At 45.5% G+C, this 67,208-nt stretch overlaps 1 protein-coding gene across 1 annotated transcript; it reads left to right on the top strand.

Annotated features, from left to right (window-relative positions):
• Positions 1 to 19,318: 19,318 nt before the first annotated feature.
• LOC311123675 (NLR family CARD domain-containing protein 3-like) lies at positions 19,319 to 51,475 on the top strand (the record flags this gene model as incomplete). Its single annotated transcript, XM_084197921.1, has 7 exons — positions 19,319 to 19,420; positions 39,878 to 39,994; positions 40,320 to 40,404; positions 40,534 to 40,762; positions 41,195 to 42,956; positions 47,265 to 47,438; positions 51,286 to 51,475. Exons 1-7 carry the CDS (start codon positions 19,338 to 19,340, stop codon positions 51,473 to 51,475), a joined length of 2,640 nt encoding a protein of 879 aa, XP_084054047.1. The 5' UTR covers positions 19,319 to 19,337.
• Positions 51,476 to 67,208: the final 15,733 nt, after the last annotated feature.

The raw sequence follows: 67,208 nt of genomic DNA, 5'->3' as shown, positions 1-67,208 counted from the left end.
ATACACTGGTGATGTATTCATGGATTTAGCTGTTGAAATTCCTTCCCGGACCCTCCTACTGGCTATGGGCTAAGCCACCGATGTCTTCACATCCTAGGGTAGAGAGGAGCTGCTACCCCTGGGGAGAGAGGAGCTGTTACCCCTGGGGAGAGAGGGGCTGTTACCCCTGGGGAGAGAGGAGCTGCAACCCCTGGGGAGAGAGGAGCTGCTACCCCTGGGGAGAGAGGAGCTGATACCCCTGGGGAGAGAGGAGCTGCTACCCCTGGGGAGAGAGGAGCTGCTACCCCTGGGGAGAGAGGAGCTGATACCCCTGGGGAGAGAGGAGCTGCTACCCCTGGGGAGAGAGGAGCTGTTACGAAGAGAGACTGCAACCCTGCTCGGGAAGAGCTTATCGATTGGTGATTGTTGGGGCACGTTTGGCAGGAGCTTCAGTGATGAAGATTGCTGAACTTGCTGATGTTTCACAATATGCCATGGCCGTCTCAGTCACCAGGTCTCAACCCAATTGAAGACAACCATCAACAAAACACTAAATAATGGAATTTCTTGTGGAAGAATGATGTCACATCCCTCCAATGGAGTTCAAGCCACTTTTTTTTTTCTTTTTTTTTTTTTTTTTTCTTGACAATAAACATTTTAATGAACCACAAACACTTGATGTTTAGGGATGGCACACACATAGGGAGACGGTTTGCGTTCCTTCTCACATATGCACCTAGGAAGATGCAGTGTTTCTCAACCTGTCATTTTACATAATGTTGCAAGACACATACCATCAAATGAATCCATAGACTTTTGTCCATATTTACAGAAAGCTGTCATTTCACAAATTGTTCCAATATTGAAAGGACATAGGGAAAATAAAGTCAAACATTTCAATACAAAATAATAAAAACAATCACAGCATTACTCAGTCTTAATGTATTTTAACCATATTAACCAGTTTAATCAAATTGTTTTCATTTGGAACACTAAATCAGAACTACATTTGGAGTTCCAGACACTTGTAGAATGTATGCCAAGGCACATTGTAAGAGCTATAAAGAGACAGGGAGTGGGAGAGAGAACAGGTAGAACCTGATATGGAAATGAGCAGAACAAACTAAAGGAACTTTCCACCACCGAATGATCATTCCAGACTCTACTTCTTTTGAGAGACATATAAAAGGTAAGACGACGATTGTTATGTGTATTAATATAGTTGATGATATTGTTATGTGTATTAATATAGTTGATAATATTGTTATGTGTATTAATATAGTTGATGATATTGTTATGTGTATTAATATAGTTGATGATATTGTTATGTGTATTAATATAGTTGATGATATGTTTTGTAGACAGTGTTATAATAGGCCTACTCTCCTTAAAATGTTTTCAATATAAATTAGATGCGTGGGGTGAATTCATTCTGTTTCCATCTGTGTGCCCCAGGGTGATCGCTCCTACACTATCTAGAATCTAAAAGGGTTGTTTGGCTGTCCCCATAGGAGAACCCTTTGTAGAACCATTTTTGGTACTAGGTAGAACCCTTTTGGGTTCCATGAAGAATCCTTTCCACAGAGGGTTCTACATGGAAGCCAGAAGGGTTCTACCTGGAACCCAAAAGCGTTCTCCTATGGGGACAGCCAGAGGACCCTTTTGGAACTCTTTTTTCTAAGAGTGTACTGTATCATAGGTCTATAGACTTGTCTTCTCAAAACAGGCTTAAAACACAACAAGCAACAACATTTTCTCTTTCTAATCTACTGTTAGCTCTTTTCACTCAGGAAGGTATGTTGTGTGAAAGAGAGACAAATAAATACTGTGGAAAGACTTACAACAACTTACAGTTCCTCAAAACAGGTTGTGTGTGTTCATTAGTGCCCACCGTAGCAAAACGTTTGGCAACAGAAACCGTTTAGGTCACGTTGTACAGCGTTTGGAGTAAACTGTTTATGCCACATTTTAAAACTGTTGGCTGTGGAGTAAACTAATGAACACGACCCACGTTGTAGCCTACAACTCGGCAGTTGATGCCTGCCTGATGCTGTAACCTGAACTTAGCCTGAGGGGTGTACTATGATGCAAGCTAGATATACTGGTTTTCTAAAGTTAGCTAGCTTCAGTTATCTTCACATTCCAGCTCAGGCCTCATCCATAGGAATGTACAGAGTGCCAGTCATCAGGAAGGTGCTCTCAGCAGAACGGAAAATATATAATGACTTGACAGTTTAATCATACAAAATGGCGCTAACTGGACGTGGGCAAGTCAAATTCAATCAGTGGAGGTTGCTGAGGGGAGGACGGCTCATATTAATGATACCATTCCACCTATTCCGCTCCAGCCATTACCACAAGCCCGTCCTCCCCAATTAAGGTGCCACCAACCTCCTGTGACTTCAATATATCAATATTCATTCATCCTAGTTCTACATTTCACATTTCGTATGATAAATGTAATTGTATCATAGTTCTACTATAGTGTAGCGATCTGTGCAACTTCCGGCGTGAGTTTACTGTGAACACTGAGGCTGTACCCACTTTAAGTTACAGTTTTAACAGAGACCAAGTAGGCTAATTTGATCATAATGTAAAAAAGGCATCCAATAACATTTAACATGGAAATAGCTGTTCTATCATTCAGCCTACAGTAGCAGCCAATGTGTGGTGTTCAATGTAAGCCTACATTGCATGAGACATTCCAAAAAACATGCAGAGCTTGACATTAACCTGTTTATCTACTTGTCCTTCACACAAGGAGGAGGTGACTGAAAATGTTGTTGTGTTTGATGCAAGAAACCACTTTACTAAATAAAATGCATCATTATTCCCATGTACTATGATGCAATTCCAACCAAGTAACCCAATTGGCGCCAATGGCGCAATGCGTAGGTTGTTTGCCTTTTTACAAGTGCAACCTTGGTTCACTTCCCTGCCCCGCTGTTTGCTACATTGGTGTCAGAAGTAGTATGGTGTCTGTGAGGCCATCAGATTGCACGGCCCGGATGTGTGAGGGGTCTGAGTAGTCGAAGCACGAGACTTGCTTTTATAGGGGGCAGTGTGATACAGGTTACAATTCCCATCGCAGCAATAGGGTTAACCTAGTTTTGGCCAGCGACCTGGGTTCACTCCCCTGCCCCGCTGTTTGATACAATATTAATATCACAGGCTACCCAACGTCCGTTGAACAAAGAGACACAACAATATGAGTGAAAGGATTTTAGGATAATATCAGTAAGTGTTGATTTAAAGTTGTCTTCTGGGTTCAGCCTTCTAGCTTCCTTTATCAATAGGGTGAAATATAACAAATGACATGGTCTCAGAGTTTGGAGATAACCAGGCCCAGTTTAAATCACTATGACAACCATTTCATTATTTCCCCAGAGCAGCAAGGGAATCTAGAGACTCAACCTTTGCAGAATCAGAATCACCTTTATTCGCCAAGTATATTTGCATGTACATATGTAGGATCTTAATTTGAGTCAGTTTGCTACAGCAGGAAAATATTCCTGCAGCAACAGGAAATGTGAATTATAATTACTGGACATTTTTGTAGCGGTTGATACATTTTTAGTAAGGGAAACTCAAGTCTGCCATTTCTAAGTGGAAATTACAAACTTCAGAAGCCTTTTAAAACCTCAAATACACTACAAGTTTTACATTTACTGCGTTGAGGGAAAGTTATTCTGCAGTGGGGGGTGATCAAATTAAGATCCTACATCTGTACACATAATTCTACATGGTGATTTTTTACATTTTAGTCATTTAGCAGACACTCTTATCCAGAGCGACTTACATACATTGCGAGTGCATACATTTGTATTTTTTATACTGGAATCGAACCCACAACCCTGGCGTTGCAAATGCCATGCTCTACCAACTGAGCTACATCCCTGCCGGCCATTTCCATAATAATTAAAATGTCCTGTTGCTGCAGGATTATTTTCCTGCTGTAGCAAACTGGCTAAAATTAAGATCCTACATCTGTAGCAATACACCTCTCTTTGATGTACATGGCTATATCAGGATTGACTTTTGACCATTTGACATCTTTTATTTACTGTTGTTTAGGCTGGTTGAATGAGTTGCCTATGAAAGCTACTTCATCTGCAAGAGAACAGGCGGCTGCACCAGCGACTGTAAGAAGTTATGTGATTTCCTCATATGAACGTGAAAGTAAGTGTGTAGCCTACGCAGTTACACAATGGCTGTTGAAACTGTGGCACATATTTCTCTGTAACATTAGAAGTCGGATAAATGTGTTGATATGTAGGAAAGACGGGCAGACTCTCGTAGGTCTAGGCTAAACTACAAACTATTATAAGGTTAGGTCGACGTCAGACATTCAATAGTCAGAGTAGGTTTGAGCTATGATCACTTATCATGCTGACCAACCTGATGGTCTCCGTTGGAAATGGTGTGTAAAATACCATGCCTAGGCTACAAGCTCTGTCCTGCTACTGTTAGGTCTATAACGTTATGGGAACTGATCTGAACAGGTTTAGGCTGGTCATCTAGGATATGTAGGCTATAGCTGAGGTATAGACCTCCATCTGTATCAGGACTAGGCTCCTGCTACTGTTACTGTTATAACGTTGTGGGAACTGATCTGAACAGGTTTAGGCTGGTCATCTAGGCTATAGCTGAGGTCAGTGGTGATTTTAGCATGTCAATCTTGACGGGGGAAAACATAAATAAAGGGGGATGCATGCCAGCAAAGCCACTCCACAACACAACACTAAACAATACATTGATTGCACTATAACGGTGAGAAACGGTGCTCACAAACTGTCAGGGCCTACATAAAGCAGAGTCCCAACAGCAGAGTCCCAACAGCAGAGTCCCAACAGCTGTCCTATCATTTATCTTATTATTTTTCTTCATATGACAAGGATTAAAAAGGATTTGCCTGTAGATTGTCGACCTGATTCGTGATGATGACTGCTGGCTAAGATTTTGAAAGTATGATGTTGACATGATCAGTCCAATCAAAGCTACTGTAGATATAATGTGATTTGACGTCATTTTATCTGTGGCCAATGACCTTCTTGGATGGGCACTTCTAATGTAACTCTATGGCAGCACCGAAGGGGCTTGAATTTTCTAGCTCTACCCTTAGACTTGGCGGTGACGTAGTGTCCCCATGAGTGACAGAACACTGAGCCAATCACGAAGCAACGTTCTGTATTTTCTTCTGGCTTGCCCCACCACCACAGAAAGCACTGAGCTAGGCTGAAACACCTGCATTTTGGAGCTGCCTTACTCAAGAAAACAAAAAAGAGACCATGTTTTTTTGCGGCTTTATTAACTCAATGATATTTATTTATTTATTTTTAAATTTTTTGCAAACTGATATGTGACACTTATTAATGCCAAAATAACATGCAAAACAGGAAAGGCCACCTGCCCTGAATAACGGGTCGCTGGTTAAGAGAATGCCAAGAGTGTGCAAAGCTGTCATCAAGGCAAAGGGTGGCTATTTGAAGAATCTCAAATATAAAATATATTTTGATTTGTTTAACACTTTTTTGGTTACTACATGATACCATATGTGTTATTTCATAGTTTTGATGTCTTCACTATTATTCTACAATGTAGAAAATAGTAAAAAATAAAGAAAAACCCTTGAATGTGTTCTAAAACTTTTGACCAGTAGTGTATATATTTTTTACATTTTTTGCAAACTGATATGTGACATGTATTAATGCCACAATAACATGCAAAACAGGAAAGGCCACCTGCCCTGAATGACGGGTCGCCACTTGCTGAGGTATAGACCTTGATCTGCTTTACACAACAACAAAAAAACTGTTATACATTATAACCTAGCCTACTTTAAATAATATAAAATCTCTTAATTGTTGCAAAAAACCTTTCTTTCCCCCCCGATCAATCAAGCCTTTTAGCCCTTCTGTCTACATTCTCAGATATGTTTAGAAAAGAACAGATTCAAAAATAATAAATGGCCGACTTTTAATGAATACAAATAAGTGTGTGACATGGCCATGGTGAAGAGATGTCACAACTACATATTCATCTGATTGCATTAAATCACCTGACTGTTTTGATATGTCTGTTAGTAAATGTTTTGTAAGAGATAATTAATAAATGATAACAATTCACATTCAAGAATTACTGTGTTAACTACAACCAACATGCTGCATCTCTGTTTAGGGGTCAGTGGTCTAAAATGAGTCTCTCTGGGGAGAGAGAGGATGGGGGCCCTGCCTCTAAAATGAGTCTCTCTGGGGAGAGAGAGGAGGGGGGCCCTGCCTCTAAAATGAGTCTCTCTGGGGAACATGACACCAAAGCTAAGAGGTGAGATGACAATTTTGTTTAAGAATTATTAAGAGTTTATTTCCTAAATGCTATTTCCACTATTTTTCACATGTGTTTTTTAATCAGAAATGGTTGCTTATGGGTACCTCAATATTACTGTTCTCAGATGTTTAATTAATAGATTTTAGATGTGTATAATTATTATTATTATTATTGCAAAACGCTATATATCCATTGTTTAGCTGAAATGGAATGTTCGTATCCTGTATATTTGACTGTATTATCTGGTTGTCTCCGTTAGCTATCTTAAGATGAATGCACTTACTGTAAATAGCTCTGGGTAAGAGCATCTGCTAAACAGGTGGGGCTCTACCCTGAATGACAGGTCACCACTGCTCCAAAGCAATTACATGTTGCACAGGAACCACTGACTCGCTGCATGTTTCTATTATCAAGACACCTGCTGGTACCTCTTAACTGGTTAGGACAGCTCATGAGGTGTCCTAAATATCTGCCAACTAGGTGGGACACTTATGAATAAAGAGGCTTCATGCATAGCTTTAATTTATACCCATAAGAGTAGGACTAAAATGGCTTTATTCTCAGCACTTATACCACACATTTTCTACTCTGAGACGCTTTTTGGATATGGGCCCAGATCTCAAAATATTGTTACGACCCAGTATTAAATGAGTCTGTCTGGGGAGAGAGAGGACCAATTTTTCTACTCTGAGGCGCTTTGTGGATATGGGCCCAGATCTCAAAATATTGTTCTAAAAAAACTTTGAATGTTTGTTTTACATATAAAAAATAAATAAATGAATATTATTAATGTAAGCCACTGTAAAGACTGGGTTTAGTATATTGTGTGGCTCTGCTCATGTCCGCGTTCTGGAACTGTCTGTGTCCCCGTACAGAACTGTCCGCGTCCACGTACGGTTTGGCGCCAAGCATATTGTCCAGTTACGCGTAGAGTGGTCTGAGGTGATCTTGGGGAACAACGACGGAGTTCGTTACAGTGTTGAGACACCAAAGTTTATTGTTCAATTTGCTTTTTTTGCGTAATGGTCAGTGACAGTATGAGTGTAGCCAGATCCTTTTCACTCGCTATCCTTGTTTCATCTTGTGGTTCACTGGATTCGTCATCATCCTTGAGGGACAGACGAACAACCTGCTAGCTAGCCAAGCTAGTCGGTACAGCTAGCTAAGCTAGCTACTCTACCAGCAGCATCCTAGTTATCCTAGCTACCACTACATCATCACCGGCTGTCTGCATTTCTTGTGGAACGATGAAGCTCCTTGGTTGTTTCTTCCACCTGTTAAATACCGTGGAGGGCTTCTCCCTCTCTCGTTGACGGATGCTGGCCTACGCTCCCTCTGTCCGGTTCTCCTCTTCACTAGATGGATGGTAACTTTAGTGTTTAACCCCTCTGTGTCCAAGGACTGAACTTTTGAACATTATTTTCAGGGCGCCTCAAGTGACATTTTTTACAACGTTTATTTCTGATAAAACGAGTTAATTGCATCCACCATGGAGCCCAGTTTCATAATATTACCTTCTGTCCCTGGTTATGAAGTAATCGCGAAAAAAACAGGCCTTATGTTAGGGCATTTTTCACCCTACCAGCTCCTATTAGTTCTATTGAGCTCCGTGACACCGACTCGCCTTCAGAACGTTCTATTCCCAGCCCATTGTTCTGCGTCACAATGCCAGCTTCACTATTGTTATCAATGAGACCTATCAGTACTACTTATTTCTCTGAGAGTGAGGCAGTTATATTATTACTGTGTAAAACCTAGCAATACTACTTATTTCTCTGAGAGTGAGGCAGATATATTATTACTGTGTAAAAACTAGCAGTACTACTTATTTCTCTGAGAGTGAAGTAGATTTATATTATTACTGTGTAAAACCTAGCAGTACTACTGATTTCTCTGAGAGTGAGGCAGATATGTAGCATTTTGCAAAAAAACATGATTATTTGTCTCTCTGAAATGAAACCATCAAGTGATAGATTTTAAACAAATACATGTCTGTCATTTATCAACCCCATGCCATGATTAGATAGTAAAAAGACACCAATATCTTTCATCATTTCTTTAAACAATAGAAGCTAATTGACGAACATTTCTGAAAATGGATATATAGCGTTTTGGAATGAAACTCTTCTTATGTTTCCCCATCTGAGTTCAGAGTAGATGAGAGACGTAATGTTTGTCTCTGTTGTGTTGAAGTCCAATCAAGCAGGAGAGACCAGCCTCCCCTGTACCCAGCTGTGTGTCCATGAAGAGTGACTGGTCTATGGAACCTCCTATAGTGTTTAGAGAGGGAGACTTTTCTACTGAACAAAGGTAAGAAGAACTAAATGGGTCATGGTCAGTGAGTTTAACAACACTGTCTCTAGTCATTTCTCCTCTCCCATTTTCCCATTTATTTTTGTTGTTTTCATAATCCATAGGCTAAACCTTTTTTCCATTATCATAGTCCTGAAACAATATTAAACTAACACAACATTCCCTCCCTGTGTGTGTGTGTGTGTGTGTGTGTGTGTGTGTGTGTGTGTGTGTGTGTGTGTGTGTGTGTGTGTGTGTGTGTGTGTGTGTGTGTGTGTGTGAGTGTGTGCACTCCCTGGATGAGGAGATGTAATCTCTATCCTGATTGTGTCAGGGCCGTGTAGAAATGGTGTGGTGTGGAATCAGGTGCAGAAGCAGATTGATAGTCCAATAATCTTTACTGGAAAGTGCGAGGCAATAATCCAAAAGCAGCCAGAGGCAAAACGCACACAGGCGTAAAATACAAGCGCGCATAAACAGGCGCGCAAAACTCTTCTCAACCGAGAAGTAAGCAATACAGTAGAGGCGTACCAAACACAGGTACGAAATGACACCTAACACGAAACAATTACACACAACACTACACTAACAACAAGGAAACTAAATAGGGTGCTTAATTAGACATAACACAAGACAGGTGTGGCTAACAGACAAAACTAGTCAAACAGAAAACATAGAGCGGTGGCAGCTAGTACTCCGGAGACGACGACCGGCGAAACCTGCCCGAACAAGGAGGAGGAGCTGCCTCGGCCGAAACCGTGACAGTACCCCCCCCCTTGACGCGCGGCTCCAGCCGTGCGCCGACTCCGGCCTCGGGGACGCCCAGGAGGGCGCGGCGCCGGGCGCGTAGGATGACCACGATGGAATTCGGTCATCAGGGACGGATCCAGAATATCCCTCCTCGGCACCCAGCACCGCTCCTCCGGACCGTACCCCTCCCACTCCACGAGATATTGGAGACCCCCCATCCGGCGTCTGGAATCCAGGATGGTCCGAACAGTGTACGCCGGAGCCCCCTCGATCTCCAACGGGGGCGGAGGAGTCTCCTCAATCTCGAAGTCCTGGAGTGGACCAGCTACCACCGGCCTGAGGAGAGACACATGGAATGAGGGGTTAATATTCTTGTAATCAATAGGTAGTTCTAACCTGTAACACACCTCATTCAATCTCCTCAGGACTTTAAAAGGCCCCACAAACCGCCGACCCAGCTTCCGGCAGGGCAGGCGGAGGGGTAGGTTTCTGGTTGAGAGCCAGACTCGATCTCCAGGTGCGTACACTGGCCCCTCACTGCGGCGTAGGTCGGCGCTCGTCTTTTGTCGACGTATGGCACGCTGCAGATGGACATGAGCAGCGTTCCACGTCTCCTCCGAGCGCCCTACCCACTCATCCACAGCGGGGGCCTCGATCTGGCTCTCATGCCACGGTGCCAGAACCGGCTGATACCCTAAGACACACTGAAAAGGGGTTAGTCTAGTGGAGGAGTGGCGGAGAGAGTTCTGTGCCATCTCGGCCCAGGGCACATATCTCGCCCACTCCTCCGGCCGGTCCTGACAATATGACCTCAGAAACCTACCCACATCCTGGTTGACTCTTTCGACCTGCCCATTGCTCTCCGGGTGGTAACCCGAGGTAAGGCTCACCGAGACCCCCAAACTTTCCATAAATGCTCTCCAGACTCTGGAGGTAAACTGGGGGCCTCGATCAGACACTATATCCTCGGGTACCCCGTAATGCCGGAAGACGTGAGTAAATAGAGCCTCAGCGGTCTGTAGGGCAGTAGGAAGACCTGGCATGGGAAGGAAACGACAGGCCTTAGAGAACCGATCCACAACGACCAGGATGGTGGTATTCCCCTGAGAGGAGGGAAGATCGGTAACAAAATCCACCGATAGATGAGACCAGGGTCGCTGTGGAACGGGCAGGGGCTGTAATTTACCCCTGGGCAAATGTCTGGGTGCCTTACACTGGGCACATATTGAGCAGGAGGAGACATAAACCCTCACATCCCTGGCTAATGTTGGCCACCAGTACTTCATACTAAGGCAGTGCACCGTCCGGCCAATACCCGGATGTCCAGAGGAGGGCGACGTGTGAGCCCAATAAATCAACCGATCCCGGACCTCGAGCGGAACGTACGTCCGACCCACCGGACACTGTGGAGGACTAGGGTCGGTACGTAACGCCCGCTCGATCTCCGCATCGACCTCCCACACCACCGGTGCCACCAGACACGACTCCGGTAGTATGGGAATGGACTCCACGCACCTCTCCTCCGCGTCATACCGGCAGGACAGAGCATCTGCCTTCCCGTTCTGGGACCCAGGGATGTAAGTGATCTTAAACACAAACCGGGCGAGAAACATAGTCCATCGAGCCTGGCGAGGATTTAGTCTCCTAGCGGCCCGAATATATTCCAGGTTACGGTGATCGGTCAGAATAAGGAAAGGGTGCTGAGCCCCCTCAAGCCAATGCCTCCACACCTTTAGGGCCTGGACTACGGCTAACAGCTCCCTGTCCCCTACGTCATAATTCCGCTCCGCCGGACTGAGCTTCTTAGAATAAAAAGCACAGGGGTGGAGCTTAGGTGGTGTACCCGAGCGTTGAGATAGAACGGCCCCAATACCGGCCTCGGACGCGTCTACCTCAACTTGAAACGGTAAAGTGGGATCCGGGTGCGCCAACACCGGAGCCGAGGTAAACAGGTCCTTCAGTCTCCCAAAAGCCCTGTCCGCCTCAGCCGACCACTGCAAGCGCACCGGACCCCCCTTCAGAAGAGACGTAATGGGAGCTGCCACCTGTCCAAAGCCCCGGATAAACCTCCGGTAGTAATTCGCAAAACCCAAAAACCGCTGCACCTCTTTAACCATCGTTGGGGTTTGCCAATTACGCACGGCGGACACTCGGTCCACCTCCATTCTCACCCCTGACGCAGACAACTGGTAACCCAAAAAGGAAACTGACTCCTGGAAGAACAGGCATTTCTCAGCCTTGACATACAGGTCATGCTCCAACAGTCTCCTCAATACCCTGCGCACCAGGGCTACATGCTCGGCCCGAGTAGGGCTGTACACCAGAATATCATCGATGTACACCACCACTCCCTGCGCCTGCATGTCCCGGAAAATTTCATCTACAAACGATTGGAAGACTGATGGAGCATTCATTAACCCATATGGCATGACGAGATACTCGTAATGGCCGGAGGTAGTACTAAATGCTGTCTTCCACTCATCGCCCTCCCTAATGCGCACCAAATTATATGCGCTCCTGAGGTCCAATTTTGTGAAGAACCGTGCCCCGTGCAATGACTCCGTCATAGTCCCAATCAGCGGAAGTGGATAACTATATTTAACAGTCACCTGATTGAGACCGCGGTAGTCAATACACGGACGCAGACCTCCATCCTTCTTCTTCACAAAAAAGAAGCTCGAGGACGCGGGAGAAGTAGAGGTCCATATGTATCCCTGTCTCAGAGACTCGGCAATGTAAGTCTCCATTGCCCTTTTCTCCTCCTGTGACAAAGGATACACATGGCTCCGCGGGAGCGCTGCTCCTGTCTGGAGGTCTATCGCACAATCCCCCTGTCTATGAGGTGGCAACCTTGCCGCTCTGGTCTTACTAAACACGAGTGCCAAATCCTCATACTCAGGAGGAATGTGCAGTGCGGACATCTGGTTCGGACTTTCCACCGAGGTCGCCCCTACGGAAACACCCAGACATAACCCCTCACACTGAGCAGACCACCCTTTAAGAGCCTTCTCTCGCCACGAAATAGTAGGATCATGGGTAGTCAACCAGGGAAGCCCCAGTACCACCGGATACGCAGGAGAGTCAATCAGATAGAGTTGAATCATCTCCTCATGACCCCCCTGCGTCATCATCCTAAGTGGCGCTGTGAGCTCCCCAATCCACCCAGATCCTAACGGACGACTATCTAAGGCATGTACGGGGAAAGGCTTATCGACTGGAAGGAGGGGAATCCCTAACTTAACACAGAATTTACGATCTATAAAATTCCCAGCTGCGCCTGAATCGACTAGCGCCTTATGCTGGGAACGAGGTGCAACCTGTGGAAAACAAACAGGTAATGTAAAGTGGACGACAGAAAGCTCTGGGTAAGTAGGGCGCCTACTCACCTGGGAGAACTCCCCACTGTATGGCCTGCCATCTCTCTCCTCAGGGAACCCTCCCCAGCACCTAGCCGCGGTGTGCCCTCCGCGGCCACACTTGGTGCAGGAGACTGCTCCCCTCGGGTTCCTTCCTCTTTTCGTTCTAGCGCCAGCCCCTCCGAGCTCCATCGGACTCGGCTCGGAGGTGCTGGAGGGTGGAATGGGAGGCCCCCATCTGGGACGCCCGCGGGTCGTGAGTAGGTTGTCCAGACGAATAGCCATGTCCACAAGCTGGTCAAAAGTTAAAGTAGCGTCCCTACACGCTAACTCCCTGCGGACGTCCTCCCTAAGGCTACACCTAAAATGGTCTATGAGGGCCCTCTCATTCCACCCCGCGTCAGCCGCTAGAGTCCGGAACTCCAGTGCGAATTCTTGAGCGCTCCTCATCCCCTGTCGGAGGTGGAATAGACGTTCCCCCGCCGCTCTTCCCTCTGGTGGATGGTCAAAGACCGCACGAAAGCGGCGGGAGAACTCTGCATAGGTGACTGTGGCGGAGTCTATTCCCCTCCATTCGGCGTTGGCCCACTCCAACGCCTTGCCGGTGAGACAGGAGATGAGGGCGGAAACGCTCTCGTATCCCGAGGGCGCCGGGTGTATAGTGGCCAGGTAGAGCTCCACTTGCAAAAGGAAACCCTGACACCCGGCAGCGGAGCCGTCGTACGCCCTCGGGAGCGAGAGCCGAATCCCACTGGGTTCCGGTGGATGAGTAGGCAGGTTCTCTGGTGGTGATGGAGCGACCGGTGGGGCTGTGGGAACACCGCTGATCTCCCAGCGCCGAAGAGTGTCCATGACGCCCTCCAACGCGTGCCCGATCCGATTGATGCGATGTTCCTGTCCCTGGAGACAGTCCTCCACGCTGTCGACTTGTGCTCCTGCTGATTCCATCGAAGTGGTGTGTAATTCTGTCAGGGCCGTGTAGAAATGGTGTGGTGTGGAATCAGGTGCAGAAGCAGATTGATAGTCCAATAATCTTTACTGGAAAGTGCGAGGCAATAATCCAAAAGCAGCCAGAGGCAAAACGCACACAGGCGTAAAATACAAGCGCGCATAAACAGGCGCGCAAAACTCTTCTCAACCGAGAAGTAAGCAATACAGTCGAGGCGTACCAAACACAGGTACGAAATGACACCTAACACGAAACAATTACACACAACACTACACTAACAACAAGGAAACTAAATAGGGTGCTTAATTAGACATAACACAAGACAGGTGTGGCTAACAGACAAAACTAGTCAAACAGAAAACATAGAGCGGTGGCAGCTAGTACTCCGGAGACGACGACCGGCGAAACCTGCCCGAACAAGGAGGAGGAGCTGCCTCGGCCGAAACCGTGACAGATTGCCTAGTCACTTTTACAGCTACCTACATGTACATATTACCTCAATTACTTGGTACCCCTGCACATTGACACAGTACTGGTACTCCTTGTATATAGTCTAGTTATTACCTCAACTTCCTGGTACCCTGCACATTGACTCAGTACTGGTACTCCTTGTATATAGTCTAGTTATTACCTCAACTTCCTGGTACCCTGCACATTGACTCAGTACTGGTACTCCTTGTATATAGTCTAGTTATTACCTCAACTACCTGGTACCCCTGCACGTTGACTCAGTACTGGTACTCCTTGTATATAGTCTAGTTATTACCTCAACTTCCTGGTACCCCTGCACATTGACTCAGTACTGGTACTCCTTGTATATAGTCTAGTTATTATCTCAACTACCTGGTACCCCTGCACGTTGACTCAGTACTGGTACTACTTGTATATAGTCTAGTTATTACCTCAACTACCTGGTACCCTGCACATTGACTCAGTACTGGTACTCCTTGTATATAGTCTAGTTATTACCTCAACTACCTGGTACCCTGCACGTTGACTCAGTACTGGTACTACTTGTATATAGTCTAGTTATTATCTCAACTACCTGGTACCCCTGGACATTGACTCAGTACTGGTACTCCTTGTATATAGTCTAGTTATTACCTCAACTACCTGGTACCCCTGCACATTGACTCGGTACTGGTACTACTTGTATATAGTCTAGTTATTACCTCAACTACCTGGTACCCCTGCACATTGACTCGGTACTGGTACTCCTTATAGACTCATTATTGTTATTTTATTGTGTTACTATTTACTTTTTTTATTTAGCTAATTTTTGTGACTTTTTAACTCTGCATTGTTGGGAAAGGGCTCGTAAGTAAGCATTTCACGGTAAAGTGTACCACTGTTGTATTCGGCGCATGTGAGAAATACAATTTGATTTGATTTGAAGCTCATGCGCAGAAATACGTCATTGGGTCTAATGGTCGTCTTGTGCCGAACTGCACATGTGCAGGCCGTCAAATCAAAGGCACTCCTTCCATATGAAGTTGTTTTTGACTAACATGAAAATGTGTCAGTTTGTTAAACTACTTAAGACAGAACAGTTTCAAAATTAACAACTAAGGAAGTCATTTTTACCTCTCATTGACTTCTCAAACCCCAAACCCTGGCCTGGTCTGCATATGTATTCCCAGAAGACATTTTTTACATCAGCAGTTGTAACAAAGAGTTTATATAGAAACCCAGTCTAAAACCCCAAAGAGCAAGCAATGCAGATGTAGAAGCACGGTGGCTAGGAACAACTCCCTAGAAAGGCAGGAACCTAGGAAGAAACCTAGAGAGGAACCAGGCTCTGAGGGGTGGCCAGTCCTCTTCTGGCTGTGCTGGGGGGATGTTATAGGAGTACATGGCCATTAAGTTCAGATCGTTCTTCAAGATTTTTAAATGTTCATCACCAGCAGCGTCAAATAATAATCACTGTGGTTATAGAGGGTGCAACACGTCAGCACCTCAGGAGTAAATGTCAGTTGGCTGTTCATAGCCGAGCATTCAGAGGTCGAGACAGCAGGTGTTGTAGAGAGAGAGAGGGTCGAAACAGCAGCTTCGGGACAAGGTCGCACGTCCGGTGAACAGGTCAGAGTTCCAGATCCGCAGGCAGACCAGTAGAAACTGGATCAGCAGCATGACAAGGTATCACGTCCGGTGGAGCATGTATCGATACTGATAGGATCGGAAGAAGGGGAGTGCTGCTCTCTGATCAGTTTTCTCCATTAAAATCTTTCCTTAACATTATAATTATTTCACAATACTGACCACGGATCAGCTTCTAGAAAGATGTTACTACCTACGGATGCAAATATTGAGGTAGTTTATTCTAATGCTTACACAATAGAAATGCACTAAATCAATGATTTGGCACATCATTGAGCACATGTTAGGCTACACATCATGAAATATATTGAGAGAAATTGCAGACAGTAGTCTACAAGTAGCAAAATAAAACTAAATATATTGAACATTGAATATATTTCAATTTGATTGAAATAGGCCTATAGCCTACTGTTTATATTTTAATGCAGTCATCTCGGTTTTCATTTGAAGCATCATTTTATACGTCCCTTATTTGAATCAATTGCAAAGACATTGGCAACTTTGTATTTGTAGTCAACTTTGTTCTGAATTTATCGGTGGTCACAAAGAGACGGATAAACCATGTGATTCTATGTTTAGCAGAGATCTTCTGTGTATAAAGTGACGCGGGAGGGCAAAAAAGCATCTAACGACGCACTTGGCTGCTCTACAAGTGGTCTGAGGCAGGAGTTAGAATATGAGCGTTTTCAAGTGCAACGTTAATAACGATGGTTTTGGGAAACAGCTCAGAGATTTAACAATGCTCCTACGAAGGTTCTAATGATGAACTTGGCCTTAAGATGCTTTTGGGAATCCGGACCCTGAATAAAAAACATCTGCTAAATGTTAAATGACTAAATGACTAAAAAATTAAATGTAAATGTTTTACATACAGATCTCATATTACTGTATTTATTATTATTTTTTAAATATATTTAAATATTGATGTCACAAGTGTATCATTTGTACAGTTCTTTATTAAAAATGTAGTTATTTGTTAGATTTAACTGTGTAAAATCTATTAGTACAACTTATTTCTCTGAGAGTGAGGCAGATATATAGCATTTTGCAAAAAAAAACATTTGTCTCTCTGAAATGAAGCCATTAATTGATCGATTTTAATCAAACACAAGTCTGTTATTGAACAACACCATGCCATGATTAGCTAGTGAGAAAACACAACCATTTATTTGATCATTTCTTTAAACAATAGAAGCTAATTTACTAACATTTCTGAAAATGGATATATAGCGTTTTGGAATGAAACTCTTGTTATGTTTCTCCATGTGAGCTCAGAGTAGATGAGAGACGTAATGTTTGTCTCTGTTGTGTTGAAGCCCAATCAAGCAGGAGAGACCAGCCTCCCCTGTACCCAGCTGTGTGTCCATGAAGAGTGACTGGTCTATGGAACCTCCTATAGTGTTTAGAGAGGGAGACTTTTCTACTGAACAAAGGTAAGAAGAACTCATGGGTCATGGTCAGTGAGTTAAACAACACTGGCTCTAGTAATTTCTCCTCTCCCATTTTCCCATTTATTTTTGTTGTTTTCATAATCCATAGGCTAATCCTTTTTTCCATTTTCATAGTCCTGAAACAATATTAAACAAACACAACATTCCCTCCCTGTGTGTGTGTGTGTGTGTGTGTGTCTGTCAGTGAGTGTGTGTGTACTCCCTGGATGAGGAGATGTAATCTCTATCCTGATTGCCTAGTCACTTTTACCCCTACCTACATGTACATATTACCTCAATTACCTCAACTTCCTGGTACCCCTGCACATTGACTCAGTACTGGTACTCCTTGTATATAGTCTAGTTATTACCTCAACTCCTGGTACCCCTGGACATTGACTCAATACTGGTACTGCTTATAGCCTCATTATTATTATTTTATTATGTTACTATTTCCTTTTTTTATTTAGCTAATTTTTGTTTCTTTTTAACCAAATTGTTGGGAAAGGGCTCGTAAGTAAGCATTTCACGGTAAAGTGTACCACTGTTGTATTCAGCGCATGTGACAAATACAATTTCATTTAATTTAATTTGAAGGTCATGCGTAAAAACATGTCATCGGGTCGAACGGTCGTCTTGTGCCAAATTGCACATGTGCAGGCCGTCAAATCAAAGGCACTCCTTCCATATAAAGTTGTTTTTGACTAACATGAAAACGTGTCAGTTTGTCACTTTCACGAGGTTGAAGTAATAATGTGTTCAACTACTAAAGACAGAACATTTATAAAATGAACAAATCAATCCAAATTAGATTTGTCACATGCTCCTAATACAACAGGTGTAGACCTTACTGTGAAATGCTTACTTACGAGCCCTTAACCAACAATGCTGAGTTAAAAAATGTTTTACTAACAACTAAGGAAGTCATTTTTACTTCTTTGACTTCTCAAACCCTAAACCCTGGCCTGGTCTGCTTCATATGCGTACCACAATTATATATTTTTTTACATCAGCAGTTGTCACAAAGTGCTTATATAGAAACCCAGTCTAAAACCCCCAAAGAGCAAGCAATGCAGATGTAGAAGCACGGTGGCTAGGAAAAACTCCCTAGAAAGGCAGGAACCTAGGAAGAAACCTAGAGAGGAACCAGGCTCTGAGGGGTGGCCAGTCCTCTTCTGGCTGTGCTGGGGGGAGATTATAAGAGGATATGGCCATTAAGTTCAGATCATTCTTCAAGATTTTAAAATGTTCATAGATGACCAGCAGGGTCAAATAATAATCACTGTTGTTATAGTGGGTGCAACACGTCAGCACCTCAGGAGTAAATGTCAGTTGGCTTTTCATAGCCGAGCATTCAGAGGTTGAGACAGCAGGTGTGTGTGTGTGAGAGAGAGAGAGAGAGAGAGAGAGAGAGAGAGAGAGAGAGAGAGAGAGAGAGAGAGAGAGAGAGAGAGAGAGAGAGAGAGAGAGAGAGAGAGAGAGAGAGAGAGAGAGAGAGAGAGAGAGAGAGAGAGAGAGAGCGAGAGAGAGATTAGGCAACAGGTAAAAAAAAAAAAAATACCTGGCTGTTGTTGACAAGCATTGTCCTAATCAGTTCATATCCATATTATTAATATTTGATTCATTGATTGAAATAACGACCACATTCTCAGTAGCCTATTCCAGCAGGTTACTGGGCAACAGAAGCACTCCCTACCTCAAAATTGTCTTGTTATTCATGTTAAATAAATTAATCTGTCAATTTGAACTAAGCAAGCTGCTAAATCATTCAGCTTACATCTTGCCTACATCTTGCCCAGGCTACTGGAGGCTGTCTGAAATAAGATGTAGGCATATCAGGGGCTATGTTTTGGCCTAGTTTTCAGGCCTTGTGGGCGGGTTTGGCGGAGTCATTGGGCTAGAAAAAGTCATTGCATTAAATCACCTGACTGTTTGGATGTGTCTGTTAGTAAATGTTTTATTTCTAAGAGATCATGAATAAAAGAGAACAATGGACATTCTAGAATGAGTTGTCACTGTGTTCACCACAACCAACATGCTGCATCTCTGTTTAGGGGTCAGTGCTCTAAAATTAATCTCTCTGGGGAGAGAGAGGAGGGGGGCCCTGCCTCTAAAATGAGTCTCTCTGGGGAGAGAGAGGAGGGGGGCCCTGCCTCTAAAATGAGTCTCTCTGGGGAGAGAGAGGAGGGGGGCCCTGCCTCTAAAATGAGTCTCTCTGGGGGACATGACACCAAAGCTAAGAGGTGAGATGACAATTTTGTTTAAGAATTCGTACGTTTATTTCCAAAACGCTATATCCACCATTTTTTTCAACAGAAATGATTGCCTTGGGTACCTTCAATATTACTGGGTACCTTCAATATTACTGTTCTCAGATTTTTTATTAATGGATTTGACATGTGTATAAAAATAAATGTTTTTTTGTCTAAATGCTATATATCCATTGTTTAGTTGGTTCGTATCCTGTATGTTTGACTGTGATATGTGGTTGTCTCACCTAGATATCTTAAGATGAATGCACTTACAGATGCCATATCTTAATTTGACACAGTTTCTCACAGCAGGAAAATAATCCTGCAGCAATAGGAAATGTAAATTATTATGTGCATTATAATTCATGAACATTTTTTGTAGTGGTCGGTACATTTTTCATTAGGGCAAATCAAGTTTGACATTTTTTAAGTAGAAATTACAAACTCTAGAAGCCTTTTTAAAGCTTGAATACACTACAATACGGCAACTGTATTGTAAGTCACTCTGGGCCCGGTTTCCCGATAGCGATGGAATTTAGGCTTACCAGTGTTTTAAGATGCATCTTTCCTACAACGGCTGAAGATGTAACATGTATTTCCCACGCACCACGCAGAGAGAACAGCTGAAGATGTAACATGTATGTCCCAAGCACCACGCAGAGAGAACGGCTGAAGATGTAACATGTATTTCCCACGCACCACGCAGAGAGAACGGCTGAAGATGTAACATGTATTTCCCACGCACCACGCAGAGAGAACGGCTGAAGATGTAACATGTATTTCCCACGCACCACGCAGAGAGAACGGCTGAAGATGTAACATGTATTTCCCACGCACCACGCAGAGAGAACGGCTGAAGATGTAACATGTATTTCCCACGCACCACGCAGAGAGAACGGCTGAAGATGTACCATGTATTTCCCACGCACCACGCAGAGAGAATGGTCGCCAAGTGCGTTGTTGGAGCAGGTCGTTATTTAGAGGATCGAAAGAAAGGGAGCGCTGCTCTTGGATCAGTTTTCTCCATTCAAATCTTTCCTTAACATTATAATTAGTTCCCAATACTGATGACAGATCAGCTCCTAGAGAGATATTACCACCTACGGCTGCAAATAATGAGGCGGCTTATTCTAAATCACAGATTTGGCACATCATTGTTCACATGTTAGGCTACACATCATGAAATATATTGAGAGAAATTACAGACCGTAGTCTACAAGTAGCAAAATAGAACTCAAATGATTGAACATGAAACGTATTTCAATTTGATTGAAATAGGCCTATAGCCTACTGTTTATATTTTAATGCGGTCATCTCGGTTTTCATTTGAAGCATAATTTGTGTACGTCCCTTGTTTGAATCAATTGCAAAGACATTGGCAACTTTGTATTTGTAGTCAACTTTGTTCTGAATTTATCGGTGGTCAAAAAGAGACGGATAAACCATGTGATTCTATGTTTAGCGGAGATCTTCTGTGTATAAAGTGACGCGGGAGGGCAAAAAAGCATCTAACGACGCACTTGGCTGTTCTACAAGTGGTCTGAGGCAGGTGTTAGAATATGAGCGTTTTCAAGTGCAACGTTAATAACGATGGTTTTGGGAAACAGCTCAGAGATTTAACAATGCTCCTACAAAGGTTCTAATGATGAACTTAGCCTTAAGATGATTTTGGGATACCAGGCCCTGGACAAAAACATCTGCTAAATTCAAAGGTAAATGTTTTACATACAGATCTCATATTACTGAATTTATTTTTTTAAACAATTTTTTATATTGATGTTACAAATGTATCATGTGTACAGTTCTTTATGAAAAATTTAGTTATTTGTTACATTTGACTCTGTAAAACCTAGCAGTACTACTTATTTCTCTGAGAGTGAGGCAGATGTACATTCTATAATTAGTTGTCACTGTGTTCACCACAACCAACATGCTGTATCTCTGTTTAGGGGTTAGTGGTCTAAAATTAGTCTGTCTGGGGAGAGAGAGGACCAATTTTCTACTCTGAGACGCTTTGTGGATATGGGCCCAGATCTCAAAATATTGTTTTAAAAAACAACGAAATTTTGTTTTACATAATAATTAAAAATAATATTACTAATGTAAGCCACTGTAAAGACTTGGTTTAGTTTATTGTGTTGCTCTGCTCATGTCCGCGTTCTGGAACTGTCCACGTCCCCGTACAGAACTGTCCGCGTCCACGTACGGTTTGGCGCCAAGCATATTGTCCAGTTACGCGCAGAGTGGGCTGAGGTGATCTTGGGGAATAACGACGGAGTTTGTTACAGTGTTGAGACACCGACGTTTATTGTTCAATTTGCTTTTTTTGCATAATGGTCAGTGACAGTATGAGTGTAGCCAGATCCTTTTCACTCGCTATTCTTGTTTCATCTTGTGGTTCACCGGATTCGTCATCATCCTCGAGGGACAGACGAACGACCTGCTAGCCAGCCAAGCTAGTCGGTACAGCTAGCTAAGCTAGCTACTCTACCAGCAGCATCCTAGTTATCCTAGCTACCACTACATCATCACCGGCTGCCTGCATTTCTTGTGGACCGATGGAGCTCCCGGGTTGTTTCTTCCACCTGTTAAATCCCGTGGAGGGCTTCTCCCTCTCTCTTGATGGATGCTGGCTTCCTACGCTCCCTCTATCCGGTTCTCCTCTCTTCACTAGATGGACAGTAACTTTACCATTTAACCCCTCTGTGTCCAAGGACCGAACTTTTGAATATTATTTTCGGGGCGCCTCAAGTGAAATTTTTTACAACGTTTATTTCTGATAAAATTAGTTCATTGCATCCGCCATGGAGCCAAGTTTCATAATATTACCTTCTGTCCCTGGTTATGAAGTCATCGCGAAAAAACAGGCCTTATGTTTGGGCATTTTTCACCCTACCAGCTCCTATTAGTTCTATTGAGCTCCGTGACACCGACTCGCCTTCAGAACGTTCTATTCCCAGCCCATTGTTCTGCGTCACAATGCCAGCTTCACTATTGTTATCAATGAGACCTGCCTGCGTTAACCCTGTAGGTTTACCTCAGGTAACTTATTATTAACAAGGTTACAGCTACTTGGTGAGCGTTAACCCTGTAGGTTTACCTCAGGTAACTTATTATTAACAAGGTTACGGCTACTTGGTGCGCGATTACTGTTCACCTGAGTACACGTTGTGGTCACCCATAGTGTTAACGATGTCTGGCGGATAGCCATCAAACATTAAACATTTTCTGGTCATAGTTAATATACCATATTTATTTTAAGAAAAAAGTGTACAGTCTTTTTTTTTGGGGGGGGGGGGGACAACAATGCCCAGGCCTCTACTTCCGGCCTATACTTACTATCTACACCTTATGGACACAGTTAATTTTACAATAATTATATTATATATATATATATTTTTTTTGCTCCTGAACTTCTTCTACTCTCAACCTCTCCGATCATTTTCATGATGTCCATCCGGTTTGCTTCTATATGCCATATCTTTGTAACTGTGCTCTTTTCCCAAAAGCTCCCAACATACAACCTATATACTTATTATGGACACAGTATGCTTACATTATTAGCTATCTTTGTTATTATTTGTTGTTATTTGTTATTAGTCCCATCCTTCAACTCTATTCAATACCTCCCATCTATCTCTTAACACCATTCATATAGGATTTATATTTGCCATATATATTTCAACCGTACTGTGATGTTTTACAAAAGTTCTGAACCTTTCTATTCTCATTGCTTCTACAGATTGTGAATTAAAAATAAACATTTTTGCTAAAAGTATTATTATATTATTGATCGATTGACTATGACTTTTCAGATCACCCAGTAATGCTATCTGCAAGGTTAGCTCCAGGTAAATATTGCAATCCTTTAGTCATTCCTGGACCTGTGTCCAAAAACAAGCTACAAATGGACAGAACCAAAACAAATGATCTAATGATTCTGTCTCTTCACAGCAAAATCTGAAGAGCTGGGAAGATTGTATCCCCCATATAAATAACATTCTATTGGTAGCAAGAATTTCATATAATCATTTAAATTTAAAGATTCTAATTTTTGAATCCGGTGTCGTTTTGCGTGTCAGTTCATAAACACTATGCCATGGGATCGGTACGTCAAAGATCTCTTCCCAACTATTTTGCAATCTATTTGGGACGGCTGTCAATCCTTTGGTCCTTAAGTGAAACTGATATACTTTTTTTTAATCACAGTTTTACTTAACCAATTATGTTCTTTAATGCAAGGCCGTCAGACAAGTTCCTTACTTTCTCCCCCTTCCACTTTCCTCTTCCACTTTTGCGGTAAGGCTGCAATTATTTGGTTGTAATTTTGGGTAGAGCAGACATTTCCATATGTTTTTGTTAGCTGCATAACTCCACCAGTCTTACCGATGATATCATTTACGAAGATTATACCTTTTTTAAACATTCTGTTAAAAAATTAAGTTTTTTTGTCAATTAGTATATTTGAATTTAACCACAATATTTGTTGCATTATTTGTTCTGTCGTTTCTGGAGGATTAAATTGAAATTGCAACCAACTTTTTATGGCTTGTTTTAGAAATAGTGATATTTGGGAGATTATTTCCTTTTCAAATAACTGCAAATGAGTTGTTGTAATCTGAATAAAGGGAAAAAAGCCATTCTTGAACATTGGGTGAGACAATCTTACTAATTTGCTTGAGAAACAGTTCGGATTTAAGTATAACTTTTGTATGACTGAATCTTTTAGTGATAGGTCTAATGCTTTAATATTTAATAATTTCTGTCCTCCGAATTCATATTCATTATATAAATATGCCCTTTTAATTTTGTCTGGCTTGACGTTCCAAATAAAATTGAATATTTTTTTCTCATATAATTTAAAAAACTGTTCGCTAGGCGTAGGCAAGACCATAAGCAAATAGGTAAACTGGGATAATACTAAAGACTTAATCAGGGTGATTTTTCCACAAATTGACAGTTATTTTCCTTTCCATGGTAGTAAGATCGTATCTATTTTTGCTAACTTTCTATTAAAATTCATTGAAGTGAGATCATTTATTTCCTTTGGGATATGTATTCCGAGTATATCCACATCACCATCAGACCATTTTATTGGTAAACTACATGGTAATGTAAAAATTGTATTTTTTAGTGATCCAATACGTAATATAGGACATGTTGTCATAATTTGGTTGTAATCCAGAGTGGTTAGAAAATGTATCTAGATCCTCTATGAGGCTGTGGAGGGATTCTAGTTGTGGATTTAAAAGAAAACATGAATCATCAGCGTACAATGACACCTTTGTTTTTATGCCCTGGATTTCTGTCACGTCCTGGCTCTGGGGACGCTTGTATGTTGAGCCAGGGTGTGAGTGTTCTTTGTTTATTCTAGTTCATGTATATCTATGTTGGCCAGAGTAGTTCTCAATCAGAGGCAACGAGTGTCAGCTGTTGCTGGTTGTCTCTGATTGGGAACCATATTTAGACAGGTTGTTTTCCCACAGTGTTTGTGGGATCTTGTTCCTGTGTAGGTTTGTGTTTTGCACCTTTGGACGGCACGTATCGATTTGTTGTTTTGTTCGTGTATCATTAAATAAATAAGTATGTTCACCTTCCACGCTGCGCCTTGGTCCTCCTCTCTTACCGACGATCGTGACAGAAGATCCCACCAAAACTGGACCAAGCAGCGTGTCCAGGAGCCATCGCCAGGGGAATCTCTAGCGGATCTCCTTTGCCACCTCGACTGGGTCAAGCCGTGTGAGGAGGAGAGAGGCTGGACTTGGAAGCAGAAGGGCGAAAGGCTGGCGAGAGACATGGAGGCCTGGCACACGGGGAGGAGAGACGCCCAGAAATGTTTTAGGGGGGGGCTCACGCCGTGGACGACGGGGCAGCGGGAGGCCGCGATAGAGCGGTCCAGCGGGTTTGCAGAGGAGGCCGCCAGGTTAAGGGGGCCACTGGTCACAGAGGGGAGGGAAAGTGTAGAGGCACGGCGAGAGGTACTGGGGTGTGTTACCAGTCCGGTCCGGCCCGTTCCTGATCCCCGCATAGGGCCAGTGGTGTGTGTCCCCAGTACGGTCCGGCCTGTTCCTGCTCCCCGCATCGAGCCTGTGGTGCGCGTCGCCAGCCCGGTCCGGCCTGTTCCTGCTCCCCGCACTAAGCCAGTGGTGCGTGTCGCCAGCCCGGTCCGGCCTGTTCCTGCTCCCCGCATCGAGCCTGTGGTGCGCGTCGCCAGCCCGGTCCGGCCTGTTCCTGCTCCTCGCACCAAGCCAGTGGTGCGCGTCGTCAGCCTGGTTCGTCTCACTCCTGCTCCCCGCACCAAGCCAGTGGTGCGCGTCGTCAGCCCGGTTCGGCCCATTCCTGCTCCCCGCACCAAGCCAGTGGTGCGCGTCGTCAGCCTGGCCCGGCCCGTTCCTGCTCCCCGCACCAAGCCAGTGGTGCGCGTCGTCAGCCCGGTCCGGCCCGTTCCTGCTCCCCGCACCAAGTCAGTGGTGCGCGTCGCTAGCCCGGTCGGGCCTGTTCCTGCTCCCCACACCAAGCCAGTGGTGTGTGTCGTCAGTCCGGCACAGCCCGTGCCTGTTCCACCGGTGCACCGGTCAGCTGCTCCACGCCGGAGCTAGAGCAATCCGCTCCACCGGTGTTCAGTCCAGCTCCGGCCAGCAGGGCCAGACCGGACCAGGGGTACTTTGGGGGGTTAGAGAGGGAGTGGGAATCATGCCCGGAGCCGGATCTGCCGCCAAGGCGGAGTGCCCACCCGGTCCCTCCCCTGTGGTATTTGGTTGGTGCGGTCGGAGTCCTCTCTTCCCGACGATTGTGACAATTTCTAATCCTCTGATATTATTATTGGATCTGATCTCTATAATTTTAATGGTAGGTTTATTTGAACAGTGAGAGACAGAATAACAACAAAATAATCCAGAAAAACGCATGTCAAAAATGTTATAAATTGATTTGCATTTTAATGAGGGAAATAAGTATTTGACCCCTCTGCAAAACATGACTTAGTACTTGGTAGGCAAAACCCTTGTTTGCAATCACAGAGGTCAGACGTTTCTTGTAGTTGGCCACCAGGTTTGCTCACATCTCAGGAGGGATTTTGTCCCAGTCCTCTTTGCAGATCTTCTCCAAGTCATTAAGGTTTCGAGCCTAACGTTTGGCAACTCGAACCTTCAGCTACCTCCACAGATTTTATATGGGATTAAGGTCTGGAGACTGGCTAGGCCACTCCAGGACCTTAATTTTGCTTCTTCTTGAGTCACTCCTTTGTTGCCTTGGCCGTGTGTTTTGGGTCATTGTCATGCTGGAATACCCATGCACGACCCATTTTCAATGCCCTGGCTGAGAGAAGGAGATTCTCACCCAAGATTTGATGGTACATGGCACCGTCCATCGTCCCTTTGATGCGGTGAAGTTGTCCTGTCCCCTTAGCAGAAAAACACCCACAAAGCATAATGTTTCCACCTCCATGTTTGACGGTGGGGATGGTGTTCTTGGGGTCATAGGCAGCATTCCTCCTCCTCCAAACACGGCGAGTTGAGTTGATGACAAAGAGCTCGATTTTGGTCTCATCTGACCACAACACTTTCACCCAGTTCTCCTCTGAATCATTCAGATGTTCATTGGCAAACTTCAGACGGCCCTGTATATGTGCTTTCTTGAGCAGGGGGACTTTGCGGGCGCTGCAGGATTTCAGTCCTTCACGGTGTAGTGTGTTACCAATTATTTTATTGGTGACTATGGTCCCAGCTGCCTTGAGATCATTGACAAGATCCTCCCGTGTAGTTCTGGGATTCCTCACCGTTCTCATGATCATTGCAACTCCACAAGGTGAGATCTTGCATGGAGCCCCAGGCCGAGGGAGATTGACAGTTATTTTGTGTTTCTTCCATTTGCGAATAATTGCACCAACTGTTGTCACCTTCTCACCAAGCTGCTTGGCGATGGTCTTGTAGCCCATTCCAGCCTTGTGTAGGTCTACAATCTTGTCCCTGACATCCTTGGAGAGCTCTTTGGTCTTGGCCATGGTGGAGAGTTTGGAATCTGATTGATTGCTTCTGTGGACAAGTGTCTTTTATACAGGTAACAAGCTGAGATTAGGAGCATTCCCTTTAAGGGTGTGCTCCTAATCTCAGCTCATTACCTGTATAAAAGACACCTGGGAGCCAGAAATCTTTCTGATTGAGAGGGGGTCAAATACTTATTTCCCTCATTAAAATGCAAATCAATTTATAACATTTTTGACATGCATTTTTCTGGATTTTTTTGTTTTTATTCTGTCTCTCACTGTTCAAATAAACATACCATTAAAATTATAGACTGATCATTTCTTTGTCAGTGGGCAAACGTACAAAATCAGCAGGGGATCAAATACTTTTTTCCCTCACTGTATATCTACTAGTTCTAATGTATCCATGACATTCACAATTTCCTTAAGAGCATGTGGGTGATTGTTTGTGGTGTGATTTCCTTTACGGTCCATTGAGCAGTATTATACAGTATTAAAACAGTATTATAATCCCCCACCATAATAATATTGTCTTGAGTTGCTTGCAGGCTTGATAATTTATTATATATATTGTCAAAGATTTGTGGATCATCATTATTTGGTCCGTAAAGGTTAATGAGCCATATCTGTTTATGGTCCAATAACATATTTAAAATAATCCATCTACCTTGCGTATCTATTTTGACAATTTGCACATTCGGATCGAAATTACTATTAATTAATATCATCACCCCTTTTGAATTTCTTTGCCCATGGGAGAAGTATATTCCCCCCCCCCCCATTATTTTTTCCACGTTACTTCATCTCGAATTGTTGAATGAGTTTCCTGTATACAATAGATATTATATTCCTTCTCTTTGAGCCATGTAATTATATTGTTATTCTTTTGTTATTATCAGCTAAGCCATTACAATTATAACTGGCTATACTTATTTCACCATACACCATAATGAGATACAAGTTTCAAGTCTATTTATCATTATATATGTTTGTAAATTTACCAAGAAAAAATACCGTAATGATTGAGTGGCCATATAGCTGTACCGTGATATTTGCATTGCTACGGAGTAACCCTTCAATTGTTCTCCACTAATTCCCCCGCTAAAGCCCCTCCCCATCCCAAGTTGAGCCGTCATCCCAGTGATCAGCATCCCACCCACGTCCCTCCGGATCCCTAAGGCCCCGAGAGGCCAGGACCCATCCATCGAAAACAGCACACAGTGCCACCCACAAAACAGAAGCAGATTAACCGCCAAAAGCATTTCCAATGCTTTCACCTCTCTCTATATATATCTATATAACTATTTAAAAAAATTATGCATATCCTATTTTCCATCATTATCAATTAATATGCGTAATAATGTCGGCAGTTCACGCGTAGGATTCTAACATATAACCCGGATTGCCATTGTATTACATTTAATTCATTGACAAGCAATTATTATCCTAGCAAATAATTCCCGTGGTCCATCCCATTCCCTCCCCCCCAACATCCCCACCCCCCCACAACAGATGCCAGACAAGCACACACGCACATACTCCAACACACTCAACCCCCCTCCTCCACAATCCACCATAAAATCAAATACTCAACGGCTGTTATATCCCAGAGCCCAACTCGAGAAATAACCTGATTTACGAGTGCACATACAAAAAGTGTACAGTCTTAACAAAACGCATGTCCCTGTCCTCTTTTTCAAGATGTGGCGATTTAAAAACCCGGAAGACATTTTTTAATTAAGAAATAACCATTTGTTTGACGACTTGTTTCTAAATGTGTCACGATCGTCAGGGAGAGAAGTAGACCAATGCGCAGCGTTGAAGGCAAACATATTTATTATAGGAATGATCACACGATCAAAACAACAAACGACTCGTAACGTCCACGGTGACAATCACCAACACGGAACAAAAACCCACAAACACAAAGTGAAAAACAGACAGTTAAATATGGCTCCCAATCAGAGACAACCAGCCAACAGCTGACACTCATTGCCTCTGATTGGGAGTCACTAAGGCAAACATAGAAAACAACAAACCAGAACCCCCAACATAGAAACACACCACATAGAACAAACACACCCTGGCTCAACAACTAGAGTCCCATAGCCAGGGTGTGACAGTACCCCCCCCTAAAGGCGCGGACTGCGACCGCGCCTCAAAAAGAGCAAAACAGGGGAGGGCTGGGTGGGCATACCTCCTCGGCGGTGGTTCTGGCTCCGGGCTTGACCCCCACTCCTTCTCTAACCCCCCAAAGTACCCCTGGTCCGGTCTGGCCCTGCTGGCCAGAGCTGGACTGAACACTGGTGGAGCGGATTGCTCTAGCTCCGACGTGAAGCATCTGACCGGTGCCGGACCAGCCACCGGTGGAACAGGCACGGGCCGTGCCGGACTGACGACGCACACCACTGGCTTGGTGTGGGGAGCAGGAGCGGGCCGAGCCGGGCTGTCGAAGCGCACCCCTGACTTGGTGCGGGGAACAGGCATGGGCCGGACTGGGCTGGCGACGCGCACCACAGACTTGGTGCGGAGAGCAGGAATGGGCCGGACTGGGCTGGCGACGCGCACCACAGACTTGGTGCGGGGAGCAGGAATGGGCCGGGCCGAGCTGGCGATGCGCACCGTAGACTTGGTGCGAGTGGCAGGAACAGGCCGGACCGTACTGGGAACACACACCACTGGCCCTACGTGGGGATCAGGAACAGGCCGGACCGGACTGGCAACACACGCCAGTACCTCTCGCCGTGCCTCTACAACCTCCTTCCCCCTGGTGACCAGTGACTCCCGTAACCTGGCGTCCTCCTCTGCCAATCCGCTGGGCCGCTCTGCCGCGGTCTCCTGCTGGCCCGTCGTCCACGGCGTTAGCCCCCCCCTAAAAAATTTCTGGCCGTCTCCCCTACCCGTGGACCAGGTCTCCATGTCCCTCGCCAGCCTTTCGCCCTTCTGCCACAAGGTCAAGCCCTTCTCTTCCTCACTCGGCTTGACCCAGTCGAGGAGGCGAAGGAGATCTGTTAGGGATCTCCCTGGCGATGGCTCCTGGACACGCTGCTTGGTCACATCTTGGTGGGTTTTTCTGTCGCGTGTTGTGCTTGTGTATTGCTTGTTCGCTCGGTTGAGCTTTTCTCCACTGTGTTGGAGCGTTTACGCACATGTTTAGTGCGCCTTTGTTTTGTCGCCTTCGTGCGTAGTTTCGCCTTCGGGCAAGTGTGTTCGATTTTTCCTTGTTGGAAATTGCACTAAAGTCTTTTTGACTATACTTCGGTGTCCTGCGCTTGATTCCACCACTACACCCACCAACAGCATTCTGACAAAATGGCTGCTGGGTAATTTGATATGCATCGAAATCTTCGTTCGTAGGGATCGAATTGAGCAAATGCTGCACAGGTTCACTGATTTGCAAACCAAATGGGTATAATGGGGTGATTGTTGTCTAATCGGGTGGTCTAGCTATAAGAGTACTTTAAACCCATACTGTTTTTTGCCTTATAAACCCTAACAATCTATCAAATGTATTTATAAAGCCCTTTTTACACCTGCAGATGTCACAAAGTGATATACAGAAACTCTTACCCTACTTATAACCTATTTTAGCCGTAACCCTAACCCTTAATTCTAGGGTAGGGTAGCCTAGAACACTTTGTCAAAGTGCGACGTGAATGCGGTAGGCGAAGTCAAACGCAGGACACCGAGCTACTGGAAACAATACTTTACTAACAAAGTAACCAGAGTACAAAACAACCTCCAAACAGGGAGGAGAAACTAACAACCCGCACACTAGCAACTGCCAAAAATGACGAGAAACAATCACACACAACACACAATGAACGACAGAAGGTTAAATAGGGAATACAATACAACATAATAGGAAACAGGTGTACACAATCAAGACAAAACAAGTCAAACACCGAAACATAGATCGGTGGCAGCTAGTACTCCGGGGACGACGAACGCCGAAGCCTGCCCGAGCAAGGAGGAGGAGCAGCCTCGGCTGATTCCGTGACAGTACCCCCCCCTTGACGCGCGGCCCCAGCCGTGCGCCGACCCCGGCCTCGGGGACGGCCAGGAGGACGCGGAGCAGGGCGAGTCGGATGACTCCGGTGGAAGTCCCTCAACATGGAGGGATCTAGGATGTCCCTCCTGGGGACCCAGCACTGTTCCTCCGGACCGTACCCCTCCCACTCCACGAGATACTGCAGGCCCCCCGTCCGATGCCTCGAATCCAAGATAGAATGGACTGAGTACGCCAGAGCCCCCTCGATGTCCAATGGGGGCGGAGGAGCCTCTCGTACCTCACTCTCCTGGAGTGGACCAGCCACCACCGGCCTGAGGAGAGACACATGGAACGAGGGGTTAATGCGGTAATTAATGGGAAGTTGTAACCTATAGCATACCTCGTTCAGTCTCCTCAGGACTTTAAATGGCCCCACAAACCGCCGACCCAGCTTCCGGCAGGGCAGGCGAAGGGGCAGGTTTCGGGTCGAGAGCCAGACCCGATCTCCCGGTGCATACACCGGAGCCTCACTGCGGTGGCGATCGGCGTTCACCTTTTGCCGCCTGATAACCCGCTGCAGATGGACATGCGCAGCGTTCCAAGTTTCTTCCGAGCGCCGAAACCACTCGTCCACCGCAGGGGCTTCGGTCTGGCTCTGATGCCAAGGTGCCAGAACCGGCTGATAACCTAGCACACACTGGAAAGGCGTAAGGTTAGTGGACGAATGGCGGAGGGAGTTTTGGGCTATCTCTGCCAGGGAATATATCCCGACCACTCCTCCTGCCGGTCCTGGCAATAGGACCTCAGAAACCTACCCACATCCTGGTTAACTGTCTCCACCTGCCCATTACTCTCGGGGTGAAAACCTGAGGTAAGGCTAATCGAGCCCCCAAACGTTCCATAAACGCCCTCCAGACTCTAGAGGTGAACTGGGGACCCCGATCAGACACTATATCATCAGGCACCCCATAGTGCCGGAAGACGTGTGTAAACAGGGCCTCAGCAGTTTGTAGGGCAGTAGGGAGACCTGGCAGGGGAATGAGAGGGCAGGCTTTAGAAAACCGATCCACAACGACCAAGATCGTAGTGTTCCCCTGGGAGGGGGGAAGGTCCGTGACAAAATCCACCGATAGGTGAGACCACGGCCGTTGTGGAACGGGTAGGGGTTGTAACTTCCCCCTGGGCAGGTGTCTAGGCGCCTTACACTGGGCGCACACAGAGCAGGAGGAAACATAAACCCTCACATCCTTCGCTAAAGTTGGCCACCAGTACTTCCCACTAAGGCAGTGCACTGTCCGACCAATACCCGGATGACCAGAGGAGGGTGACGTTTGAGCCCAGTATATCAAACGATCGCGAACCTCGAGCGGCACGTACTTCCGACCCTCTGGACACTGTGGAAGAGTAGGATCGGAACGTAACGCCCGCTCGATTTCCACATCAACCTCCCACACCACCGGTGCCACCAGACAAGACTCCGGGAGTATGGGAGTGGGCTCAATGGACCTCTCCTCTGTGTCATATAGTCGGGACAGGGCGTCTGCCTTAGCGATTTGGGACCCTGGTCTATAGGTGAGCTTAAATACAAAGCGGGAGAAAACATAGCCCACCTTGCCTGGCGAGGGTTCAGCCTCCTCGCTGCCCGAATGTACTCCAGGTTACGATGGTCAGTCAGAATGAGAAAAGGGTGTTTAGCCCCCTCAAGCCAATGTCTCCACACGTTCAGGGCTTGAACCACAGCTAGCAGCTCCCTGTCCCCCACGTCATAATTGCGCTCCGCCGGACTGAGCTTCTTAGAATAGAAAGCACAGGGGCGGAGTTTAGGTGGCGTACCCGAGCGCTGAGACAGCACAGCACCGATCCCAGTCTCGGAAGCATCCACCCCCACCTGGAATGCCAAAGAGGGATCCGGATGCACCAGCACCGGAGCCGAGGTAAACAGGTCCTTCATACGTTTAAACGCCCTGTCCGCCTCAGCCGACCACTGCAGGCGCACCGGACCCCCCTTTGGCAGAGAGGTAATGGGAGCTGCTACCTGTCCAAAGCCCCGGATAAACCTCCGGTAGTAATTGGCAAAACCCAAGAAGCGCTGCACCTCCTTTACCATGGTGGGAGTCTGCCAATTACGCACGGCAGAAACGCGGTCAATCTCCATCTCTACCCCTGACGCGGACAACCGATGTCCCAGGAAGGAGATGGACTCCTGGAAGAACAGACATTTCTCCGCCTTCGCATACAGTTTATGCTCCAACAGTCTACCAAGCACTCGACTCACCAGGGACACATGCTCGGCTCGTGTAGCGGAGTATATTAGAATGTCATCAATATATACCACGACACCCTGTCCATGCAAGTCCCGGAAAATCTCGTCCACAAATGATTGGAAGACTGAAGGAGCATTCATTAAACCGTATGGCATGACGAGGTACTCATAGTGACCCGAGGTGGTACTGAATGCTGTCTTCCACTCATCTCCCTCCCTAATGCGCACCAGGTTGTACGCGCTAAGAGATCCAATTTTGTGAAGAATCGCGCCCCGTGTAATGACTCCGTCATACTAGCAATCAGAGGGAGAGGATAGCTGTATTTGATTGTGATCTGATTGAGACCACGGTAATCAATACACGGGCGTAAAACCCCATCCTTCTTCTTCACAAAAAAGAAACTTGAGGACGCAGGGGAAGTGGACGGCCGTATGTAACCCTGTCTCAGAGATTCGGTGACGTAGGTCTCCATAGCGGCCGTCTCCTCCTGAGACAGAGGATACACATGACGCAGCGCCTACTTGGAGGTCTATCGCACAATCCCCCTGTCGGTGAGGTGGTAATTGAGTCGCCTTCTTCTTACTGAAGGCGAGTGCCAAATGGTTTGGGCTTTCCACCGTCGTTGCCCCTACGGAAACGCCTACACACCGCCCAGTACACTGATCAGACCATCCCTTGAGAGCTCTCTGCTGCCATGAAATGTTGGGGTCATGAGATGTTAACCAGGGAAGCCCCAACACCACGGGAAACGCAGGAGAATCAATCAAATACAAACTTAATATCTCCTCATGGCCCTCCTGCATTTTCATTCGGAGAGGCGGCGTGACCTCCCTAATCAATCCTGACCCCAAAGGGTGGCTATCTAGGGCAAGAATAGGGAAGGGCACATCAACAGGTACGATAGGAATCCCTAACTTATAGGTGAACTGGCGATCGATAAAATTCCCAGCTGCGCCTGAATCTACTAGCGCCTTATGCTGGGAGTGAGGAGAAACCTCGGGAAACACCACTCTAATACACATATGATCAGCAGAGAGCTCTGGGTGAGTTGGGTGCCTACTCACCGGGAAAGACTCATCAGTGCGTCGCCCACTGCCTCGATTCCTAGGAGACCCTCCCCAGCACCGACCAGCAGTGTGTCCTCTGCGGCCACAGTTGGTGCAGGGGACGGCCTCCCTCCTGGTCTCCCTCCTGGTCTCCCTAGCACCAGCACCCCCGAGCTCCATAGGGGTCGGCTCGGAAGTGCTGGGGGATGGAATGGACGGCCCCGAATCCGGACGTCCGCGGGTAGCCAACAGGGTATCCAGGCGAATTGACATGTCCACCAGTTGATCAAAGCTGAGGTTGGTGTCCCTGCAGGCCAATTCCCGAAGCACGTCCTCCCTCAGGCTACATCTATAGTGGTCGATGAGGGCCCTCTCATTCCATCCTGCGTTGGCAGCCAGCGTCCGGAAGTCCAGCGCGAACTCCTGCGCGCTCCTCCTCCCCTGTCTAAGGTGGAATAGACGCTCACCCGCCGCTTTACCCTCTGGTGGATGATCGAATACTGCCCAGAAGCGGCGGGTGAACTCCGCATAGCTGACCGTAGCGGTGTCTATCCCACCGCACTCGGCGTTGGCCCACTCCAGCGCCTTGCCGGACAGACAGGAGATGAGGGCGGACACGCTCTCGTATCCCGAGGGCGCCGGGTGAATGGTTGCTAGGTAGAGTTCAACCTGGAGTAGGAAACCCTGGCACCCGGCCGCTGTGCCAAAATAAGCCGTCGGGAGCGAGAGCCGAATCCCACTGGACCCCGGAGGTGAAACGATGGGCATCGCCGATGGTGGTGGTATCGTTGGAGGGGGCATAGGTAGACCACCTCTTTCCCATCGCTCAATGGTGTTCACCACCCGTTCCATGGCGGTGCCGAGAGCCTGGATCATGGCCGCTTGGTGTTCGACGCGTGCCTCCATAGATCCAGCTGGCACCGCCTCTCCTGCTGACTCCATGAGTGGTGTGTGATTCTGTCAAAGTGCGACGTGAATGCGGTAGGCGAAGTTGTTTTGTACACAGAGTACAAAACAACCTCCAAACAGGGAGGAGAAACTAACAACCCGCACACTAGCAACTGCCGAAAATGACGAGAAACAATCACACACAACACACAATGAACGACAGAAGGTTAAATAGGGAATACAATACAACATAATAGGAAACAGGTGTACACAATCAAGACAAAACAAGTCAAACACCGAAACATAGATCGGTGGCAGCTAGTACTCCGGGGACGACGAACGCCGAAGCCTGCCCGAGCAAGGAGGAGGAGCAGCTGATTCCGTGACACACTTTTAGAAACTATTTTTGTAATAATATTATGGTAGTAAATACAATTATTGTATTAAATAGCGTTTTGATTATTTTGTTAATCAAAACCTGTCAACACATTTTGCTTTTTTTGTAGTTATTTTATTATATGTATAATTGCAAGACAGAACACTTGATAAACAAGACATTAGTTTTATTTTTCAAATGTGAACTGGGTGACCTAGTAGCCTCTATGTGAAAGTCCAGCAATTGGCGTGGGGCAGGTTTGAGACTGATCTAAGGAATTAACAAGAAAAATACAATTTATTTCTCAGCTGCCTCACCAATGTCTGTACGTAATTTAATAACTTTTAATTGCTAAATATTTCCAATAGATGGCAGCATAAGACCACGAAGCATCAGTTATAGGCTACAAGCAGCAATATGATTGACATAAAAATAGCATGCAACCAAAGACTATATGTCCCATGATTATCTAAAATGGTCACTCATTACTTTAGTTAGCTATATACAGTGGGGAAAAAAGTATTTAGTCAGCCACCAATTGTGCAAGTTCTCCAATTAAAAAGATGAGAGAGGCCTGTAATTTTCATCACAGGTACACATCAACTATGACAGACAAAATGAGGAAAAGAAATCCAGAAAATCACATTGTAGGATTTTTAATGAATTTATTTGCAAATTATGGTGGAAAATAAATATTTGGTCACCTACAAACAAGCAAGATTTCTGGCTCTCACAGACCTGTAACTTCTTCTTTAAGAGGCTCCTCTGTCCTCCACTCGTTACCTGTATTAATGGCACCTGTTTGAACTTGTTATCAGTATAAAAGACACCTGTCCACAACCTCAAATAGTCACACTCCAAAGTCCACTATGGCCAAGACCAAAGAGAGGTCAAAGGACACCAGAAACAAAATTGTAGACCTGCACCAGGCTGGGAAGACTGAATCTGCAATAGGTAAGCAGCTTGGTTTGAAGAAATCAACTGTGGGAGCAATTATTAGGAAATGGAAGACATACAAGACCACTGATAATCTCCCTCGATCTGGGGCTCCATGCAAGATCTCACCCCGTGGGGTCAAAATGATCACAAGAACGGTGAGCAAAAATCCCAGAACCACACGGGGGGACCTAGTGAATGACCTGCAGAGAGCTGGGACCAAAGTAACAAAGCCTACCATCAGTAACACACTACGTCGCCAGGGACTCAAATCCAGTGTCCCCCTGCTTAAGCCAGTACATGTCCAGGCCCATCTGAAGTTTGCTAGAGTGCATTTGGATGATCCAGAAGAGGATTGGGAGAATGTCATATGGTCAGATGAAACCAAAATATATAACATTTTGGTAAAAACTCAACTTGTCGTGTTTGAAGGACAAAGAATGCTGAGTTGCATCCAAAGAACACCATACCTACTGTGAAGCATGGTGGTGGAAACATCATGCTTTGGGGCTGTTTTTCTGCAAAGGGACCAGGACGACTGATCCGTGTAAAGGAAAGAATGAATGGGGCCATGTATCGTGAGATTTTGAGTGAAAACCTCCTTCCATCAGCAAGGACATTGAAGATGAAACGTGGCTGGGTCTTTCAGCATGACAATGATCCCAAACACACCGCCCGGGCAACAAAGGAGTGGCTTCGTAAGAAGCATTTCAAGGTCCTGGAGTGGCCTAGCCAGTCTCCAGATCTCAACCCAATAGAACATCTTTTGGAGGGAGTTGAAAGTCCGTGTTGCCCAGCGACAGCCCCAAAACATCACTGCTCTACAGGAGATCTGCATGGAGGAATGGGCCAAAATACCAGCAACAGTGTGTGAAAACCTTGTGAAGACTTACAGAAAATGTTTGACCTGTGTCATTGCCAACAAAGGGTATATAACAAAGTATTGAGAAACTTTTGTCATTGACCAAATACTTATTTTCCACCATAATTTGTAAATAAATTCATTAAAAAAAAAAAATCCTCATTTTGTCTGTCATAGTTGACGTGTACCTATGATGAAAATTACAGGCCTCTGTCATCTTTTTAAGTGGGAGAACTTGCACAATTGGTGGCTGACTAAATACTTTTTTCCCCACTGTATCTCGTATTAGGCCTGTGATGCTTTTGGAAGAGCAATTAAATAGTGACTATAGCAGGTGTTGAAACCCTGGTAAATAATCACTAGTCAGATGCTCCAACCTCAACCCTAAAATACATGCATTAATTTAAATATCTAATATATCGATTAAACAACCTCGGAATAGATAAGACAAGAGTGCGTCTTCCAGCCCACCAATGAATTACATCATGCAACCCTCCCGGTTAGCAAATGTACCTCAACATGCCCCTCGCTTGTGCTAGAAGGCAGAGTGCTCACTGCTGGTTGATGAATCTGACAATGAATGTACTAGGAAAATACGTTTTTGTCAACCAGAGGTGACTAAATTAATGTTCAGGCTTATTGATAATCGTTATAGTAATGAAGTATAATTTCAAAACATGAGCATAAAACAGCTAATAATAAACATGAATCATCATTATATTATTTCACAGTAATGTGTTAAATGCTTTTTCAGTCGTCCCTCTTGCGTTAGCAGTGTGGAAAGGGACAGTAAAAAGCGTGTGCAGGAGTTTTCCTGTGAGGGGGAGTGGTGGTGTATCCAGGGAGAACTAAACTAACCTTCTGAAATGTCATTTGTGGTCTTATGCTGCCATCTATTGGAATTAATAATAATATGCCATTTAGCAGACGCTTTTATCCAAAGCGACTTACAGTCATACATTTTTGTCCCAGGGATCGAACCCACTACCTTGGCGTTACAAGCGCCTACCAGCTGAGCTACTGCAGTAGTACTGAATAAAGTGTGTCCTTACTAAAGTAGTAATTACTCAGAATTGCAAAATATGACATTTTCTAGTTAATTTTACCATTACAACCATAACATAACAATTTATAGCATAACAAACAATGAAACTGACATAAACCAAAAACACCATACATTTAGTTAACTATATATATATATTTATTTAGATGGGTGACATTATCTGCCAAAGTAACACCACTGTAGATAAAGAAGAGCTCTCCAGTAGGTGAACCAAAACTATCAAAGGCCATTTTCTCAAAAGTGAGGTTACAAGTTTATCATCTTTCGAAGCAGAATTACTTTCCCATTGTTCCTCAACTGTAGTGTATGATATACATTTTTCTATCTGAGTCTCTACTTTTATCCAATGTAAAAAACACAATTTCAAACTTTGCTACATAAAATCGAATCGAGCAGGTCGGTCACATTTACATTTACATTTACGTCATTTAGCAGACGCTCTTATCCAGAGCGACTTACAGTTAGTGAATACATATTTTTTCATACTGGCCCCCCGTGGGAATCGAACCCACAACCCTGGCATTGCAAACGCCATGCTCTATCAACGCTACATCCCTGCCGGCCATTCCCTCCATTTGACTGTGTAAAACCTAGCAGTACTACATATTTCTCTGAGAGTGAGGCAGATATATATTATTACTGTGTAAAACCTAGCAGTACTACTTATTTCTCTGAGAGTGAGGCAGATATATATATATTATTACTGTGTAAAACCTAGCAGTACTACTTATTTCTCTGAGAGTGAGGCAGATATATAGCATTATGCAAAATAAACATGATTATTTGTCTCTCTGAAATGAAACCATCAAGTGATAGATTTTAAACAAATACATGTCTGTCATTGAACAATCCCATGCCATGATTAGATAGTGAAAAAACACACCAATCTCTTTCATAATGTCTTTAAAAAATAAAAGCTAATTTACCAACATTTCTGAAAATAGATATATAGCGTTTTGGAATGAAACTCTTCTTATGTTTCCCCATCTGAGCTCAGAGTAGATGAGAGACGTAATGTTTGTCTCTGTTGTGTTGAAGTCCAATCAAGAAGGAGAGACCAGCCTCCCCTGTACCCAGCTGTGTGTCCATGAAGAGTGACCGCTCTATGAGTCCTCCTTTATACTTCAGAGAGGGAGACTTTTCTACTGAACAAAGGTAAGAAGAACTCATGGGTCATGGTCAGTGAGTTAAACAACACTGTCTCTAGTCATTTCTCCTTTCCCATTTTCCCATTTCTTTTGTTTGTTTTCATAATCCATAGGCTAATCCTTTTTTCCATTTTCATAGTTCTGAAACAATATTAAACAAACACTACATTCCCTCCCTGTGTGTGTGTGTGTGTATGCGTGCGTGTGTGTGTGTGTGTGTGTGTGTGTGTGTGTGTGTGTGTGTGTGTGTGTGTGTGTGTGTGTGTGTGTGTGTTTGTGTGTGTGTGTGCACTCCCTGGATGAGGAAATGTAATCTCATGTTTTGTCCACAGAAACCAACAGGAGAGATCAGAGTCAAAGATTCACAGTGGTCAGTCTTCCCAGAGTCATCAAACAGACCTGGCCTCCATATTCAGTGTATGTGGTCCTGTTATGTTCATTTGTTTTTGTTTACCTCAAGTAAAATTGATCTGTCAATCATTCATTAATGTGTTAATGAGAAAGCATTTCTTCTCTTGCTTAACTTATTTACTTGATTTATTTCAGTTGCTTGAAGAGAATATTATGACATTTGTGAAGAACGAGCTGAAGATGTTCAAGAGGATTCTTAGTCCAGAACTCCCAGAAGGCTTTGAGAGTCAGAAGCAGGATAAGGAAGTGGTGGATGCTGAAGATGAGAAGCAGGAGAGCAGTGCCAGAGAGGGGGCTCTGAAGATCACACTGCACGTCCTGAGGAAAATGAACCAGAAGGAGCTTGCTGACACACTGGAGAAAAGTAAGAGCTGTCTGCCTCATGTTGAATGCTGTTTTATAACATTTAAAAGCTGTAGCTAAAGTACAGCTAAAGTAGCTGTGCAACTCAATGATATTGTAGCAGCCTTAACACAACACCTAGTGACCTCATCAAGTAGCAGCAGGGATGTGTTGTGTTGATTAATTTAGACAGAGAGAAGAGGAGAGACAGAAGAGAGAGAGCGAGAGAGAGAGAGAGAGAGAGAGAGAGACAACATTAATGACACCATCAGTAATACCAAATAATAATAATATAATCAGTCACTCCAGTGTGGAATGCATTATTAAAACATTTACACATTTATACAGACAGTTAAGATAATAAATTATTACAATTTCAACTTTATAAAACAGTCTTACAATACTGTAGGCATTAAAACAAACATAATAATAATATCCTCTGTGTTATTTCTAGATTCAGATGAACTTGCTGTGATTTGCCAACGTGAACTCAAAACTATTCTAAAGAAGAAGTTTCAATGTGTATTTGAGGGGATCGCTAAACAAGGAAACCCAACACTTCTCAATAAGATCTACACAGAGCTCTACATCACAGAGGGTGGAACAGGAGAGGTCAATAATGAACATGAGCTGAGACAGATTGAGACAACAACCAGGAAACAAGCAAGACCAGAGACTGCAATCAAATGTAACGACATCTTCAGACCCTTAACTGGACAAGACAAATTTATCAGAACTGTGCTGACAAAGGGAGTCGCTGGAATTGGAAAAACAGTCTCTGTGCAGAAGTTCATTCTGGACTGGGCTGAAGGAAAAGCAAATCAGGATGTCCAATTTGTATTTTCAATCCCTTTTCGGGAGCTGAATTTGATGAAAAAGGAAAAACACACTTTGATTAAACTTCTCAATCACTTCTCAATGGAAACCAAAAAATCAAGAATCTCCAACTACGACAAGTACAAAGTTCTGTTCATCTTTGATGGTCTGGATGAGTGCCGATTGCCCCTAGACTTCCAGAAGAACAAGATCTGTTGTGACGTCACAGAGTCAACCTCAGTGGATGTTCTGCTGACAAATCTCATCAAAGGAAATCTGCTTCCCTCTGCTCTCCTCTGGATAACTACCCGACCTGCAGCAGCCAATCAGATCCCTTCAGGGTGTGTTGACCAGGTGACAGAGGTACGAGGGTTCAATGACCCACAGAAGGAGGAGTATTTCAGGAAGAGATTCAGTGATGAGGACATGGCCAGCAGAATCATCTCACACATAAAGACATCAAGGAGCCTCCACATCATGTGCCACATTCCAGTCTTCTGTTGGATTTCTGCAATCGTCCTTGAACACATGCTGAAACATAAGAGAGAAGAGATGCCCAAGACTCTGACTGAGATGTACTCACACCTTGTGGTGTTTCATACTGAACAGAAGAATGAAAAGTATCTTGGGAAAGAAGAGACAGGACCACACTGGAATAAAGAGAGCATTCTGTCACTGGGAAAACTGGCTTTTCAACAGCTTGTGAAGGCCAATCTGATTTTCTATGAAGAAGACCTGAAAGAGGCTGGCATTGATGTCAATGAAGCCTCAGTGTACTCAGGATTGTGCACACAGCTCTTTAAAGAGGAATGTGTGCTGTACCAGGACAAGGTGTACTGCTTCGTGCATCTGAGCATTCAGGAGTTTCTGGCTGCTGTCTATGTGTTCCTCTCATTCATCAACAACAACAAGAATCTGATGGCCGAACGGCAAGTTACTGAAGTTGCTTTCTACAAGAGTGCTGTGGATGAAGCCTTAAAAAGTGAGACGGGAAACCTGGACCTTTTCCTCCGCTTCCTTCTGGGCCTCTCACTGGAGTCCAATCAGAAGCACTTACGAGGTCTATTGACAAAGACAAGAAGCAGCTCACAGAGCCATGAAGAAACAGTCAAGTACATCAAGAAGAAGATCAGGGAGAATCCCTCTCCAGAGAGGTGCATCAATCTGTTCCACTGTCTGAATGAACTGAATGACCATTCTCTAGTGGAGGAGATCCAAAGCTACCTGAGATCAGGAAGTCTCTCAGAAGAAGAACTGTCACCTGCACAGTGGTCAGCTCTGGTCTTTGTGTTGCTGACTTCAGAAAAGGAGCTGGATGTGTTTGACCTGAAGAAATACTCCAGATCAGAGGAAGGTCTTCTGAGGCTGCTGCCAGTGGTCAAAGCCTCCAGAGCTGCTCTGTGAGTACATAACATGACATTTAAGTACTAATCATCAGGAAGAAATATTCAGTTTGGAGAAAAAAATGTATTATAATATGTATATAATATATATTGAAAAACATATTGAATCAATGCATTGATCTTCATATTAGTATAACAATATGATAATACAATTTCAGGAGACAGAAGATGAATCTATATGTTGTTGGAGAGAATAAACCAAATGCATCTGCCATTGTCCTTCTACACTACTGGTGTTAAATTAACAGTGTGTTTGTGAAATCTTGATGATCTCTCTGTCAGGCTGTCAGGCTGTGGAGTCACAGAGGAAGGCTGTGGTTCTCTGGTCTCAGCTCTGCAGTCAAACCCCTCACACCTGAGAGAGCTGGACCTGAGTAACAATGTCCTGAAGGATTCAGGAGTGAAGCTGCTCTCTGCTGGACTGGGGAATCCCCACTGTAAACTGGAGACTCTGAGGTCAGTATTCCTGTAGTTCGTCAACAAGTCATAACTGTTCACCAGATTCACATGTGATTACCAGGCACACATAGTCCACACCATATGTGTTTGGACAGTGAAGATTACAGTTTTACATTTGGTGCTATGCTGCAGCATTTTGGATTTGAGATAGAATGTTTCATATTAGGCGACAGTACAGAATGTCACCTTTTTATTTGAGGTTAATTGTGAGAAGTTAGCATGTTTTGTTGTAGCCTCTGTAACTCTCTCACTCATTATTATTCATGATTCATTCATGATTTTTCTTCATCATGGCAGTCACAAGCTTGATGTAGTCATTGTCGGCAAGGAATATGGAACCAAATACTATACTTTTGACTACTTTAATACACTATAAGTTAATTGGTCAGAATACTTATGAATTCTTCAAATGTGGGGACTAGATACATAACGTGCTTTTATTTTTCTAAATGGTGAAACAGATATGTGTGAGAGTGTGATTTGAAGGAGTCAGGCGCAGGAGGGTAAATCACAGAATACAGAATTTATTCCGTAGGACACAGTTACGCTGGATAGCATCAACAAAATACAGGCACACAGGGAACAATATCCCCGGAAATACAAGGTACGGGTAGCTCAACCGAGCTACACTCAACTCACAAATAACAATCACCCACAAGGACAAGGGGGCAGAGGGAACACTTATACATGTACTAATGAGGGGATATGAACCAGGTGTGTGTAATTGACAAGACAAGACAAATGGAATGATGAGATATGGAGCGGCAGTGGCTAGTAAGCTGGTGACGACGAACACCAAAGCTTGCCCGAACAAGGAGGGAGGCAGCTTCAGAGGAAGTTGTGACAGTACCCTCCACCTTGACGCGCAGCTCCAGCAGCGCGCCGACCCCGGCCTCTGGGACGGCCAGGAGGACGCGGAGCAGGGCGAGCCGGATGGCGACGGTGGAAATCCCACAACAGGGAGGGATCGAGGATATCCCTTACCGGGACCCAGCACCGTTCCTCCGGACTGTACCCCTCCCATTCCACGAGGTACTGAAGGCCCCCCACCCAACGCCTCGAATCCAGGATGGAACGGACGGAGTACACCGGGGCCCCCTCAATGTCCAGAGGAGGCGGAGGGACCTCCCGCACCTCAGACTCCTGGAGCGGACCAGCAACCAGCGGCCTGAGGAGAGACACATGAAACGAGGGGTTAATATGGTAATCAGGGGGGAGTAATAATATGTGACCTCGTTGACTCTCCACAGGACTTTGAACGGCCCTACAAACTGCGGGCTCAGACCCGATCACCCGGTACGAAGACCGGGGTCTCACTGCTGTGGCGGTCAGCGTTGGCCTTCTGACGACGCCCGGCGCGTTGGAGGTGGACGTGGGCAGCGTCCAACGTCTCCTCCGCGCGCCGAAACCAGTCATCCACCGCAGGAGCCTCGGTCTGGCTCTGGTGCCATGGTGCCAGAACCGGTTGGTAACCCAACACACATTGAAATGGTGTTAGGTTAGTGGAGGAGTGCCGGAGAGAGTTCTGGGCATATTCGGCCCATGGCAAGAACACCGACCACTCCTCCGGCCGGTCCTGGCAGTAGGACCGCAGGAACCTACCCACATCCTGATTTACCCGTTCCACCTGCCCATTAGACTCGGGGTGGAACCCAGAGGTCAGGCTGACCAAGAACCCCAGAGATTCCATGAACGCCTTCCAGACCTTGGATGTGAACTGGGGACCTCGGTCAGACACTATATCCTCTGGTACCCCGTAGTGCCGGAAGACGTGTGTAAACAGGGCCTCCGCAGTTTGCAGGGCCGTGGGGAGACCGGGCAGAGGAAGGAGGCGGCAGGCCTTGGAAAGGCGATCCACAACAACCAGGATGGTGGTATTACCTTGGGAGAGGGGAAGATCAGTCAGGAAATCAACACTTAGATGAGACCATGGTCGTTGTGGAATTGGTAAAGGTTGTAACTTACCCGCTGGGAGGTGCCTAGGTGCCTTACTCTGGGCGCACACCGAGCAGGAGGAGACATACACCCTCACATTCTTAGCCAAGGTAGGCCACCAGTACTTTCCGGTCAGGCAGCGCACTGTACGGCCGATACCTGGGTGACCAGAGGAGAGTGACGTGTGTGCCCAGTAGATCAGACGATCACGGAGAAGAGCAGGCACGTACTGCAGCCCAGCTGGACACTGAGGTGGAGATGGATAATTGTGTAACGCCTTATCTATATCTGCGTCCATTGCCCATACTACCGGCGCCACAATGCAGGAAGCCGGGAGTATCGGGGTGTTGTCTCTGGTCCTCTCCTCTGTGTCATACAGCCGTGACAATGCGTCTGCCTTCAAGTTCTTCGTACCCGGGATGTATGACAGTGTAAAATCGAACCGGGTGAAGAATAGGGCCCACCTGGCCTGGCGAGGATTCAGCCTACTCGCTGCCCGGATGTACTCCAGGTTACGGTGGTCCGTCCAGATGAGGAAAGGGTGTTTCGCCCCTTCGAGCCAATGCCTCCACACGGTCAAAGCTCGGACAACAGCCAACAGCTCCCGATCACCAACGTCGTAGTTCTGCTCCGCCGGGCTGAGCTTCTTAGAGAAGAAGGCACAGGGGCGGAGCTTGGGTGGCGTGCCCGAGTGTTGGGACAGGTCAGCGGCTATCCCTACCTCGGACACATCCACCTCCACTACGAACGGTAGTGATGGATCGGGGTGGGCCAGTACCGGGGCTGAGTTGAACAGACCCCTCAGTTACCTGAAGGCCCTGTCAGCCTCATCAGTCCAGCGGAGCCGGGACGGCCCTCCCTTCAACAGAGATGTAATGGGAGCTGCGACCTTGCCAAAGCCCCGGATAAACCTCCGATAGTAGTTGGCAAAGCCCAGAAAGCGCTGCACCTCCTTATTCGTGGTGGGAGTCGGCCAATTACGCACGGCTGAAATGCGATCCCCCTCCATCTCCACCCCTGAGGTGGTAATGTGGTATCCGAGGAAGGAGACGGACTGCTGGAAAAACATACACTTCTCTGCCTTGGCATAAAGGTCATTTTCCAACAGTCGGGCCAGCACTTTGCGAACCAGGGACACATGCTCGGCGCGCGTAGCGGAATACACCAGAATGTCATCGATGTAGACCACTACACCGCGACCAAGCATGTCCCGAAACACCTTGTTCACAAAGGACTGGAATACAGATGGAGCATTCATCAAACCGTAGGGCATCACCAGGTATTCACAATGCCCCGTGGTTGTGCTGAATGCTGTCTTCCACTCATCCCCCTCCCGAACACGCACCAGGTTGTATGCACTTCTGAGATCTAATTTGGTGAAGAAGCGCACCCCATGCATTGACTCGATCACTTTTTATTTTATTTTTATTTAACTTTTATTTAACTAGGCAAGTCAGTTAAGAACAAGAAAGGCAGCTTCGGAGGAAGTCGTGACAATATGTATGAAAATTCCCTTATATACTGTCACCTCATATGAAACATTTGATCTCAATTCCAAAATGCTAAAGTATAGAGCCACGTTTAAAATGTTATCTTCACTGTCAAACTAGATATAGTGTGGACTGTATACTCAATACAATCTAAATCTGATACCTCACTGTCTGTCTTTTGACTGATACTGCTTTTTAAACTGGTCTGGTCAGTCTACTCAAATATTCATATTATACATTTTTCTATCTACAAGCAATATTATGATAATTAGTCATTTCTAATAATGATACATTAATTTATGAATAGATATGGCAGGTTTCAGGACACTGATATATCCGAAAAAGTTGAAAAAATATACTGCCACTATTTTCACCACCAAAGAATAGCAGTGTGGTTTTAATAGGATTTTAATCTTTGCAGGCTGTCAGGCTGTCTAGTCACAGAGGAAGGCTGTGCTTCTCTGGTCTCAGCTCTGAAGTCAAACCCCTCACACCTGAGAGAGCTGGATCTGAGTAACAATGACCTGAAGGATTCAGGAGTGAAGCTGCTCTCTGCTGGACTGGGGAATCCCCACTGTAAACTGGAGACTCTGAGGTCAGTATTCCTGTAGTTCTTCAACAAGTGATAACTTTTCACCAGATCCACATGTGTTTACCAGGCACACATAGTCCACACCATATGTGTTTGGACAGTGAAGATTGCAGTTTTACATTTGGTGCTATGCTGCAGCATTTTGGATTTGAGATAGAATGTTTCATATTAGGCAACAGTACAGAATGTCACCTTTTTATTTGAGGTTAATTGTGAGAAGTTAGCATGTTTTGTTGTAGCCTCTGTAACTCTCACTCATTATTATTCATGATTAATTCATAATTTTTCTTTATCATGGCAGTCACAAGCTTGATGTAGTCATTGTCGGCAAGGAATATGGAACCAAATACTATACTTTTGACTACTTTAATACACTATAAGTTAATTGGTCAGAATACTTATGAATTCTTCAAATGTGGAGACTAGATACATAACGTGCTTTTATTTTTCTAAATGGTGAAACAGATATGTGTGAGAGTGTGATTTGAAGGAGTCAGGCGCAGGAGGGTAAATCACAGAATACAGAATTTATTCCGTAGGACACAGTTACGCTGGATAGCGTCAACAAAATACAGGCACACAGGGAACAATATCCCCGGAAATAGAAGGTACGGGTAGCTCAACCGAGCTACACTCAACTCACAAATAACAATCACCCACAAGGACAAGGGGGCAGAGGGAACACTTATACATGTACTAATGAGGGGATATGAACCAGGTGTGTGTAATTGACAAGACAAGACAAATGGAATGATGAGATATGGAGCGGCAGTGGCTAGAAGGCCGGTGACGACGAACACCGAAGCCTGCCCGAACAAGGAGGGAGGCAGCTTCAGAGGAAGTTGTGACAGTACCCCCCACCTTGACGCGCAGCTCCAGCAGCGCGCCGACCCCGGCCTCTGGGACGGCCAGGAGGACGCGGAGCAGGGCGAGCCGGATGGCGACGGTGGAAATCCCACAAAAGGGAGGGATCGAGGATATCCCTCACCGGGACCCAGCACCGTTCCTCCGGACTGTACCCCTCCCATTCCATGAGGTACTGAAGGCCCCCCACCCAACGCCTCGAATCCAGGATGGAACGGACGGAGTACACCGGGGCCCCCTCAATGTCCAGAGGAGGCGGAGGGACCTCCCGCACCTCAGACTCCTGGAGCGGACCAGCCACCAGCGGCCTGAGGAGAGACACATGAAACGAGGGGTTAATATGGTAATCAGGGGGGAGTAATAATATGTGACCTCGTTGACTCTCCACAGGACTTTGAACGGCCCTACAAACTGCGGGCTCAGACCCGATCACCCGGTACGAAGACCGGGGTCTCACTGCTGTGGCGGTCAGCGTTGGCCTTCTGACGACGCCCGGCGCGTTGGAGGTGGACGTGGGCAGCGTCCAACGTCTCCTCCGCGTGCCGAAACCAGTCATCCACCGCAGGAGCCTCGGTCTGGCTCTGGTGCCACGGTGCCAGAACCGGTTGGTAACCCAACACACATTGAAATGGTGTTAGGTTAGTGGAGGAGTGCCGGAGAGAGTTCTGGGCATATTCGGCCCATGGCAAGAACACCGACCACTCCTCCGGCCGGTCCTGGCAGTAGGACCGCAGGAACCTACCCACATCCTGATTTACCCGTTCCACCTGCCCATTAGACTCGGGGTGGAACCCAGAGGTCAGGCTGACCAAGAACCCCAGAGATTCCATGAACGCCTTCCAGACCTTGGATGTGAACTGGGGACCTCGGTCAGACACGATATCCTCTGGTACCCCGTAGTGCCGGAAGACGTGTGTAAACAGGGCCTCCGCAGTTTGCAGGGCCGTGGGGAGACCGGGCAGAGGAAGGAGGCGGCAGGCCTTGGAAAGGCGATCCACAACGACCAGGATGGTGGTATTACCTTGGGAGAGGGGAAGATCAGTCAGGAAATCAACACTTAGATGAGACCATGGTCGTTGTGGAATTGGTAAAGGTTGTAACTTACCCGCTGGGAGGTGCCTAGGTGCCTTACTCTGGGCGCACACCGAGCAGGAGGAGACATACACCCTCACATTCTTAGCCAAGGTAGGCCACCAGTACTTTCCGGTCAGGCAGCGCACTGTACGGCCGATACCTGGGTGACCAGAGGAGAGTGACGTGTGTGCCCAGTAGATCAGACGATCACGGAGAAGAGCAGGCACGTACTGCAGCCCAGCTGGACACTGAGGTGGAGATGGATAATTGTGTAACGCCTTATCTATATCTGCGTCCATTGCCCATACTACCGGCGCCACAATGCAGGAAGCCGGGAGTATCGGGGTGTTGTCTCTGGTCCTCTCCTCTGTGTCATACAGCCGTGACAATGCGTCTGCCTTCAAGTTCTTCGTACCCGGGATGTATGACAGTGTAAAATCGAACCGGGTGAAGAATAGGGCCCACCTGGCCTGGCGAGGATTCAGCCTACTCGCTGCCCGGATGTACTCCAGGTTACGGTGGTCCGTCCAGATGAGGAAAGGGTGTTTCGCCCCTTCGAGCCAATGCCTCCACACGGTCAAAGCTCGGACAACAGCCAACAACTCCCGATCACCAACGTCGTAGTTCTGCTCCGCCGGGCTGAGCTTCTTAGAGAAGAAGGCACAGGGGCGGAGCTTGGGTGGCGTGCCCGAGTGTTGGGACAGGTCAGCGGCTATCCCTACCTCGGACACATCCACCTCCACTACGAAAGGTAGTGATGGATCGGGGTGGGCCAGTACCGGGGCTGAGTTGAACAGACCCCTCAGTTACCTGAAGGCCCTGTCAGCCTCATCAGTCCAGCGGAGCCGGGACGGCCCTCCCTTCAACAGAGATGTAATGGGAGCTGCGACCTTGCCAAAGCCCCGGATAAACCTCCGATAGTAGTTGGCAAAGCCCAGAAAGCGCTGCACCTCCTTATTCGTGGTGGGAGTCGGCCAATTACGCACGGCTGAAATGCGATCCCCCTCCATCTCCACCCCTGAGGTGGTAATGTGGTATCCGAGGAAGGAGACGGACTGCTGGAAAAACATACACTTCTCTGCCTTGGCATAAAGGTCATTTTCCAACAGTCGGGCCAGCACTTTGCGAACCAGGGACACATGCTCGGCGCGCGTAGCGGAATACACCAGAATGTCATCGATGTAGACCACTACACCGCGACCAAGCATGTCCCGAAACACCTTGTTCACAAAGGACTGGAATACAGATGGAGCATTCATCAAACCGTAGGGCATCACCAGGTATTCACAATGCCCCGTGGTTGTGCTGAATGCTGTCTTCCACTCATCCCCCTCCCGAACACGCACCAGGTTGTATGCACTTCTGAGATCTAATTTGGTGAAGGAGCGCGCCCCATGCATTGACTCGATCACTTTTTATTTTATTTTTATTTAACTTTTATTTAACTAGGCAAGTCAGTTAAGAACAAGAAAGGCAGCTTCGGAGGAAGTCGTGACAATATGTATGAAAATTCCCTTATATACTGTCACCTCATATGAAACATTTGATCTCAATTCCAAAATGCTAAAGTATAGAGCCACGTTTAAAATGTTATCTTCACTGTCAAACTAGATATAGTGTGGACTGTATACTCAATACAATCTAAATCTGATACCTCACTGTCTGTCTTTTGAGTGATACTGCTTTTTAAACTGGTCTGGTCAGTCTACTCAAATATTCATATTATACATTTTTCTATCTACAAGCAATATTATGATAATTAGTCATTTCTAATAATGATACATTAATTTATGAATAGATATGGCAGGTTTCAGGACACTGATATATCCGAAAAAGTTGAAAAAATATACTGCCACTATTTTCACCACCAAAGAATAGCAGTGTGGTTTTAATAGGATTTTAATCTTTGCAGGCTGTCAGGCTGTCTAGTCACAGAGGAAGGCTGTGCTTCTCTGGTCTCAGCTCTGAAGTCAAACCCCTCACACCTGAGAGAGCTGGATCTGAGTAACAATGACCTGAAGGATTCAGGAGTGAAGCTGCTCTCTGCTGGACTGGGGAATCCCCACTGTAAACTGGAGACTCTGAGGTCAGTATTCCTGTAGTTCTTCAACAAGTGATAACTTTTCACCAGATCCACATGTGTTTACCAGGCACACATAGTTCACACCATATGTGTTTGGACAGTGAAGATTGCAGTTTTACATTTGGTGCTATGCTGCAGCATTTTGGATTTGAGATAGAATGTTTCATATTAGGCAACAGTACAGAATGTCACCTTTTTATTTGAGGTTAATTGTGAGAAGTTAGCATGTTTTGTTGTAGCCTCTGTAACTCTCACTCATTATTATTCATGATTCATTCATAATTTTTCTTTATCATGGCAGTCACAAGCTTGATGTAGTCATTGTCGGCAAGGAATATGGAACCAAATATTACACTTTTGACTACTTTAATACACTATAAGTTAATTGGTCAGAATACTTATGAATTCTTCAAATGTGGAGACTAGATACATAACGTGCTTTTATTTTTCTAAATGGTGAAACAGATATGTGTGAGAGTGTGATTTGAAGGAGTCAGGCGCAGGAGGGTAAATCACAGAATACAGAATTTATTCCGTAGGACACAGTTACGCTGGATAGCGTCAACAAAATACAGGCACACAGGGAACAATATCCCCGGAAATAGAAGGTACGGGTAGCTCAACCGAGCTACACTCAACTCACAAATAACAATCACCCACAAGGACAAGGGGGCAGAGGGAACACTTATACATGTACTAATGAGGGGATATGAACCAGGTGTGTGTAATTGACAAGACAAGACAAATGGAATGATGAGATATGGAGCGGCAGTGGCTAGAAGGCCGGTGACGACGAACACCGAAGCCTGCCCGAACAAGGAGGGAGGCAGCTTCAGAGGAAGTTGTGACAGTACCCCCCACCTTGACGCGCAGCTCCAGCAGCGCGCCGACCCCGGCCTCTGGGACGGCCAGGAGGACGCGGAGCAGGGCGAGCCGGATGGCGACGGTGGAAATCCCACAAAAGGGAGGGATCGAGGATATCCCTCACCGGGACCCAGCACCGTTCCTCCGGACCGATATCCCTCCCACTCCACGAGGTACTGGAGGCCCCCCACCCGACGCCTCGAATCCAGGATGGACCGGACAGAGTACGCCGGGGCCCCCTCGATGTCCAGAGGATGTGGAGGGACTTCCCGCACCTCAGACTCCTGGAGCGGACCAGCCACCAGCGGCCTGAGGAGAGACACATGGAACGAGGGGTTAATACAGTAATCAGGGGGGAGAAATAACATATATGTGACCTCATTGACTCTCCTCAGGACTTTGAACGGCCCAACAAACCGCGGGCTCAGCTTCCGGCAGGGCAGGCGGAGGGGCAGATTCCGGGTTGAGAGCCAGACCCAATCACCCGGTAAGAAGACCGTGGTCTCACTGCGGTGGCGGTCAGCGTTGGCCTTCTGACGACGCACGGCGCGTTGGAGGTGAATGTGGGCAGCGTACCACGTCTCCTCCGCGCGCCGAAACCAGTCATCCACTGCAGGAGCCTTTGTCTGGCTCTGGTGCCACGGTGCCAGCAACAGTGTGTGAAAACCTTATGAAGACTTACAGAAAACGTTTGACATGTGTCATTGCCAACAAAGGGTATATAACAAAGTATTGAGAAACTTTTGTTATTGACCAAATACTTATTTTCCACCATAATTTGCAAATAAATTCATAAAAAATCCTACAATGTGATTTTCGGGATTTTTTTTCTCATTTTGTCTGTCATAGTTGACGTGTACCTTTGATGAAAATTACAGGCCTCTCTCATCTTTTTAAGTGGGAGAACTTGCACAATTGGTGGCTGACTAAATACATTTTTCCCCCACTGTTTATAACCAGGAGAAAAAGATTAGCTTATCTCATTGGAATGTTGCCCAGGGCTAGGGGGAGCAGTAGTGAAGTTAGGCAGTATTTAGGTCGTAAAAGTGAGCTACCAAATTAAGTGGGGCCTGGCTATTTTTGTTTTTGTTTTTCAAATAGGGTTTTTCAAATAAAAAACAACACACCTAGTATGATGGTTATAAAGGGTTGTTATTTTAAATTTAGGGGGTTTTCAACAGTTCTTAGGTGATGGGTCTTAAAAGAGCACACACAGTGGATTTTATGGAGTTTTTTTGACTGAGTTTGGGGTATACATGATTTCTTATGAGAATAAATGTCATGAGGACTTAATGAACACCTGGGATAAGTAACATTTAAACATGGTGATGAGGGAGTTTTTCAGTGGACTATTAGATATAACTGGGTTAATTCGACCCTAGGTCACCATTCACTTCACCCACACACTGAAATAACCCAACTAAGTCTTCCGCCTAGCAACAAATAATTAAAAAACTCTATGTTCGTGATTAACCCAGTTCTAATATAAACCTATAATCCCTTTCTATTAATTTAATCCTCTCAACCTGTTGTATTGAGGTTATAAAATGTAAACCTATTGTTTAATAACTTCATAACTCAGAAAAACTGTTTATTTAATCCATCATCTTAATAGTAAAAACTATATCCCATTGTTCACGTAACGAAACCAATTATCGTTTTAGAATTCACCACTTCAGTTCACTATTCAATTTCTTTAACTGTTCTCTCAGATTAGGCCCTAATTAATAAAACAAATTCTTGCTATCGTTGATAAGCATACATTTAATTATATCCCTATCATTTAAACTATGTTCCGTCTTTCACCCCCCCCCCCCCGCCCCGCCCCGCCCCGCCCCGTAACATATTTTCATAGACCTTTCTAGAATACTTCTAAAACTATCTAATTCAACTTCTCACATTTCTCAATCCACCTAGTAATCTAGGTCTATAGCCCCAATGCGAAAGCTTTACTCACTGTCCCTACCTGGGTTCGAACCCGGGACCCTCTACATACATTGCCAGTCACTCCACACAATCCGCGATTCTTTTAAAGCAACTACTTCCAGTTCATAGAGCAAGTGACGTCACCAAATGAAAACCGCACTAGCTCTCACCTCATTCAGCAACACAAAAACTCTCTCCCTGCACCTATTCCCTATTGAATAAGTGAGTCTTTCTATTTAACCCAAACCATGCTACAACTCTTCCATTCAACATCACCAAACCAAATGAGCAAGTTCATACGTATATATCGTTAGAAATTTATAGGTACCTCTCAAATAATCACTTCGTGGTGTTTTTAGCCAATTCTTAATCGACACAAATCACTTCTTCAAACTTTTTACCCGTGGAACCAAAAAATATACTATTTCCCGGACATCGCCCTTTCCTTTAGCTCTGCAGTCATGATGGTTATGACCTGTTTTGTTACAGTATTTACACGGGGCCTCACACTCTCTGGCAAAATGTCCCTCCTTGTTACAGTTAAAGCACTTCCTCTTATCTCCTCCCCTAATTTATTATAGCTCTCTAATCTCTTCAACTCTCTGTGTTTAAATTCTGGAGCTTTTTTCAACTCTTTCTCTCTATCCAGTTCTTTTCTTAGCCTGCCTATCGATGTGCCCTTGAGCAAGGCACCCAACCCTAATTGCTGCTGTAAGTCGCTCTGGACAAGAGCTTCTGCTAAATGACCAAAATGTAAATGTATTTCCTTTCTAATCTCCCTGAGCTCTGTAAATTATTTCTTTAAAACTTCCCCCTCTTTCTTATCGTTACTGGCCTCCCTACTCTCCCCCCCTCCTTTGCCCCCCTTCCTTCTTCCCCCTCTTCCAACATTCCGGCTTGGCCGTCATATGGTGGGGGAGGGGTGGGGACCAGTCCTAATTTTCTCCTACACATGACAACGTTATCATCTGGGCTTTCTTTCCAAGCCTGCTCTACTAAAACGGGATATATCCTTTCTGCCCTCTGCTCTGGGGGAGGCACTGAAACCTCCATTTTTACTTCATTTTCTCTCTGCATAACTATTTTTTTTTTCTTCTGTCCTTCCTCTCTCTTTCGAGCCTCCAAAAGCCATACTCTCGCTGTCTCTAGCCCCTCCCCTCGCTGTTTCTTCAAATCTGTTCCACAGTTTACATGCCTAATCATAACCTCTAACTTCTCCACATCGAGATGCCCAATAAATCCATACCTCTTCTCCCAAATGGATCCATAAAACATATTTCTTCGATCCCTTCCTAACATATGTCTTTCCTCCCCCGTTATTTCTCGGACCCCTTTAGAATATTTATTTCCCATGGTAGAAAAATAAGAAATCCCCCCGTTTAGTAATAATTCAATCAAGAATGATTTCCTTTGGGACTTATTAATGGTGCGACTTTTGAAAAATATTATGATCTGCTTTTGTAATAAACCATTTAAATTATTCAACCCGTAACCCAGAGTTTTTTAAGACACCAGTTATATGAAACGGATGGGACAACCATTTTTTCTCACGCGACCTATTTTAGTCCCTTCCTTGAAACAATTATCACGTATTTCGATGGATCATTAGGTCTCAGACGTATACAACCTTATACGATTTTTTGCTAACACTATCCGTAACCTAGAGGTCGTAACTGCTCTAGTTTTATGAAATAGACAGAGTTAGAGCAAATCCCCAGTTGTTTATGACTCTTGACTTGTTTAATGTATCTATCTCACACGACGATAATTATCTCCCTTCCTGTTTTTATTGTAAAGACTGTATCTTGTACAATCTCAATATTAACTAGTTTATTTTGGTAATAGCTATTTACCTAGAGTCATTTCTGGACCCTCCTTCCTTCCTTAATAATTCTCTTATGAGATTTTGGTAACTATTCTCTGCCCTTCACAAGAATTACTATTATCATACAAGTTCAAATAATCACACCAAAACCCATGAATAAAAATTACTCACCTCCTTCCTTGCAGTTGGGATTGAAATGCTTTTCCAAATCTTGTCAACTTCTTTATCGTTCATAAGATTCATCTCCGGCCTGTTTATAACCTTAACGTCGAAGGCCAGGTCTATTCTATACGGGTGCTATCATCTGCCCGTGCACGGTTTTCGGTGTCCTCAGAACGATAAAGACGTATTTTGAGCTCCGCTCGAAGGACCATTTGTCACGAGAATTTCTATCTCTAATTAATCAAACGTAATGCTCTGAATAATTCCCAGAGGGTGTAAATTCTCTGGTTTAATCATGAATTAAACAAAGGTCCACAACCGGCAAGAATGATCTGTATTTTTAATCATGGAGAGCTCTGCCGCCAAAAAACATACATACAGCTTTATACCCATTGACACACAAAGGCACTTTGCTCCGCCCACCTTTAGGAGGCTTGTTTAACCAGTTTTCTCAGTCCCCTTCACCCTGGAATGTTTAGTCCCACCCCCCTCTGTTAGTGGGTTGACACTACATTATAACTCAAACACCGTTCACCCATTTATACTGTATTTGTGGTGAAATCCTTTAGTCATTATTCTTAAAATACAAATTAATCTATCAGTAACGCCCGCTCTATATCCGCGTCCATCGCCCATACTACCGGCGCCACAATGCAGGAAGCCGGGAGTATCGGGGTGTTGTCTCTGGGCCTCTCCTCTGTGTCATACAGCCGTGACAATGCGTCTGCCTTCACTATCTTCGTACCCAGAATGTATGACAGTGTAAAATCGAACCGGGTGAAGAATAGGGCCCACCTGGCCTGGCGAGGATTCAGCCTACTCGCTGCCCGGATGTACTCCAGGTTACGGTGGTCCGTCCAGACGAGGAAAAGGTGTTTCGCCCCTTCGATCCAATGCCTCCACACGGTCAAAGCTCGGACATCAGCCAACAGCTCCCGATCACCAACGTCGTAGTTCTGCTCTGCCGGGCTGAGCTTCTTAGAGAAGAAGGCACAGGGGCGGAGCTTGAGTGGCGTGCCCGAGTGTTGAGACAGGACAGCGCCTATCCCTACCTCGGACGCATCCACCTCCACTACGAACGGTAGTGATGGATCGGGGTGGGCCAGTACCGGGGCTGAGTTGACCAGACCCCTCAGTTACCTGAAGGCCAGGTCAGCCTCAGCAGACCAGCGGAGCCGGGACGGCCCACCCTTCAACAGAGATGTAATGGGAGCTGCGACCTTGCCAAAGCCCCGGATAAACCTCCGATAGTACTTGGCAAAGCCAGAGAGTGCTGCACCTCCTTAACCGTGGTGGGAGACGGCCAATTACGCACGGCTGAAATGCGATCCCCCTTCATCTCCACCCCTGTGGTAATGTGGTATCCGAGGAAGGAGACGGACTGCTGGATAAACATACACTTCTCTGCCTTGGCATAAAGGTCATTTTCCAACAGTCGGGCCAGCACTTTGCAAACCAGGGACACATGCTCGGCGCGCATAGCGGAATACCCCAGAATGTCATCGATGTAGACCACTACACCGCGACCAAGCATGTCCCAAAACACCTCGTTCACAAAGGACTGGAAGACAGATGGAGCATTCATCAAACCGTAGGGCATCACCAGGTATTCACAATGCCCCGTGGTTGTGCTGAATGCTGTCTTCCGCTCATCCCCCTCCCGAACACGCACCAGGGTGTATGCACTCCTGAGATCTAATTTGGTGAAGGAGCGCGCCCCATGCATTGACTCGATCACTTTTTATTTTATTTTTATTTAACTTTTATTTAACTAGGCAAGTCAGTTAAGAACAAGAAAGGCAGCTTCGGAGGAAGTTGTGACAATATGTATGAAAATTCCCTTATATACTGTCACCTCATATGAAACATTTGATCTCAATTCCAAAATGCTAAAGTATAGAGCCACGTTTAAAACGTTATCTTCACTGTCAAACTAGATATAGTGTGGACTGTATACTCAATACAATCTAAATCTGATACCTCACTGTCTGTCTTTTGACTGATACTGCTTTTTAAACTGGTCTGGTCAGTCTACTCAAATATTCATATTATACATTTTTCTATCTACAAGCATTATTATGATAATTAGTAATTTCTAATAATGATACATTAATTTATGAATAGATATGTCAGGTTTCAGGACACTGATATTGTCACGTTCGTTCATAGACGGGACGGACCAAGGCGCAGCGTGATATGCATACATGTTTATTTTAACTTAAATAACACTTGACTAAACAATAAACGAAATGAATCGTGAAGTCCAAGGTAGACACAAACAACATACCTTTAACGGAACAAGATCCCACAACCCACTAGTGCCAATAGGCTGCCTAAGTATGATCCCCAATCAGAGACAACGAGCGACAGCTGCCTCTGATTGGGAACCACACCGGCCAACATAGATCTAGAAAACCTAGATCACAAACATAGAAAATCAAACCCTGGCTCAACAAATAAGAGTCCCCAGAGTCAGGGCGTGACAGTACCCCCCCCCCAAAGGTGCGGACACCGACCGCACACATAAACATAACAGGGTAGGGGCCGGGTGGGCATTCCGCCTCGGAGGCGGATCCGGCTCAGGGCGTGACGACCTCTCACTCTTCGCCTCCCTGTTGCGCCCCTGGTCTGGTCTAGACCTCGGCGCGTTGCTTCCCCTCTCCTTCCTCCCACTGGACCCTGGTGTGGGAGACCCCGAACCTGGAGAGGGGCTGACCGGAGCTGGACCGGGCACCGGTGGAGCGGACTGCTCAGGCTCTGGACTGGAGCCGCTGACCGGAGCTGGACTGGGCACCGGTGGAGCGGACTGCTCTGGCTCCGTAGTGGAGCCGCTGACCGGATCTGGACTGGACCCCGGTTGAGCGGACTACTCTGGCTCCGGAGTGGAGCAGCTAACCGGAGCTGGATCAGGCACCGGTGGAGCAGACTGCTCTGGCTCCGGAGAGGAGCCGCTGACCGGAGCTGGACTGGAACCCGGTGAAGCGGATTGCTCTGGCTCCGGAGTGGAGCAGCTGACCGGAGCTGAACTGGGCACCGGTGGAGCGGACTGCTCTGGCTCCAGAGTAGAGCAGCTGACCGGTGCCGAACCAGGCACCGGTGGAACAGGCACGGGCCGGACTGGACACACGCACCACTGGCTTGGTGCGAGGAGCAGGAACGGGCCGGACCGGGCTGGCGACGCACACCACTGGCTTGGTGCGAGGCGCAGGAACAGGCCGGGCCGGGCTGGCGACGCGCATCACTGGCTTAGTGTGAGGGACAGGAACAGGCCGGACCGGGCTGGCGACGCGCACCACTGGCTTGGTGCGAGGGACAGGAACAGGCTGGGCTGGCGACGCGCACCACTGGCTTGGTGCTAGGTACAGGAACAGGCCGGACCGGGCTATCGACGCGCACCACTGGCTTGGTGCGAGGGATAGGAAAAGGCAGGACCGGGCTGGCGACGCACACCACTGGCTTGGTGCGAGGGGCAGGAACAGGCCGGGCCGTTCTGGCAACGCGCACCACTAACTTGGTACGAGGGGCAGGAACAGGCCGGACCGGGCTGGCAACACGTACCACTGGCTTGGTGCGAGGGGCAGGAACAGGCCGGGCCGGGCTGGCGACGCGCACCACTGGCTTGGTGCGAGGAGAAGGAACGGGTCGGGCCGTACTGGGAAAATGCACCACTGGCTTAGTGCGGGGAGCAGGAACGGGCCGGACCGGACTGGCGACACGCACCACTTGCTTGGTGCGAGGAGCGGGACTTGGTTCCTTTATTAACCCCCGCTCCTCCTGCTGCCTAACCAGCTCCTCTCGCCGTGCCTCTACACTTTCCTTCTCCCTTTTAGCCTCCTGTAGCGCCTCCCTCTGACCGAATAACTCCTGCTCCCTCTGAACCAATAGCCCCCGTAACATGTTGGCCTCCTCTCCTAACCTGCAGATTCGCCCTTCCACGGCCTCATGCTGCCTCGTCATCCACCCCGTGTGTCCCCCCAAAAATGTTCTTGGGGTTGCCTCTCGGGTCTCCGTCGTCGGCACGGTTGGCGCCGTTTCTCCTCTCCTGCCTGGGCATCTACCTTCGCCCATGGCCCTTTCCCCGCAAATATCTCCTCCCATGACCACCATTTGCCCACCTGTGACATGGCTATTCGCTCCTCCTGGGCACGCTGCTTGGTCCTTGTTTGGTGGGATCTTCTGTCACGCTCGTTGACGGACGGGACGGACCAAGGCGCTGCGTGATATAAATACATGTTTATTTAAACTTAAATAACACTCGACAAAACAATAAACGAAACGAAACGTGAAGTCCAAGGTAGACACAAACAACATACCTTTAACGGAACAAGATCCCACAACCCACTAGTGCCAATAGGCTGCCTAAGTATTGTCCCCAATCAGAGACAACGAGCGACAGCTGCCTCTGATTGGGAACCACCCCAGCCAACATAGATCTAGAAAACCTAGATCACAAACATAGAAAATCACACCCTGGCTCAACAAATAAGAGTCCCCAGAGTCAGGGCGTGACAGATATATCTGAACAAGTTGAAAAAACATACTGCCACTATTTTCACCACCAAAGAATAGCAGTGTGGTTTTAATAGGATTTTAATCTTTGCAGGCTGTCAGGCTGTCTAGTCACAGAGGAAGGCTGTGCTTCTCTGGTCTCAGCTCTGAAGTCAAACCCCTCACACCTGAGAGAGCTGGATCTGAGTAACAATGACCTGAAGGATTCAGGAGTGAAGCTACTCTCTGCTGGACTGGGGAATCCCCACTGTAAACTGGAGACTCTGAGGTCAGTATTCCTGTAGTTGGTCAACAAGTGATAACTGTTCACCAGATCCACATGTGTTTACCAGGCAAACATAGTCCACATCATATGTGTTTGGACAGTAAATCTTTCAGTTTTAAATTTGGTGCTATGCTCCAGCATTTTGGATTTGAGATAGAATCTTTCATATTAGGCGACAGTACAGAATGTCACCTTTTATTTGAGGTTAATGGTGAGAGGTTAGCATGTTTTGTTGTAGCCTCTGTAACTTTCTCACTCATTATTATTCATGATTCATTCATGATTTTTCTTTATCATGGCAGTCACAAAGTTGATGTAGTCATTGTCGGCAAGGAATATGGACCCAAATACTATACTTTTGACTACTTTAATACGCTATAAGTTAATTGGTCAGAATACTTATGACTTCTTCAAATGTGGGGACTAGATACATAAAGTGCTTTCATTTCTAAATGTTGAAACAGATATGTATTAAAATACCCTCAAATTAAAGGTGACATTATATACTGTCACCTCATATAAAACATTTGATCTCAAATCCAAAATGTTGGAGTATAGAGCCACATTTAAAATGTTAGCTTCACTGTCAAAATAGATATGGTGTGGACTGTATACTCAATACAATCTAAATCTGATACCTCACTGTCTGTCTTTTGACTGATACTGCTTTTTAAACTGGTCTGGTCAGTCTACTCAAATATTTGTACTATACATTTTTCTATCTACACGCAATATTATGATAATTTCTAGTAATGATACATTCATTCATTTATGAATAGATATGGCAGGTTTCAGGACACTAGTGTATCTGAAAATGTTGAGAAAATAAACTGCCTCTATTTTCACCACCAAAGAATAGCAGTGTGGTTTTAATATGATTTGACTCTTTGCAGGCTTTCAGGCTGTCTAGTCACAGAGGAAGGCTGTGCTTCTCTGGTCTCAGCTCTGAAGTCAAACCCCTTACACCTGAGAGAGCTGGACCTGAGCTACAATCACCCAGGAGATTCAGGAGTCAGACTGCTCTCTGCTGGACTGGAGGATCAACACTGCAGACTGGAGAAACTCAAGTATGTAGAGGGTTTATGTCAATGTTCATATCAGACATGTTGGAGTTATCAGGCTAGTTAAGACAAACATTCTTACCACCACTTGGACTAAGTTATATGCTGACCGTGTGTGTGTGTTAGTGTGTGTGTGTGTGGTGTGTGTGTGTGTCCAGTGTGTGTGTGTCCTGTTTATGTGTGTGTGTGTGTGTCCAGTGTGTGTGTGTCCAGTGTGTGTGTGTGTGCCCAGTGTGTGTGTGTGTGTGTGAGTTCAGGTGTATCACCCAATGACTGTCTGTTCTTCTGCTTACCGCTACAGTGTGGAACATGGTGGAGAGAACACAATGAAACCTGGACTTAGAAAATGTGAGTGTTGACTGCTGTGAAGAATATGACTAAGAATAAGTCTTAATTCAAGTGAAGTCAAAGTCAAAGACCACCATCATTACTTACTTGGTCATATTAAATATCAGCTGTAGTTCTACAGAAGCACAAATCAGGGACACCAAAGTTTACAAAGAGTTGCTTTGACAATGTGTGTGTCTTTTTGTGGCGTGTTCCTGTTACATTAGAAATGTGTGTGTGTGTGTGTGTGTGTATTCAGTGTGTGTGTGTGTGTGTGTGTATTCAGTGTGTGTGTGTGTGTGTGTGTGTGCAGGATGTGTGTGTGTGTTCAGGATATGTGTGTGTTCAGGATGTGTGTGTGTGTGTTCAGGATGTGTGTGTGTGTGTGTGTGTGTAATTAATGGGAATAAGTGTGTTTTATATTACCATACAGTATGTGTGTGTCTGTGTATGTGTGTGGCATGTTCGTCTTACATTAGAAATGTGTGTGTGTGTGTGTGTGTGTTCATGCATGCATGCATGAAGGTGTGTGTGTGTGTTCAGGGTGTGTGTGTTCAGAGTGTGTGTGTTCATGCATACAGGTGTGAGTGTGAGTGTGTATCCAGTGTGTGTGTGTGTGTTCAGGATGTGTGTGTTTGTGTGTGTGTGTGTTCAGTGTGTGTGTGTTTGTTAAGGGTGTGTGTTCATGCACACAGGTGTGAGTGTGTATCCAGTGTGTGTGTGTGTGTTCAGGATGTGTGTGTTTGTGTGAGTGTGTGTTCAGTGTGTGTGTGTTTGTTAAGGGTGTGTGTTCATGCACACAGGTGTGAGTGTGTATCCAGTGTGTGTGTGTGTGTTCAGGATGTGTGTGTTTGTGTGTGTGTGTGTTCAGTGTGTGTGTGTTTGTTAAGGGTGTGTGTTCATGCACACAGGTGTGAGTGTGTATCCAGTGTGTGTGTGTGTGTGTTCAGGATGTGTGTATCCAGTGTGTGTGTGTGTTCAGTGTGTTTGTTTAGGATGATGATGATTTCTAATATTGTGTCTGGTTTCATCCATCAGATGTCTGTGATCTCACACTGGACCCAAACACAGCAAACAGACACTGCTCTCTGTCTGAGGAGAACAGAAAGGTGACATGTAGGAGAGAGAAGCAGCCATATCCTGATCACCCAGAGAGATTTGAGATCTGTAGACAGGTGCTGTGTAGAGAGGGTCTGACTGGACGCTGTTACTGGGAGGTAGAGTGGAGTGGGAGTGGGGCTGTTATAGGAGTGACATATAAAGGAATCAGCAGGAGAGGAGGGGGTAATGACTGTGTGATTGGATGGAATGACAAGTCCTGGAGTCTGATCTGCTTTGACAACAGTTACTCTGCCAGGCACAATAATAAGTCCACTATCATAGACGTCCCCTACTCCAGATCCCACAGAGTAGGAGTGTATCTGGACTGGCCAGCCGGCACTCTGTCCTTCTACAGAGTCTCCTCTGACACACTGACCCACCTGAACACATTCCACTCCACATTCACTGAGTCCCTCTATCCAGGGTTTTGGGTTTATGTTGACTCCTCAGTGTCCCTATAAATAATAACCATGGTAACACTGACACACACACACACTGGACACACACACACACACACACACACACACACACACACACACACACACTGAACACACACACACTGAACACACACACACACACACACACACACACACACACACACACACTGGACACACACACACACTGGACACGCACACACTCACTGGACACACACACACACTTAACACACCCTGGACACACACACAATGGACACACACACACACTCACTGGACAAATACACACTGGACACAAACATACACACACTGGACACACACACACACACACACTGGACATACACACACACACTGGACACACACACACTGGACCCACACACACACACACACACACTGGACATACACACACACACACTGGACACATTTCCATGTGTTGTATTTTGATGAAAGGAAATCCCATATAGCCTACTGGACAGGACTTTGCTATGGCATCTTCTGTTTGGGTGTCTCAGGTCAGGTCTGAGCCATGATCAGAATGTGTCTCTGTGTCTTTTTCCAGCCTTGCCATTTCTACCTTTCCTGATCTAGTGTTTCATCCCTGACCTCCTCACACCGTCTCACTGTCCATGTCTGCTTTTAGCTCCCACCTCTACTTCACTGTGTTATAATGGACCTTATGCTTGTTATGTCACCTCTGTAACCAGTTATCAAACATACTGACCTTTCTGACCCTATCCCATGGCCCTACTTTATACAACTGAACATTTAAATTCCTCTATGAGTTTTGTTTCGTGTCCATTTACTTATCTATGTATTTGTTGTATATTGGGGTTGTGCTGCAGAGCATCATGGGGGTTTGTATGTGTTGAGATGATCACGTTCCAGATAAATGGTTGAACTGATTCCTGTCTCCTGTCTCATCATTATTGAATTGTTATACAGACGTGGTTATGAAACCCACGAGACATAACAAAAGATTGGCGATGAGTAAGTCTGAAACTACAGGAACTATTCTGTCTGGAAGTGAGTTTTTACAACTGTTTAAAACTGTTATTTTCTGGGGTACAGTATAGGCTAATGTTAGCACAGTGTATTGCTAGCAGAGGCAAGTGCATAGTCGAGCTAGCTAAGAAAGAGAGTTAACCAGTGGTGTAAAGTACTTAAGTAAAAATACTTTAAAGTACTACTTAAGTAGTTTTTTTGTGGTATCTGTACTTGACTTTACTATTTATATTTTTGACTATTTTTACTTTTACTTCACTACATTCCTAAAGAAAATAATGTACTTTTTACTCCATACATTTTCCCTGACACCCAAAAGTACTCGTTACATTTTGAATGCTTAGCAGGACAGAAAATGGTCCAATTCACACACTTATCAAGAGAACATCCCTACTGCCTCTGATCTGGCAGACTCACTAAACACAAATGCTTTGTTTGTAAATTGTCTGAGTGTTGGAGTGTGCCTCTGGCTGAATGTACATTTTAAAAACAAGAAAATCGTCTGGTTTGCTTTATGTAAGGAATTTGAAATGATTAATACTTGTACTTTTACTTTTGATACTTAAGTATATTTTAGCAATTACATTTACTTTTGATACTTAAGTATATTTAAAACCAAATACTTTTAGACTTTTATTCAAGTAGTATTTTACTGGGTGACTTTCACTTTTAGTTGAGTCATTTTCTATTAAGGGATCTTTACTTTTACTCAAGTATGACAATTGGATACTTTTTCCACCACTGGAGTTAACATCGTCATGGACGGCAGAAAATGACTGGAGACGGACATCGGAGTGGGAAAACAACGTGATTAAAAAGGAGGAATATACAGTGATTAAAGGATAGGACATTTATTCAACTGTGAAGACAAACCTTTTAATTAAATCTGCTAAATGAGCGAATTTAGGAGGAAACGTCAGTGAGTGAAGTGAATGAAGATCACATGACTGAGGAAAATATTGCTTTGGTTGAGGACAATATTGAAGTGAGTGACAATCAGGAGCTTATTGAGAAACAAGAAATTATTGGAAGTGTTGGAAACATTGGTCAGTTTGATAAAAGTGTTGAACAGTGGAGCTCATATACAGAATGGTTTGAATATTTTGTTCTTGTAAATGACATGGATGAGGACAACATTGTGCCTCCATGTTTTAGTGTAATGGGGGCCAAAGACATTTAATTTACTAGGCAGCCTGCTACAGCCAGACAGAACAGGTAATAAGACGTATGGGGATATTGTGGAGATACTTAAAAGGACATTTTTCACCAGAACCACTAGTTAATGCTGAAAGGTTCAGGTTCCACAGGAGACATCAGGAAGAGGGAGAATCAGTAACAATGTTTGCTGCTGCATTAAAGAAACTACCAGAACACTGTGAGTTTAATGCTGTTCTAAAGGACATCATTAGAGACAGACTAGTATGTGGGCTACGGAGTGAAGCTACACAAAAGAGACTGTTGACTGAAAGTCATCTGACCTTGGCAAAGGACATTGAAATCAGTGTGTCCATGGAACTAGCTGCTAAAGAGGCTCACCAGTTGAGTTCATCAGGAACTTAGTGGGTTCATCTAACAATCCTAATCACCAGCTGATACATTTTAATCTCATACACAGGGTAAACCTTCCACCTAGAAAACATCATTTAATGAACATATTAACCTCTCTTCTGTGTGATCTATGTAATCAATGTAAGGTTCTGTATTAATTTTTCTCAGTTCACCTTGTGTTCTTGAACGTAGCCCTGTTTCTTTGTGTTCTTGAACGTAGCCCTGTTTCTTTGTGTTCTTGAACGTAGCCCTGTTTCTTTGTGTTCTTGAACGTAGCCCTGTCTTCCATTTTTGTTCATTGATTCCACCTGTGTTAGTTACTCACCTGGTCTCATCAGCTCCTTATTTAGTTCAGTTCATTCTGTTTGTGCCTTGTGAGGTATTGTTCCTTTTGACTCTACTAAGCCTTTTCCTAGCTCGTTTGTGAGAACCAGTTATAGCCTTCAGTCCTAGTTTTGTTTCACCTGCCTGTTTGCCTACCTGTGTATGACCATTGCCTGCCTGTGACCACGATTCCTGTCTTCTGTAAAGGCGTAATACACACCTGCCGCTCTGCGCGTGAATCTACACCTTTTTCTCCCTGAGTATTCATTACAGTACCCTAATGTTAAGTGTCATAAATGTATAGTTATTAGGTGCTGACATCTTTAAAGATAGTAAGAAAGAGGGAAAAAGATAGAAACTAAATGAAATGATGAAAGTATAAAATAGTAACCATCTGGTGAGCTAAT

Source organism: Coregonus lavaretus (genome assembly GCF_964263955.1).
Source record: "Coregonus lavaretus genome assembly, contig: HAP1_SCAFFOLD_3195, whole genome shotgun sequence".
Taxonomy (NCBI): Eukaryota; Metazoa; Chordata; class Actinopteri; order Salmoniformes; family Salmonidae; genus Coregonus; species Coregonus lavaretus.
The sequence above is the reverse complement of the archived record's forward strand: the minus strand, read 5'-3'. Positions and strand labels throughout refer to the sequence as shown.